The following is a 71,740-nucleotide window of genomic DNA, read 5'->3' as shown; positions in this document are numbered from 1 at the left end:
CAAATGTAAAAAATTGGACAGGCTGTGGCAGTGATTAGAGACAGGAACTTAAGGCAACAGGAATAAGTGCATTAGCCACCCGCCAGAGGGGAGGTAATAGGTGCCTATATAAGAAAAAGCCCCAAGTATCAGGACTATCCCTATAAGATCAGGACATCTGGTCACCCTAAGTGCATCCTTTTGGAGAAGGGGGGTCCTGCTGGGGCTCGAGCTCCACCCACCCTTCCCAACCCTGGCTCGGTGTCTGTCAGCCCAGCCATGTCCCTTTCTTGCATACGGCAGGAGCTGCTGCCCTGGTCTCCAGCCTCAGTACTAGCCTTGGATTTCAACCAACCCTGCTCCCACAAGGCACACCCCCCGCGGGGCTAGCGCTGGGGTCAGAGACCAGGGAAGCAGCGCATGGTGCTGGGAGGAGAGAGATGTGGCCAGGCTGACGGACACCAAGCCGGGGTTGGGAATCCCAGCCTGTGGATTTGGAAGGCTTTGGCCCTGATATGGGTGGCCGTGGATGCTAACTGGGTGGGCCACGGCCCACCTGTGGCTATACCCCTGCACTACACTAGCTGCACGCAGGCATTCTCCTGTTCCAGTCTTAGGGCGAACTCCTGGATCTGTTGAAGTCAATGGAGGTTTTACCATCGCCTTCAGTGGGGCCAGGATTTCACTCTTAGCCTTGAAATGTTGTTTGGCTACCAAGATCCTTGAGCTGTTTGGATCCAGTGCACACACACTGCACCCATCAGGTTGCCAAACTAGCACATACTGTACCTGACACAGCCAGTGGGTGAACCCTACACTGACTTTGCTGTTGTCTTTTGCCATTGTCAGTCTCTTCTGGCTCCACCTGTGTCTGAACTCAGTGAGTAATTCCTAACTTACCACCTTGCTGTAGGACTCACTGATTCTGAGACACACGCAAAGACTGACAGTCACATCCCCAGGGAGTCACAATATTCACCAACAGAGAATGTCCCCTTCCCCGCCCCACACACAACCTGCTTAGTGTGGTGTGTATTGATCAGCTGGAATCTTACGTTGGGCTCAGAGATGACACCACACTTCAGGGGACAGCTCCAGTCAGAACCACCAGTGCCGGGAACTATCTCACACTAGGAGCTCCTGCGCTGGAGCAATGTGAGTCAAGAAAGTTGCCACCTACTGAGCAAAGATCAGAGGGAACTAAGGGAATTTACCAACAATAACCTGTTCCTGACCACCATGAGCCCTGCTCTTCCATTGGCCAAACTCCCTCAAGGCAAACTTGCCCAAATCATTCACGACCCACCTACTAAGTGCTTGTGCAGACACCATTCATTGGCTTCCAGGCATTTAAGCCTGGATAAAGTGACTACAAACCTCAGCAGCCATTCCAACAACACACACCGAGACTATTTTCACAATCAGTAACTTGCAAGAATTCCCTCGCTCATTCATCTACAGGGTCTGCTGGCAAGCCCTTCTGTCAATCTCAGAGTGTTACAATCCTTACAGCACTTTCCACTTATAGATTCAAAAGAATAAGTGTCTTCTGATAGAGGTTGTTCCTTTTAACACTGTGACACACTCTGATCACTGGCTTATACCTTCTTATTGAGAAACAGTCCATAATTTCATGCACACTCTGTATTATTTCTAGTGTATAACAGGCAGTGTTATTCAGTGTATTTCCAATCTCTCCTGATCCCAGGTCGCTCTGAATCACTCAGACTGCTGAATGGAGAGAGCCAGTGCGATGGGAGAGTTGAGATTTCCCTCCATGGTGTGTGGGGCAGAGTGCTGGATGACCAGTGGGACATGAACGATGCCAGTGTGGTGTGCAGGCAGCTCCAGTGCGGAGTCGCTGAGAAAGCTTATACCCCCCCTAAGTCTGAGCAACAAATAGGCCCCGTGGGGCTGAGAAGTGTCCAGTGTGCAGGAAATGAGACTCGTCTGACTCTCTGTGACAACTCCACGTCTGAGACAGCCCAGGCAGGAATTGCTGAAGACGTTGGTGTCGTTTGTTCAGGTGATTCATTTCCAAATCTCACAAACATTTTCTGTTCAGTAGGAAAATACGTATTAACAGATGGGATCTATTCCTGCAGGGAGCAGGCAGATCAGACTGGTGAATGGGACAGGTCGCTGCGCCGGGAGAGTGGAGATTTATTACCATGGCAGCTGGGGGACAGTCTGTGATGATTCCTGGGATCTGTCAGACTCCAGTGTCGTTTGCAAACAAATAGGTTGTGGACACGCCATCAATGCAACTGTCTCTGCTCATTATGGGCAAGGATCTGGGCAGATCTGGCTGGATGATGTGAACTGCTCTGGGAATGAATCCGATCTCTGGTCGTGTCCTTCCAGGGGCTGGGGCCAGCACAACTGCAAACACAAAGAGGATGCCGGAGTTCTCTGCTCAGGTCTGTTCTGTGAATGCTCATGTGAGCTGTGTTACCAGGGGATTTAATAGAAGGGGTAGATGTTTAAGGAGTTTGCTGAGAATTATACTTTTCCTGACTGTCTCTGCCTCCCTTTGCCTTGTGTAACTACCGACAAGGGTCACCATTAGAAAGTCTTCAGCTCCCACCCAGAGATACTGGAGATATTACAAGATTTCCCTAATGTTAGAATGCTGCATCTCAGGTGTCTGAAGGAGACTGTATCATGGAAAGCAGTGACTGAAAAGGATGTAGGGTCCTAGTGGAGAAATAACTGACCATGAGCTCCCAGTGCCCTTAGCCATTAGCAAAATGGGATAATGCGAACCTTGGATGTATACACAGGGGAGCAGAGAGTAGGAGGGAGGACTAAATGTTACTATTGTATATGGCACTGGTGAGACAGATACTGGAATACGTTGTTCAGTTCTGATGTCCAGAAAAATTGGAGAGGGAGCAGAGAAGAACCACAAATGTGATATGAGAGCTTGAATCAAAGCCTTGTGGTGAGAGATTTAAGATGCTGAATCTGTTTAGCTTATCAAAATGATAAAGAGGTAAGATTACAGTACATAAATTCCATCACAAGGAAAAAATATCACTTACAAAAGGGCTCTTTAATCTAATGCAGAAAGGCAGAACAAGAGACAATGGCTGAAAGCTGAAACCAGACAAATTCACATCAGAAATAAGGCCCAGGTTTTTAACAGGGAGAGTGATTAACTATCAGAACAAACTACCAGGGAATGGTGCGTTCTGCATCTCTTGAAGTCTTTGTGTCTAGACCGGATGCTGTTCTGGAAGCTCTGCTTAAATCAAACTCAAGTTATTAGACTCGATGCAGGTGTTTTACAGAAGGTCAAACTATTTGATCTCATGATCCCTGTCAGACTGTCTGGAGTGGCTCACGGCACTGAGTGCCCACCTCCAGGCGAATGACGAGAAACAAGGCAGTATCCTAAACTGGTGGTGTGTTCTACAAGTAGATTTCACCAAGACAGTAACAGATGTGAACTCCCGGACCAATGTTCTCTCTAATTTTTTACATCCATGTGTGGAATGAATTTTGTTATGTGCATCAGTATAGAGGTGATGTGTGGTGGGGTTGGGGCTGAGAGATTCGGAGTGTGGGAAGCGGCTCAGGGCTGGGGCAGAGGGTGGCAGTGCACAGGGTGAGGGCTCTGGCTGGGGGTGCGGGCTCTGTGGTGGGGCCAGAGATGAGGGGCTCAGGGTATAGGAGGGGGCTCAAGGCTAGGGCACAGAGTTGGAGTAAACTGTACATGGGTTTATTAACTAGGAAAAAGAAATAAAAGGGTTATTTTACAGGTTAAAGCAATCAATCATCTACACACAAATGAGTTACCATTTACATCCTAGGAGTAAGAGAGCCATAATGATCTGTCAATTCCAAATGTCCTTCAGCGCTGATCCAGGGGTAACCCCTTGGGGTCTTTGGCTTCAGTTTGGTGTCTCTAGCCCTGTCACAGTTCAAACAGCCAAAAAGATGAAAAATCTTCACATCTACTATTTTGATTTCCCTCTTCCAGCCTTCAAAGTGATAGGACTAGACCTTCTGCATGTGCTGCTCTATGGGTGTGACAAGGCCATTAACCAATCCTGTATATTGTGATGATCCTTGATAGCCCATCTGATTTTGATAGTTCTTGGGGATGGAGATGAGGGATGATTCCTGTGCCTGAGTTCACAAGACCAGAGCCAACATTTTCAGTTATAAAGCAAAACTTACATATTTTCTTGTAGCATGGACCACAGACATTACAAGTGAGATTAATGCCTGCACCAACTAACGACCATTTCATAGAGTCTAAACATTAAATACATTTTTACAAGACTAATACCTGTTTTGAGCAAAACTAACACACAGGTGACCTGGCCTGGTCTCCAGCTATGAGATCCTCAGTTCTTAGCTAATGCCTGCAGCCTGGGCAAGAGCTGGCCTGCTAATGTCCCAATTCTTTCCGGTCTTAATCTATTGCAGTCTGTAGGTAGTTGCTTGTAAATTGTGGCCTTCCAGAGATGTCCACTGCATTTCTAAGGGGCCTGTGGTGTCTAAAAGAGTCTCTCATTCTTGGAGTGGTTCTCTAGCAGTTGCTCCTGCAGAATGATGCACAGGATCATTAGCAATTGCTGGGATTTCACTCTTCACACCCCAGTTCTTTTCTGAATCATACGATTTAAATTCCCTTTTTGTGCATTTCCTTCTAGAATTCACAGATCTGAGGCTGGTGAGCAACAGAGACTGCGCTGGGCGTCTGGAGATTTTCTACAATGGGACGTGGGGCAGTGTTTGCTCCAATCAGATGTCTGAAGTCACCCCAGCAATTGTCTGCAAACAGCTGAACTGTGGGGATGGAGGGAAGATTGCAAGAGACTTTGAATATGGAGCAGGTTCTGGTCCCACGTGGCTGGACCATGTTGCATGCAGTGAGCAGCACAGCTCCATCTGGCAGTGCCCATCAAAGCCCTGGAATCCAACGTCATGTAATAACCGAGCAGAAGAGACCCATATTTTTTGCACTGGTAATTCTGAAACTACCTGCATGCGCATGCAAACACACATGTACGTGATGTGTTCAATTAATTGAAGGGTTGAGATAGAACTTGCTGTTGTTGACATGTCAGTGTAGGCAGATTTAAATTCTCAACAAAAGATACAAATGTATTTTCATGATGTTTTAGAGGTATAAGCATTTGTCTGATTAACAACAAACATGGAAGTTAATCAATGAATCATAAAAGAGACCAGTGTTACACAGTGCGCTAAGTTAGTGTGAGAGCGAAGAAAAGCCTCTCCCTAGAGACTGTCATTAGGCAGCTCTGTGGTTATTAACCTTTTTAGGATGAACAATCAGAGATGGGCCCAGGCTGTGCAGTTTGGGTCAAGACTGGAATCCCCCACAAGTCTGGGTCAAGATACAGATAAATTCTACTCCCACATCACACACACAACACAGTGCATTCACTTAGACATTGTCTCTGTATAGGAAAAAAAGCAAAACCACCTCAGACCCTGTTTGCTAAATGCCCACCCCCATTTGGTCACAGACCAGGCCCTCCCATCTCCTGTGTGCAGGAGCATCATGGATGCTGTTGGGTGGGACATTTGTGGGGTCAGACTGGCTCACGCATCAGCCCACACAGCCCCTGCATCCATCACAGGCCCCAGTGTGCTGGTTTGTTACTAGAGTGCTCATTGCTGCACAGAGCACAAGGGACTTGGGCCCTAAATCACTAACAAACAGGCCCTGTGCTACTGTGAGGGAGTTTGTGGAGGTGACAGCTGGAGACAACCAGGGACTCTCAGTGGTGAGGTTCCCCCCCGGGAACAAACACGTCACCTCCCCCTTGCCCCAGGCTCCAACTCTCTTCCCTTTCCCTTTGCAGGACTGGCAGAGAGGACAGATTCTTCAGGTAAAGCATCCCCCTCCTCCCATCAAGGGTTAAATTTCCCAGGGGCTGGGTCACAGAGGAGGAGCTGCAAGCTGCAGCCTGAGGGAAGGAGCTCCTTTCCATGGCCTGTGACATCTGAGGGTGAATGACACCTGGGTGGGAGCTGCAGGCCCTGCTGAGCAACACAATTCCTGTCTTCTGGTTTCAGCTGACAGGGCAGGGCCCATGATTTAAACAGCCGCCTGTGAGCTGCCCCCATGTTGCACAGACTGTCCCAGCCCATTACCCTGCTGTCCTGGGCCATGCAATGAGTGACTGGGGAGCTTCCCAGGGGTCCCCCGACTCTCACAGATTAATCTCTCCCTGTCGCATGTTCTTTTCCATCCAGCTTCCCCGCAACACCCTCCGACCGACAGTGGGAGAGTCACGGTGCTCGTGGTCATCTGCATTATCCTGGGGGCCCTGCTCTGCCTCGTCTTAATCATCCTGGGGGCGCAGGTGCGAAGTGCCAAGGCACAGCGCAGAGGTGCGTCCTGATTGGCGTCACTGTGTGAAATGCTTCTGCAAAAGCAGGGGGCTGCAAGGTGTCAGGGTGAGGGGCGATACTGGGCTGGGTGGGGTGGCCGAGGGTGCCTGGTAACTCCTCTCTCGTTTAATATTTCATTAACTGTCTCGTAATGGAACAGCCCAGCAATGAAATCTGGAGATGATACTAGCTAGGGACCTTTACAATTTCAGAGACGTTACATCTGTACCCCCCTCTCCACCTGCCGATGATTCACTACAGGAGTGCCTATGTAACCCATACACATCCTGGGTGTGGTGTTCTGTCCCATCTAGTAGAACCGAGACCACTTAGAGAGAGTTAAATGAGCCTGCTCTACAGCCTTAGCTAACGGCCAGTTGGCTTTTATCTTTGCTGCTTTTACAGGATTATCGAGGGATCTCTAACCTAGTCAGTTCCCTGCCATTGCAGGGCCTGGGAAATTGGTGGTACCTTAGTTGTTCCTTCTTTCCACCTGTGGCACACAAGAGCTTATTCTGCTGAGGACTGAAATGCTTTAGTTTAAGTGCATCTTTGGGCTCAAACCTAGGGGTATCTGGGTGAAATGCAGTGGCCCGTGTTATACAGGAGGTCAGACTAGATGTTCTAATGTTCCCTTCTGGCCTTAAACTCTCTGGGGGAAAAAAAAGTGTTATCACCATTTTGTAGATAAACACCAGCATGCAGGAAGAATTATTTAAGATGCTCCAAAGGGGAATAGCCCGGAATAATGGGATGAGATTAAAAAGGGGACATTTAAGATGAATGTGAGGAAGCTTCCTGACAGCGAACTAGCCCTGGGAACCATTATCAAAGGGCTGTTGTGCAAAGAAACCCTGTCCCCTGGCTCATTTCAATTCCAGCAGTGGGAATGGGCTGTCGCTTCAGGCTCACACTGGGCCCCGGGGGGAGGGGCTGGATGATCCCATAGTGTTTCCCATCTCTGGTTTCAATGACCCTGTGCAAACCCTGCCCTTTGTTTTTAGGCTCCAGAAGACCCATGTATCCTGTCTCAGAGGCCGTGTACGAGGAGATTGATTATAACCTGATGAGAGAGAAGCAGGAGATGTTCAGTCGCTCAGGTCTGTGGGTCTCACTCTTAACAGGGAGCAGCTATCTAATCAATGCCCTTTCAATCTGAGGCCATGACCCAGCGTCAAATCACTGCAGCTTCAGCCCTGTGAGCTTATCAATGGTGCCAGCCACAAGTCTTCATACAAAATGTCTGAGTGAAAAATGCAGATTCAGAGACACTGAGAAATTTCATAGATTCGTGTTAATTTCACCCAATTGCTCCAAAAACAAATAGAACAATTCATTTCATTTCAACACTCTCTAAAGAAAATATTTTGTTTTTTCAATTTTATATTACTTTTCCATTAGAAATTTCCTTTAATTTTATCTATAAAAACAAACAAACAAACAAAAATTAACTAATGTCCAAAAGAACACCAAATGGTTTCATTCAACATTAAACTCTTTTTTTTTTTACTTTTCCATTTGCCAAAAATTGCCAAAAAAAAGTCATTTTTGGCTCCACTCATTTTTTTTCTTTTTTTTCCCCAATGGCCAGAGAACCAAACTATCTGTGCTTTTTTGCCAAGCTCTAGCTGTGGGAGCTGGGGCTGTGGTGAGACCAGCAGTTACTCATGTAGACTGAGGGAGATGGGCTTCCTTCTCACCATACACTGAGTGTCCCTGTTCTAGGGACAGTTAATGTCACTCTGCCCGTCCTGCAGCTTTGGAGTGTAACCAGTGAGGGGTCATGAAAATGACTGTCTGAGGTCAGGCTAAACTATCATTTGAAAACTGCCCTGGAGCATTGGAGCAGGGGATGTTCTGTGCCCCCCTCCCACCGCAGCCACTGGTCTGCTGGGTCAGCTCCCTCCTGCGCCGGAGCAGAGAGATCAGCCCAGGAGAGCCTCATGACTTTGAGTCACAGCCCTGTTATCCTTGTGCTATTTTGTCTCAATGTCTGATGGGAACATCCTGCCCAAGGACTGTGCTGTGGTGGTTCTCTGGGAACGTACTCAGAGAACCCAACACCACTGACAAAATGGTTACAGTGAATCACAGACTCTGCTCTGGGCCTGTCTTGGCCTAATCTGGAATCACCACGGAGAGCTGATCGACTGATTCATGGGGGAGGCGGGTCCCCTCTGTGGCTGAGGAGGCCAGGACCATTGTGGAACTTCCCTGGACCAGCAGCCAGAGATGTGCCCTACACTCACCCCAGCATCTTTCAGGTCAGATTGTAGCATCCCCTCAGTCACATTTACCACAGTAACATGGAGGTTTCTATCGGAGGGTCTGTGTCAGCCTCTCACTGCTCAGAGTCACTGTGAGTCACCATGTCCTGTAGAAGAAGGAATAGACTGAGACTGGAAATCCCGCTCCAGGCCCCGAATGTGTTCCCAGTCCCACAGTTCAGCTGTTCTCCTGTGATGAGTTTCTGGTTGTTGTCTCTCCAGTCTCCTATTCAGATGACTCAGTGACGAAGCTGCAGTATTACACTGGGGACAGCGAGGAGGAAAACGATTCTGAATCAGAACAAGGTAATGGGGGAGGGGCAGACTCAGGCCTAGAGACCCAAATCTGAGCAGAGAACAGAATTTCTATGACACTTTCTGCAATCGCAGCCATTTCCCCTCAAACAGTTCCCATTTTACACAGTCAGGTCTAATCCCATTGAACAGGATTTCTGCCAGAATCTCAGGATGGGAACATGTGACCATCTCCTGAGCACACACCCCTGGGAGTGGCTCCCAGTGACCTCCCCAGGTGAGGAGCTGGAGGAGACAGGTCAGTCTGTTTGGGTGAAAGGTGTCAGTGCCCAGCAGGGCTCATCTCTCACCCCCGAGAGAGAGAGAGGGAAGATTGTCCTGTGCTATAATTACAGATGGGCTCAGCCCAACTCACTGATCTGAACCCACCAGAATTTTGGGGGACAGAAGATTTACAGATTTTGACCCCAGCTCTGGATCTCAGTTTTTGGGCTGGCACCTAAAGCAAAATCCTGGATGTGAACTTCCTGGCTTGGGCCCATCTCTAACTGTAAACAGGGCGGCTATTCTACCCCAGCTGCTCTCAAGGAAGTCCATGAATGTGGGCTCTTTGTGAGTTTAGCCTGTGGCTGGAGAAGGAGACACTGAGCAGATGAGCCAGTTCTGCTGAAAAGTTGGAGCGCTGCCAAGCTGAGCCCTGGGCTGCCTGTGAGGCTAGTGGAGAGCAGGAGCTCACAAAGGACCAGAACAGTGACTCCCAGCAGAAGCTTTAATTCCTGCAGAGAGGAGGTTGCTCCCTACCCAGGATAACAGGAAAATTCAAACCTGTTTGCAGAGATCAGCTGGATTCACACAGGTTGGCGCTGGCCTGGCCAGGCCTGTGTTCCAACCTGTTATCTCAGCACACGCCCAGATCCTGCTCCCACTGAAACACATAAAAGAGCTGCTGTTGGATTCTGCAGGGACATGATTGGCTCCTAGTTATTTCTGGGACTCCTGTTTCACTGTAGTTCTCTGACTTGTGCCCTTCTGACCATGGGCCCCCTGCGACTTCCCCTTCACATGCCATGATAAACAGATCTAGTTGTAAGGGCCACCGGTGCTGAAGAGATGCTGCTGGTGCCAGGGGCTGAGTGTGGTGTTTACTGTTCCAGAGAGAGCTTCTCCAGGGGCGTCTCAGCTGGATTATGATGACGTGGAGGAGCCTGCCTTGAACGACGTCCCCCAGACTCCAGACGGCCAAGGTGAGAAGTGAAGCCGCCTTCTGGAAGCAACATCACCCTGATGAAAAACTAATTGTATTTCACAGTAGGGACAATAGTGGTTTGTTAAGAAAATCAGGAAGTTCACCCACCAGTATTGTCTATTGGTGTAATGCTGGGGGCGCTGACCAGGTGCATTACAAGAGCTGGGTGGAGGCCCAGGGGTAGGGAAGCATGTGATGTCCTAAGTCATGACAGAGGCCCATTGCAGGGACTGAAGAAGCAGTTAGCTCAGGAGCTCCCCACATGGTAATTGTCTCAGGTCACTGACCTTTGACCCTCACTGCCATGAGCACTAGGGTTACTCACTATTTGTAAAAACAACGCACCGAAGCAGAGACCTTTACATAGCAGCAGTATTCCCTGCCAGCCTTTCCTGGCATGTGGCTATTGCAGCTTATATACATCTGTGTCAGACACTCTGTGTCCCGCCCACCCCCCTGTCATAGAGATTTTACACCCGAGGGCCCATGTCCCAACCTTATTAGCTGGCTCAGCTCCCAGTGGTGTCAGTACATTGGAGACTGATGGCTGTTTATGAGGTAAATTTTATGAGGAGAAAGCATTGAAAAGACATTTTAAAAATAATGTCAAGATTAGGAAGCCGGAGACAAAGTCTGGAGAATTACAAGTCATTTACATTTGTAATTATTGTAACCAAATGCCTTGTGGAACAATCTCTCTAGACTAGATCCCAGTCACCTCTTTCTACAGCTCCCCCTTCCCCTCATCATCTGGGAGCTCTAGGATCCTCTCAACCAGCTCCTGAAATGTATCAGATCAATGCGATATGTGAAACCCCTCAATCTGAAGGTTCCATAGGGGGGCTCCCTGAGGGTGGAAGTGCTGAGAGATCCCCGGGGACCAGTGGGGCTGGTGGATCTGCAGCTTGTAGTTTATTTCTATCTTCAATGTGGATATTCTCTTAATTACTTCACTTCTTCACATCAGATGCCCCTGCCCTGCCTGGAGGTGTCACGGGAGATGGTTATGATGATGTCAGAGAAGTGTCTGACCCTGAAGGTGACCCTGGTTTGGGGCAGAATAATGAGAAAGGCACTGGGGCGAATGACAGGGATTCACAGACAGGTGAGTGGAGATCTGTTTGCACTTCACAGTGTCTCTGCAGAGTGGGGTAGCTGGAAATGTAGGGTATGCAGCAAAGGAACAGCCCTGACCAATCCAGCACCTCTGAGACAAACACTCCTTCTTTCATCTCTCCATTCCCTCAAAGCAGAGGCTTCAGTACCTGCCATGGGGAGAGGAACAGCAGGGTCCCTGCTGGGTGATACTTCATAGTCAAACCAGCAAGATACCTAGGATCCTTCTGCCCCTAGGTTCCAATCCTTGTGTGGCTGCCATGCCCTGGATGTGCTCAATTCCCACCAGTTCACTGTGCGTGTATCTTTTGGGCAGAATCCTATACACCAGAGTTCTGTTACTCCTACACTAGTGTTAAAGACCCCATGACACATCCTGTAAAATCTGGGATGAGCTTTGCCCATTGTCCTTGGCCAATAGCTCCCTCTCTTTCCTATTGTGTCATGAGCAGAGACACCATCAGCCACCCCGGAGGAGGTGCAGTGGTGATGAAATGTGCATTGATTAGTGCTTGATAAGAGTAATGTGCTAATGTTCATTGCTAGGCAGAGTGAAAGTTATAATGTTCTTAACTAAGCGCTCCTTGCTGATAAGTACTCAGGTTTTGTACATGGAGTGACAGGTAGCTACAGCTGGCACTTGGCAACTTCATCTGGCCTGGAAACCAAAGATGTATAGAGATGATGGATTAGAACTTGTCATAGACCCAAGACTGAAGGGGGGACAATTCCCAATTCATACTGTGGAGCAGAGGTTCTCAAACTGGGCAGCACAGAATATATTCTGGGGCAATGTGAGAAGCCAGAGCAGAGAGTGGTGGCTCTGTCTGGGTGCCCAGTTTTGAAGACAGCACTGTCACCAGTAGCAGTGCAGAAGTAAGAGTGTCATGGTCTGGTGTTGCTACTCTCACTTCTCTGCTGCTGCTGGCGGCAGTGCTGCCTTCGAGCTGGGTGGCTGGAGAGCTATATAGTTAAATGGCTCTTTTTGACTCAATGTCCTACTGCTTTTCCTATTTAGTGAGAGTTGGATGTTGATTTTTTTTAATCGGTACATGTACTTGTGTGGAGGGGGGGGAAGGGGAGGTGTCAATTACTATAGATACAAAGAAAGGGGCCACAATCTGAGAACCACTGCTGTAAAGTGTACTCCACCTTGCTCTGTGGCCGCACATAACCATAGAATGGATCCACTGACTGTATGTCTCCCACTTGGTGTTTTCAGGTTGGAGTCGGCACTCGCTAAGGGGTAAAGTTTTCTCTGGGGTGGAGAAGGAAACCCCGTCCCTGCATCCTGGAGACACAGGTTATGATGATGTGGGACATGGTGACTCTGGGGGTTCAATATCATAACAATTTGATTGGACAAAATAACCCTGTGATGATGTAAACGCTTCACCTCTTTCTCTCAGAAATGATGCCCAGATAAAGTCCCTTCCTGGTTGATAGAGAAAGCAGATGTTTTTTATAGGATTTGTGTGAAGTTTCAGGAAATACAAAAGTGAATGGGAGAAGGTTCATTAGCTTTCTTTGTATAATTTTCCATTGTTTGGAGGGGATGGAAGTGTCCTACTTGTTTATGCCTATAGTTTCTTTAGCTTGACTGTGTGCCTTTTTCATATTAAATCGTTTCTGAAAGTCTTCCTCTTAGTGAAAGTTTTTCTTTCCAGATGAATTGTGCAGTTTCCAGGGCTCACCACAGGGAGAGGCTGAGATTAAACAAACCAAGAGACAAGGGAAGGCCACCTCTGGGTAACTTCCCTTTTGACAAACCCCACAACCCTTGAATTTCATAAAAACCTGCTTAACACAGTTATTTTCAACTGACATTTTATTTTACGACAAGCCCTGTTTTGTTCCCAAAACACGCTCTAACTTTTAATGTTTTTTCTTAGCAAGATTTTGTAATTTGCTGAATGAAGAAGACGTTCATCATTTCGCATTAAACGTTTATCTGTTGGTTTGATGATTTCATCTAAAATGTTATTTGGGTCCTCGACCTCTGTCACTTTGTGCACCAATTCTGTCCCTAAAGCTAAATGTTCCTGGGTTAAACAGAGGAAATGCAGCGCATATCCCAACATCATGATGATATTTAACACACTCTCCATATACAAACTACCTCTAATTTCTTTAATTTTATAGTTCACATCATCTAAAGACCAGTACACACAGTTGTGATGCCTCTGACCGGAGACATCTATGGCACATCCAGTTCAATCCTCATTTTGTTTTTCTCTCAGGCAGTGCTTGATGATTCCGTGCACAGCCACTCACACGATTGCACGCATCATGGTTTTACGGTTAAAACTCACACAGATTTAATACTAAATTTCTCCCTCAACTTTAGATAGTACAGGCCTAGAGAATAAAACATCCCCCTCTGTTTTGATATTCTGTTGAGCATCTGATTATGGGACTGGGCAAAAACAGATCGGGCCCAATCCACTTGGCCCTTTGGAGCTCTCAGTGTCCAGAACCTCTGTCATAAACATACAGCTAATGGTAGCATAAAATTCCTCTTTACCCTTTAAAGGGTTAATTCCTCTTTTACCTGTAAAGGGTTAATAAGCTCAGATAACCTTGGTGGCACCTGACCAAAAAAAACAATAAGGGGAGAAGATACTTTCAAATCTGTGGGGGAAGGTTTTTTATCTGGGTCTATTGGAGCCAGCCTGGAAACAGGGCACAGGAAAATACATCTCCCTAAGCTATAGCTGAACTAAGCATCTAGTCTTGCAGAAATAGTAAGTCATAGCAGAAAAGAAATGTGTTAGATTCTTTTGTTTTAGCTTGTGAATTTTCCCTTTGCTAAGAGGGAGGTTTATCACTGTTTTTGTAACTTTAAAGTTTTGCCTACAGGTGAAATCCTCTGTGTTTTTGAGTCTTTTGTTATTCTGTAAAGTACTTACGATCCTGATTTTACAGAGGTGATTCTTTTACCTTTTCTTTAATTAAAATTCTTCTTTTAAGAACCAATTGATTTTTCATTGTTCTTAAGATCCAAAGGTTTGTACCAATTGGTGAGGATATTATTCTCAAGCCTCCCCAGAAAGGGGGTGTAGGAGTTTGGGGGGATATGTGGGGAAGGTAGGGCTCCAAGTGGCCCTTCCTGAATGTTTGTTTAAATCACTTGGTGGTGGCAGCGATACTAAGGCAAGGAAGGAATTTGTGCCTTGGGGAAGTTTTAACATAAGAATCATAGAATCTCAGGGTTGGAAGGGACCTCAGGAGGTCATCTAGTCCAACCCCCTGCTCAAAGCAGGACCAAACCCAACTAAATCATCCCAGCCAGGGCTTTGTCAAGCCTGACCTTAAAAACCTCCAAGGAAGGAGATTCCACCACCTCCCTAGGTAACCCATTCCAGTTCTTCACCACCCTACTAGTGAAAAAGTTTTTCCTAATGTCCAACCTAAACCTCCCCCTCTGCAACTTGAGACCATTACTCCTTGTTCTGTCATCTTCTACCACTGAGAACAGTCTAGATCCATCCTCTTTGGAACCCCCTTTCAGGTAGTTGAAAGCAGCTATCAAATCCCTCCTCATTCTTCTCTTCTGCAGATTAAACAATCCCAGTTCCCTTAGCCTCTCCTCATAAGTCATGTGCTCCAGCCCCCTAATCATTTTTGTTGCCCTCCGCTGGACTCTCTCCAATTTGTCCACATCCTTCTTGTAGTGTGGGGCCCAAAACTGGACACAGTACTCCAAATGAGGCCTCACCAGTGCTGAATAGAGGGGAATGATCACATCCCTCGATCTGCTGGAAATGCCCCTACTTATACAACCCAAAATGCCATTAGCCTTCTTGGCAACAAGGGCACACTGTTGACTCATATTCAGCTTTTCGTCCACCGTAACCCCTAGGTCCTTTTCTGCAGAACTGCTGCCCAGCCATTCGGTCCCTAGTCTGTAGCAGTGCATGGGATTCTTCCGTCCTAAGTGCAGGACTCTGCACTTGTCCTTGTTGAACCTCCTCATATTTCTTTTGGCCCAATCCTCTAATTTGTCTAGGTCCCTCTGTATCCTATCCCTACCCTCCAGCGTATCAACCACTCCCCCCAGTTTAGTGTCATCTGCAAACTTGCTAAGGGTGCAGTCCACACCATCCTCCAGATCGTTAATGAAGATATTGAACAAAACCGGCCCCAGCACCGACCGTTGGGGCACTCCACTTGATACCGGCTGCCAACTAGACATGGAACCATTGATCACTACCCGTTGAGCCCGACCATCTAGCCAGTTTTCTATCCACCTTACCGTCTATTCATCCAGCCCAGACTTCTTTAACTTGCTGGCAAGAATACTGTGGGAGACTGTATCAAAAGCTTTGCTAAAGTCCAGAAATAGCACATCCACTGCTTTCCCCTCATCCACAGAGCCGGTTATCTCATCATAGAAGGCAATTAGGTTAGTCAGGCATGACTTGCCCTTGGTGAATCCATGCTGACTGTTCCTGATCACTTTCCCCTCCTTTAAGTGGTTCAGAATTTATTCCTTGAGCACCTGTTCCATGATTTTTCCAGGGACTGAGGTGAGACTGACTGGCCTGTAGTTCCCTGGATCTTCCTTCTTCCCTTTTTTAAAGATGGGCACTACATTAGCCTTTTTCCAGTCATCCGGGACCTCCCCCGATCGCCATGATTTTTCAAAGATTTTTCAATGGCTCTGCAATCTCATCGGCCAACTCCTTTAGCACCCTCGGATGCAGCGCATCCGGCCCCATGGACTTGTGCTCATCCAGCTTTCCTAAATAGCCCCGAACGACTTCTTTCTCCACAGAGAGCTGGTCACCTCCTCCCCATACCATGCTGGTAAAAGCAGGTAGAATAGCAGGTAAAAATAAGCTTAGGGGGTGTTTCGTGAGGGTCCCCACATCTGTACCCCAGAGTTCAGAGTGGGGAAGGAACCCTGACAATCTCCAAGTCTGCTGAAGAACCATCGCTCATCTGCTGAAAAATTTACAGTAAGAAATACGTGATTTTAAAACCTTTTACGCCGTGTGTCAAGAGACCCCTTCTGCATGCAGCTTTTAAAAACAACAAACAACAACAAATGCATTATATCTCTGTGCAGGCTTGATTCAAAAGGCTCTAGCCAACCGAGCACCGGTGACTGGGTCCCTGCAAAACCATCCCTTGAACGTTCTTACACACAATGTACCTCATCTCCATACAGCCCTTTGGGTTTGGGTTCTCCAGGCTGGGATCTGGAGTCTCAAACAAATCTTGGCCCAGTGGTCTGGCCTCGTGTTTCTCCACCTCATCGTTCTTGTGGGTACAGGCATCATTTGCTATCCCTGTTTCCCATCTCCCATGACCCGTCTCAAACACTGTTTGCCACAACGGTGTGTTTGTTTCTTCTGGACCCATAGCAGCGAAGGTATAATGTCTCTTCATGAGAGTCTTGACTGCCGGTGTTGGCCAGGGCCTTCTAGGTGCAGCCATCTTTAATCATCAGACCCGATGATTACTTTAGCCAGGCCACACAATATTCTTAGCCAATAGTTTAGGGCCGACATTGCTCTCCCTCCTGAAGATTGGTCCGGTGATAACTAGCCTGAGGGGTTGTGAACCTGGGAAGCTGCCTCTTTCCCCAGGAGCAGCTGCAAGGGTAAAATCTCTCTCTCTAACTCAACCACGTATTTTCTATCTTTGCCCTTTGCAAAGGGGTTTTCTTTTCCCTTTTTTTGCCCTGTTCTCTCTTTTAACCTATCTTTATATGTTTCTCTTTTATTTAACTCTTTTTAAATGCTCTTTTCTTAACCTATCCTTATATTTAATATTTTAAAGGTTTTTTTATTAACCAACCTTTATATTTTTTACCATGTGCTTACTAAACAGGCTCTGCTTTAGTAAATTCCCTTTTTTGCCATCTGTGTTTTTTTAAAACTATTTTTCAATATTATTTAATGTTTTTAAATGCTCTTTTCTTAACCTACCCTTATATTAAATATGCCTTTTACATGTATCTAACAAATTTTATTCTTTAATAACATGCCAAATTAGGCCTTTATAATAATCTCTCCTTACTAAACCTAACCAAACAATTGTTCTTCTCTTTAATAACCTTTCTTTCCTTTTTATTCCCTCTAAACCTTACCAAAGCTTTCTTTTTTAATCTTTAAGCTCTCACTCTATTCTTTCAACATTTTTCTCTAAACAAGAATCCAAATGTATCAAAGCACAAGCATGCAACATTTTCCCTATTCCAACATAAAAAAAAATCAAATTTTGTTTTCAAGATGGCCAATGGCACCAAACCTCGACACAAACAGCAAAAGGAATGGAGGGTGGGACATAAGCCCTAAATGGGCAGGGAAACCTGTTAAAAATACATGGCGATGAATGCTATTGGGGTATATACTACTAACTTTACGGCATCATGTTCCCCCAGCACATGCCCCACCACTGCACTACAGGCCCCTATCTCAGCATCACATCTCCTCATCCCTGTCACCTGGCATTGCTAGGACATGGAGACACAAGGCACCCCTCCTTTCTTTTGCTTGCCTGGATAAAGCCCCAGTGATGATAAGGGTTCAGGTTGATTGCTAGTAGACTGGCCAGGTGAATCAATTGGAAGCTCCAAGCTCAGACAAGGAGGAGCTTTTGGGAGCCGAAAGCAAAATAACTCAGCTAGCTCACAGCCCCTAGAAGGAGGGCCATGAAACCCTGATCTAAAGGGGTAAAATTACAGGCCGGAGAGGATATAAACCACTCAGCCCCAGAAAGCAGACTGTGGAAACCCTGACATGAGGGCCTCACTTTGGGGAAGCTGAATTAGGTTGAATATATGAGACCCCAAGAGAGGAGGACTATTGCTTTGAAGACTTCTTGCTGTGAGTGGATTATTTTTGGGAACCGAATGGGAAACTGAAGGGCCACTGCAAACCATGAAGAGTTGCCCTGGGACAGTGCCTGTCTACAGTCCCAAATTTGGATGGGATCTAGATTTGATATTTTGAAAATTTGCAGGATGGGAAAACCACCTGTCCCCCAGCTCTACTATTTAGATTTGCTTGTTTCCTGTGTCCCTGTAAACAGGGTCACTGCTTCTGGGCACACTTTCGTGGCTCAGGATGGCTCTGCAGGTGACTCTTCCTCAGATTCTCCTCACCTGGGTTTTCTGTCTCTCCCAAGAATTCATGTTGCTCAGCCCTCTGGCCAGGTCACTCTCAGAGTTCAGCCCCATTTAGGGTACTCAAAGTTCAAAATAAACACCACCTTTGATAACAGTCTCAAATTAACATGAATTAAAGCTTTTCCATCCCTCCTGAGCTCAGCTTGCAGTTCTTCTAATTCTCATGGGAGCACGGACTCTCTGGGTTTTACTCACTGGGAGTCCAAACACAAACAGAAACAGTCACTTGCATCCTCCTGGGCTTCACACTCTACTTAAACAGAGTTTATTTTAATCCTTACCAGAGCCCTGACTCCCAGAGCTTTTCCTGGAGCCTGGCCTCCCATCCCTACCTACCTGGAGACCTTTTCTCCCCTGCAGCCTCAGGGTCTCCTGCAGGAGCCTTCTTGCTTTCTGCAGTTTTTATATCCATCTACTACTGCCACAACCCCTTTTTGCCTATGCTGCTGGGCTAAATAAAGCCAGATTATGCCATGTGACCCACTGTCATTCTCCCCACCTGGAGAGTGTCACAGGTGGGGCTGGGCCCATTTCCCCTTAAAGGGGCCAGTCATTCTGTGATAAATCTCTTTTCCCTGTCACCTGTTGTTTTCAGGGAGAGGACGTAGGAAATATGACATGCAGCTTCGTCCCTGGAACTTTGCTGATTATAGACATTGGTCTCCTGGGAGGCAAAAGTGGAGCAAAATTCCAATAATAATGTGGGATGATGGCTGACCCACAGCACATAGACTCATAGATTGGAAGGCCAGAAAGAAGCATTATGATAATCTATCCTCACTAATCTAACACAGGCCGCAATTCTCCCCTGAAGTAATTTCTGTTTGAATAGAAAAACATTCAATCTTGATTTTAAAATGGCTTATGATGGAGAATTCATCACAGACCTTTGAAGGTTGTTCCAATAGTTAATTATCCTCACTATTAAAAATAGTGCCTTTTTCCTAGACTGAATTTACCTACCTTCAATTTCCAGCCACTGGATCCTTTTTTACCTTTGTCTGCAAAATCTAAGAGCCCCTTATCAGTGTTTTATTCTTCATGTAGGGTCTCATAGATTGTGATCAAGTCATCCCCCAACCTTCACTTCAATAATCCTTTTTCAAAATTGGGCACCAGAATTAGATGCAGTTTCTTCAGTACCGGTAGAACCAGTGCCAACTACAGAAGTAATATAACCACCCTGCTCTTACTAAATATTCCCCTCTTTATACATCCAAGGATTGCATTAATTCTTTTGGCTACCACATCACACTGGGTGATCATGTTCAGCTGATTATCCACCATGAGCCCCAAATCTTTCTCAGAGTCATTGCTGCCCAGGATAAGCTCCCCCATCCTATAAACGTGATTTATATTCTTTGTTCCTAGATTTGGCAATATTAAAACACACATTATTTTTTGTTTACAGCTTACCAAGTGATCCACATCATTCTGTATCAATTACTCCTACTTTTCATTGTTTACTACTCCCGCAGTCTTTTGTCATCCTCAAACTTTATCAGCGATGACTTTGTATTTTCCCAGATCATTGATAAAAAAGGTTAAATAACATGAGCCAAGAACTGATCCCTGAGGGACCCACTGGAAACACACCCACTCGATGATAAATTCCAGTTTTCAGTTACATTTTGAGACGTCTATTGACCTGTTACCCCAGCCTAATCTGAATGTGCAAGATTAGATTATATATCACATATTAAGGCATATTAAAATGCTTGAAGATAGTAAAATAAAGGCTATTAGAGCTGTAATGCAAGACATGCAAGTAGGTTTACATAAGAATCTGTGTAACGACTAATGAAGGCTTGACAATAAATTGAGGCCTAGTTGGTGTGTTAGTAGTTATGATAGCCTATGTACGAAAGGAGTTTCCATGACAGCTTAATGAAAGGTTATCGGGTTTAACAATAGTTTATAATATGCAATTTAAAGTACCATTGCATCAGCAATCAGGTACCAAAGGAAATATACATTTGATCTGTGTTAGTAGATGATAGAACAAGGAGCAATGGTCTCAAGTTCCAGTGTGGGAGGTTTAGGTTGGATATTAGGAAAACTTTTTCACTCAGAGACTGGTGAAGCACTGGAATGGGTTACCTAGGGAGGTGGTGGAATCGCCTTCCTTAGAGGTTTTTAAGGTCAGGCTTGACAAATTAGTTGGGAATTAGTCCTGCTTTGAGCAGGGGCTTGGACTAGATGACCTCCTGAGGTCCCTTCCAACCCTGATATTCTATGTAGTTTGGGCTATACGAGAACACCACAAAAGCTGGAAACAATGTGTTTCTAGGGGATTTGTGGGGATTTGTAACATAGAGAAACCACATTTATGTATTGAAACCATTGGAAAAGAATGACACAAAAAGAGCTCTAGCTTCCTGCCATGGCCTCAGGGCTGGAGGAGCTCTCAGTCCTTTCTGTGTCCTCAAGGCAGAGTTTCTCTGGTCTTGGAGCCGCAGGGGGCGGAGGGGAGAGAAAGGAGCAAATGTCTTATGGGGCTGCTGGGGGTGGCGGGGAGAGGTGGAATGGGCATTTTCCATAAACCCACATGGATTGGAATTAATTATATTACACTCATTTAATTCTGTATTAAATGAGTCCCATATCAGAAGTTATATTATTTTGCCTGGAATCAATGTCAGTCTCACAGGCCTATAATTACCTAGGTCATGCTGTTTAACCCTTTTTATATATTGACAACACATTAGCTTTCTTCAAGTCTTTTGGGCTTCCCCCGTATTCCCATAGTTACTGAAAACTAATATCCAGACCTGCTGATTTTAAAATGTCTAACAGTAGCTGCTGTTTAACATTCTCTTGGGTTTCTTCATCATCCTTATCCTCATGTGATATGACTACATCATCTGACTTTGTCCCAAATATAGAATAAAAATATATTATGAACACTTCTGTTTTCTCTGCATTGCTACTGATTAAGTATTGCATTTCCATCTAGTAATGGACTGATACCATTTTTAGGATTATTTTTGTGACTAGTGTACTTTACATATTCCATCTAATTGTCCTTAATTCTGCTGGCTATGGAGTTCTCCTTGTAAGCCTTTGCTTCCCTTACCAATTTTCTACAATTCCTGACTGCTCATGCTCTTCACATAACCTGCTTTCCACTATATATAGTGTCATAAACAGACAGTAAAGGGTTAAGAAGTTCACCTAGCCTAGCTGACACCTGACTAGAGGAACCAATGGTGGGGACAAGATTTTTCAAGAGGAAGGAGGGAAGTTTTTCCTTTGTTCTATTCATTAAATTCTGTGCCGGAGTGAAAAGATCCAGGAATCAACCAGGGTAGTGAGTATTAGAGAAGGAATAAATTAGCTTATGTTTATTTCCTTTTGTGACTTCATGTTCCATAAAAGGGCTTTTTATTTTGTTTACTTTAAGTTTTTATGCCCAGAGAGAAATCTTCTTTTTTTTTTTTAAATCTGTTGTCTGTGAGAATATCTTGCATGCTAATCTCCCAGAGGTTTTCATTTCATCTTTCTTTTTCTTTAATTAAAAGTATTTTCTTTAAAACCTGATTGATTTTTCCTTGTTTTAAGATCAAAGGGGTTTGGATCGGTGTTCACCAGGAAATTGGTAGAGAAGTCTCTCAAGGCTACCCAGGAAAGGGTTATAGTACTTGGGAGGGAGAGATTTTTTTGAGGAAAACAGAGTTCCCAAATGACTCATAAATGGTTGTTTAAATGATTTGGTGGTGGCAGCATCCTGATCTAAGCTGGTAATTAAGCTTAGGGGTTCTCATGCAGGTCCCCACATCTGTACCCTAAAGTTCAGAGTGGGGGTGAAACCTATAACATATATATTAATTTGTATAGCAGCCTTCACTTCCCCTCCCAGCAAGGATGGTGTTTTTTAACTGGTGCAGATTGCTTCTTTCTTCTTTAAACTCTCTGCTAAAAAAGCAGATTAATAATCAAATTGTTATTACATTTATATTAGTGTAGCACACAAAGGCCCATTCAGGTCACAGATACAGACACACTCCCAGCTCCATAAAGCTGAAGAGGCTCAAGAACAGATGTGGGATTGGATATAGGAGAAATAACATAGAAGCAAATTGATTTGTTGATGATTGGTGCAATTTCCTGTTTTGTCATTACTGTTTGTTTAAGTAGCAGAAGAGACGAATGAGGGAGAATGGCAGGATTGGGGCAGGGAGGTTGGTTAAAAATAAGGAGAGGGAAGGAAGGGGAAGAGGCTCAGCCACACCTCCTCCCCTGCCAAGCTATTCGCTGTCAAGTCTTTTTCTGGAATCACTTCAAAGTGGAGTCTCAAGGAGGGATTCGAAGGAGGATCAGATGTTGGCTGCACAGAGTTTCTCAGGGAGTTTTCTCCATACAGAAAGCTCAGCATGGGAGAAAATGCAAAGATAAAATGCAGAGTTAAAGACATTTCCCGTAACCCGAATATTTGTAACAGTTCTCTTTAGGGTAAGTGTGGTCTCAGCCAGTCATTGTTCTGTGCTATATGCCCCTTGCCTTGTGCCTGTTCCTTTAATTGTCTGTGTCCCATGAATCAAGTAAACTTGTTTCCAAGGAGCCCTCCCCCTACTGACAGCACTGATGGGCATGGTGTGTGCAGGGCATCCTGCTACTGAAAGAGAGGGTCATGGCCTACTCAGGAAGCCCTAAGATCTGCCTCTGCCACTAAGGATCATGGTCTAGGCAGGAAATCCCAAGGTCTATTACTAGAACTATCAGTATTATAGGTGGTGCTGGGTAATTCCTCTTGTACAGCGGCTCATCTGAGTGAAACAACCTGGTTCTAGTAACTTGTCCTTGTCTACAATTGGGTATGTCCTATACTGGGAGTTTGTAAGGGTCACCTCGGGCACAAGGGATTTCTTTCCGAGTTTATAAAATAACCAGCCTCTAATGTCTCCCAGTTCATATTTAATACAATATAGAATCTATGAGAGTGAGAAACAGCACGGATACATACAGTTTGTACAGCAGTTTTTCTTCCCGCACCAGAGATGGGGGTTACCCGATGATCTGAGGCTGTGGTAAACCTGATATCAGGAGGGGGCTCATCACTCATATTGTTGTGTATTTGGTTGTCATGGTTTTTGGTACTATGGCAACTGAGTTAGATTATTAGGGGATAGCCCAGCCAGATTCGGCCAGTTAGGTGAGCTCTTTGTCTGTAAATAAATGGTAGTTTTCTTAGCTGTCTGCTCTCTGGCCTTAAGTGATTTCTTCCTAAACCGCTGCCCCCAGGGATATAACAAGTTGCGACGGAGGATGGGATTCCGGTGCTGCTCCAGAAACAGAAGGAAGTAGAAGTCATAGAATCTCAGGGTTGGAAAGGACCTCAGGAGGTCATCTAGTCCAACCCCCTGCTCAAAGCAGGACCAAACCCAACTAAATCATCCCAGCCAGGGCTTTGTCAAGCCTGACCTTAAAAACATCTAAGGAAGAAGATTCCACCACCTCCCTAGGTAACCCATTCCAGTTCTTCACCACCCTACTAGTGAAAAAGTTCTTCCTACTGTCCAACCTAAACCTCCCCCTCTGCAACTTGAGACCATTACTCCTTGTTCTGTCATCTTCTACCACTGAGAACAGTCTAGATCCATCCTCTTTGGAACCCCCTTTCAGGTAGTTGAAAGCAGCTATCAAGTCCCCCCTCATTCTTCTCTTTTGCAGGCTAAACAATGCCAGTTCCCTCAGCCTCTCCTCATAAGTCATGTGCCCCAGCCCCCTAATCATTTTTGTTGCCCTCCGCTGGACTCTCTCCAATTTATCCACATCCTTCTTGTAGTGTGGGGCCCAAAATTGGACACAGGACTCCAGATGAGGCTTCACCAATGTTGAATAGAGGGGAATGATCACATTCCTCGATCTGCTGGCAATGTCCCTACTTATACAGCCCAAAATGCCATTAGCCTTCTTGGCAACAAGGGCACACTGTTGACTCATATTCAGCTTTTCGTCCACCATAACCCCTAGGTCCTTTTATGCAGAACTGCTGCCCAGCCATTCGGTCCCTAGTCTGTAGCAGTGCATGGGATTCTTCCGTCCTAAGTGCAGGACTCTGCACTTGTCCTTGTTGAACCTCATCATATTTCTTTTGGCCCAATCCTCTACTTTGTCTAGGTCCCTCTGTATCCTGTCCCTACCCTCCAGCGTATCAACCACTCCCCCCAGTTTAGTGTCATCTGCAAACTTGCTAAGGGTGCAGTCCACACCATCCTCCAGATCGTTAATGAAGATATTGAATAAAACCGGCCCCAGCACCGACCCTTGGGGCACTCCACTTGATACCGGCTGCCAACTAGACATGGAACTATTGATCACTACCCGTTGAGCCCGACCTTCTAGCCAGTTTTCTATCCACCTTACCGTCCATTCATCCAGCCCAGACTTCTTTAACTTGCTGGCAAGAATACTGTGGGAGACTGTATCAAAAGCTTTGCTAAAGTCCAGAAATAGCACATCCACTGCTTTCCCCTCATCCACAGAGCCGGTTATCTCATCATAGAAGGCAATTAGGTTAGTCAGGCATGACTTGCCCTTGCTGAATCCATGCTGACTGTTCCTGATCACTTTGCCCTCCTTTAAGTGGTTCAGAATTGATTCCTTGAGCACCTGTTCCATGATTTTTCCAGGAACTGAGGTGAGACTGACTGGCCTGTAGTTCCCTGGATCTTCCTTCTTCCCTTTTTTAAAGATGGGCACTACATTAGCTTTTTTCCAGTCATCTGGGACCTCCCCTGATCGCCATGATTTTTCAAAGATAATGGCCAATGGCTCTGCAATCACATCCGCCAACTCCTTTAGCAACCTCGGATGCAGTGCATCCGGCCCCATGGACTTGTGCTCGTCCAGCTTTCCTAAATAGTCCCAAACTACTTCTTTCTCCACAGAGAGCTGGTCACCTCCTCCCCATACCGTGCTGCAGAGTGCAGCTGTCTGGGAGCTGACCTTGTCTGTGAAGACAGAGGCAAAAAAAAGCATTGAGTACATTAGCTTTCTCCACATCTTCTGTCACTAGGTTCCCTCCCTCATTCAGCAAGGGGCCCACACTTTCCTTGACTTTCTTCTTGTTGCTAACATACCTGAAGAAACCCTTCTTGTTACTCCTAACATCTCCAGCTAGCTGCAACTCCAAGTGTGATTTGGCCTTCCTAATTTCACTCCTGCATGCCTGAGCAATACTTTTATACTCCTCCCTGGTTATTTGTCCAATCTTCCACTTCTTGTAAGCTGTTTTCCTGTGTTTAAGATGAGCAAGGATTTCACTGTTAAGCCAAGCTGGTCGCCTGCCATATTTACTCTTCTTCCTACACATCGGGATGGTTTGTTCCTGCAACCTCAATAAGGATTCTTTAAAATACAGCCAGCTTTCCTCGACTCCTTTCCCTGTCATGTTATTCTCCCAGGGGACCTTGCCCGTCAGTTCCCTGAGGGAGTCGAAGTCTGCTTTTCTGAAGTCCAGGGTCTCTGTTCTACTGCTCTCCTTTCTTCCTTGTGTCAGGATCCTGAACTCGACCATCTCATGGTCACTGCCTCCCAGGTTCCGATCCACTATTGCTTCCTCTACTATTTCTTCCCTGTTTGTGAGCAGCAGGTCAAGAAGAGCTTTACCCCTAGTTGGTTCCTCCAGCACTTGCACCAGGAAATTGTCCCCTACACTTTCCAGAAACTTCCTGGATTGCCTGTGCACTGCTGTATTGCTCTCCCAGCAGATATCGGGGTGATTAAAGTCACCCATGAGAACCAGGGCCTGTGATCTAGCAACTTCTGTTAGTTGCTGGAAGAAAGCCTCGTCCACCTGGTCTAGTGGTCTGTAGCAGACTCCCACCACGACATTACCCTTGTTGTTCATACTTCTAAATTTAATCCAGAGACACTCAGGTTTTTCTGCAGTTTCATACTGGAGCTCTGAGCAGTCATACTTTTCTCTTACATACAGTGCAACCCCCCCACCTTTTCTGCCCTGCCTATCCTTCCTGAACAGTTTATATCCATCCATGACAGTACTCCAATCATGTGAGTTATCCCACCAAGTCTCTGTTATTCCAATTACATCATAATTCCTTGACTGTGCCAGGTCAGATTGTAGCATCCCCTCAGTCACATTTACCACAGTGACATGGAGATTTCTCTTGGAGAGTCTGTGTCAGCATCTCACCGCTCAGAGTCACCGTGAGTCACCATCTCCTGTAGAAGAAGGAATAGACTGAAACTGGAAATCCCGCTCCAGGCCCCAAATGTGTTCCCAGTCCCAAAGTCCTGCTGTTCTCACTGTGATGAATTTCTGGTTCTCATCTCTCCAGTCTCCTATTCAGATGACTCAGTGGCGAAGCTACAGTATTATACCAGGGACAGTGAAGGGGAAAACGATCCTGGATCAGAACAAGGTAATGGGGGAGGGGCAGACTCAGGCCAAGAGACCAGAATCTTGGCAGAGAACAGAATTTCTATCACACTTTCTGCAATCACAGCCATTTCCCCTCACATGGTTCCCATTTTACACAGTTGAGTCTGTCAGGGCTGAATCTCCACTCTGGCACTTCTAGTGCAGAAGGTGGGGGCCGGCAAGGATTCTAATAATTCATACTGGCCAGCCCAGGCTTGTATGGAGCTGTCCCAAGGTTACAGCTTCTCTCTGATCTTGACTTGGTAAACGCTGCCACCAACTAAGTGCAAAAAAAAAAAAAGAAAAAAAAGAAAGAAAACTTGGACGCAGGAAGAAACACTTTGGAATTCCTACCTGTGGAGTATCCTCAAGCCCTTTCACCCCTCCTCCGGGGAAGAGCTGAGAAAGAAAAGAAAGGAAATCCACTGTTGCCACCAGCTAATTAAATAACATAGACACAAACCTCTTAGGACACAAAAATCCAAATCCTTCTTAAAAAGGTACATTTTATTAAAACAAAAAGAAGCAAAGTACATCTGGAACTTAGGCTTTTGCTAGATTTTAAAAGAGCAATTCCAAAAATTAAGCACCAAAACTAGCTTTCTTGGGGTTCATCTTAAAGGTTATAAGCAAACAAAAGCATCAGGGGTTAGCACAGTAGAGATCCACAAGGCAAAATAAGAAATAAACCTGATAGCGTCTAACTAAACATTCCCTATCCAAATGATTTCTTCTAGATATGGAAGATACTTTTTCATATCTGGTTCAAACCTTAAACAGCATTCCTGCTGATAGCATGGCTGCTCCGTGTCCCTGCAGCCCAGAGAACGACAGACAAAGGGAAAGTTTCTTTCCCAATTTTTTAAAAGTTCTAGGCTTCCCATTGGCTCTTTTGGTCATGCGCCCACTTTTTTTTTCTTTTCCTGGGGGACTTTTTAACTCTTTACAGGTAAAGCAAGTAGAGAACAGCTACCAAGAGGGATTTTACAACTAACTGGCTGGCTGGATGTCTATCAAAGGGAGCTACACCTTCCTTCATTTATCACTGGGTCTAATCCCATTGAACAAGATTTTTGCCAGAATCTCAGGATGGGAATATGTGACCATCTCCTGAGTATGCACCCCTGGGAGTGGATCTCAGTGACCTCCCCAGGTGAGGAGCTGGAGGAAATGGGTCAGTCTCTTTGGGTGGAAAGTGTCAATGCCCAGCAGAGCTCATTTCTCATCTGTGAGAGAGATGAGAAGATTGCCTTATATTATCATTACAGATAGGCTCAGCCCAACTCACTGATCCGAACCCACCAGAACTTTGTGGCAGGGGGATTTGCTGATTCTGACTCCAGCTCTGGATCTCTGTTTTGGGGCTAGCAGCTGTTGCTATAACAGGCTGAAGCAAAACCCTGGATCTGAAGTTCCTTGCCTAGGCCCATATCTAGTTGTAAACAAGGCAGCATTTCTACCCCAGCTGCTCTAAAGGGAGTCCATGAATTTGGGCTCTTTGGGAGTTTAGCCTGTGGCTGGGGGAGGAGACACTGAGCAGATGAGCCAGTTCTACTGAGAAGCTGGAGCGCTGCCAAGCTGAGCCCTGGGCTGCCTGAGAGGCTAGTGGAGAGCAAGAGCTCACAAAGGATCAGAACAGTGACCTCCCAGAATGAGCTTTAATTCCTGCAGCGGGGAGGTTTCTCCTCCCCAGTGAGACAGGAGATCAGCTGGATTCAGAGACCATCTCTGGCCTTGCCAGGCCTGTGTCCCAACCTGTTATCTCAGCACAAGCCCAGATCCTGCTCCCACTGAAACACATACAAGCTGTTGACGGATTCTGCAGGGACAGGATTGGCCTCTAGTTATTTCTGTAGTTTTATTGTAGTTCTCTGACTTGTGCCCTTCTCACCATGGGCCCCTGCGACTTCCCCTCTCACATGCCATGATAAACAGCTCTAGTTATAAGGGCCACCTGCGCTGAAGAGACTCTGCTGGTGCCAGGGGCTGAGTGTGGTGTTTGCTGTTTCAGAGGGAGCTTCCCCGGGGAAGTCTCAGCTGGATTACGATAACGTGGAGGAGCCTGCCTTGAACAACGTCCCCCAGACTCCAGACGGCCGAGGTGAGCAGTGAATCCACCTCCTGGAAGCAACATCACCCCGACAAAAAACTAACTATTTCCCAGTAGGGACAATAGTGGTTTGTTAAGAAAACCACAAAGTTCACCCACCAGTATTGTCAATTGGTGTAACACTAGGGGCGCTGACCAGATGCATTACAAGAGCTGTGTGGAGGTAGGGAAGTGTGTGATGTCCTAGGCCATGACAGAGGCCCATTGCAGGGACTGAAGGAGCAGTTTGCTCAGAAGCGGCCCACATGGTATTTGGATCAGGTCACTGCCCCATGACCCTCACTGCCATTGCACTAGGGTTACTCACTATTTGTAAAGATGATGCACCAAAGCAGAGACTTTTACATAGCAGCAATGTTCCCTGCCAGCCTTTCCTGGCATGCAGCTATGGCAGCTTATATACATCTGTGTCAATCACGCTAGGACAGGGAGGTGGGTGGGACAGAGATTTTAAACCCAAGGGCCCGTGTCCCACCCTTATTAGCTGGCTCAGCTCCCAGTGGTGTCAGTACATTGGAGCCTGATGGCAGTTTATGGGGTAAACTTTATCAGGAGAACACGTTGAAAAGACATTTTAAAAATAATGTCCAGTTTAGGAAGCTAGGAACAAACTCTGGACAATTCCAAGTCATTTATATTTGTAATTATTGTAACCAAATGCCTTGTGGAGCAATCCCTCTGGACTAGATCCCGGTCACCTCTTTCTAGAACTCCCCCATCCCCTTGTCATATGAAAGCTCTAGGATCCACTCAACTAGCTATTGAAACGTATCAAATCAATGTGATATGTAAAACCCCTCAGCCTGAGGGTTCCAGAGGAAGGCTCCTCTTACCACCCTGAGGGTGGAAGGGCTGAGAGATCCCCAGGGACCAGTGAGGCTGGTGCATCTGCAGTTTGTAGTTTATTTCGACTGTCACTGTGAATATTCTCTTAATTACTTCACATCTTCATGTCAGATGTCCCTGCCCTGCCTGGAGATGTCACAGGAGATGATGCCAGAGAAGTGTCTGACCCTGAAGGTGACCCTGGATTGGGGCAGAATGATGAGCAAGGCACTGGGGTGAATGACAGGGACAAGGATTCACAGACAGGTGAGTGGAAAATTGTTTGCACTTCACAGTGTCTGTGCAGAGTGGGAGGGCTGTAAATGTGGAGTACACTGCAAGCCCTGGCCAACCCAACGCCTGTGAGACAAACTCTCCTTCTCTCGTCTCTCCATTCCCTCAAAGCAGAGGCTCCACTGCCTGCCATGGGGAGAGGAACAGCAGGGTTCCTGCTGGGTGGTGCTGTATATGCTCGATTCCCACCAGTTCACCGAATGTGTATCTTTTGGGCAGAATCCTATACACCAAAGTCCTGTTACTGATGCACCAGTGTTAAAGAGCCCATAACATGTCCTGTAAAATATGGGATGAGCTTTGCTCATTGTCCTTGGCCAATATCTCCCTCTCTTCCCCATTGTGTCATGAGCAGAGACACCATCAGCCACCCCAGAACAGGTGCAGTGGTGATGAAATGTACATTGATTAGTACTTGATAAGAATAACGTGCTAATGTTCATAATGGGCAGAGTGAAAGTTATAATGTTCTTAACTAAGCGCTCCTTGCTGGTAAGTGCTCGGGTTTTGTACATGAAGTGACAGGTAGCTACAGCTGGCACTTGGCAACTTTACCTGGTCTGGCAAACAAAGATTTTAATTTCCAGACTATGTATAGAGATGATGCATTAGAACATGTCATAGACCGAAGACTGAAGGGGAGACGATTCCCAATCCGTACTGTAGAGCAGTGGTTCTCAAACTGGGCAGCACAGAATATATTCTGGGGCAGCGTGAGAAGCCAGAGCACAGAGCGGTCCTGTCCGGGTGCCCAGTTTTTAAGGCAGCACCGCCACTGGCAGCCATGCAGAAGTAAGGATGCCATGGTCTGGTGTTGCCACTCTTACTTCTCGCTGCTGCTGCTAGCAGTAGTGCTGCCTTAGAGCTGGGCGTCTGGAGAGCTATATACTTAAATGGCTCTTTTTGACTCAATGCCCTACTGTTTGTAATATTTAGCGAGAGCTGGATGTTGATTGTTTTTTCAATTGGTACATGTACTTGTGTGGCAGGCAGAGGAGCTGTCAGTTACTACGGATTCAAAGAAAGGGGCCACAATCAAATAAGTCTGAGAACCACTGCTGTAAAGTGCACTCCACCTTGCCCTGCAGCCACACATAACCATAGAATGGATCCAATGACTGTATGTCTCCCACTTCGTGTTTTCAGGTTGGAGTCGGCACTCGCTAAGGAGTGAAGTTATTTCTGGGATGGAGAAGGAAAGCCTGTCCCTGCCTCCTGGAGACACAGGTTATGATGATGTGGGACATGGTGACTCTGGGATTTCAATATCATAACAATTTGATTGGACAAAATAACCCTGTCATGATGTAAACCAGGGGTCGGCAACCTTTCAGAAGTGGTGTGCTGAGTCTTCATTTATTCACTCTGATTTGAAGTTTCACGTGCCAGTAGTGCATTTTAACATTTTTAGAAGGTCTCTTTCTATAAGTCTATAATATATAAACAACCTATTGTTGTATGTAAAGTAAATAGGGTTTTTCAAATGTTAAAGAAGCTTCATTTAAAATTAAATTAAAATGTAGATCCCCTCCCGCCCCCCCCAGACCGGTGGCCAGGACCTGAGCAGTGTGAGTGCCACTGAAAATCAGCTCGTGTGCCGAACTTCGGCACACGTGCCATAGGTTGCCTACCTCTGATGTAAACGCCTCACCTCTTTCTCTCAGAAATGATAGCCCAGAAAAAGGCCCTTCCTAGATGATAGACAAAGCAGGTGTTTTTTATAGAATTTGTGCGAAGTTTCAGGAAATACAAGAGTGAGTGGGAAAAGGTTCATAAGCTTTCTTTGTATAATTTCCCATTGTTTGGAGGGGGTGGGAGTTTCCTGCTTTTTTATGCCTATAATTTCTTCAGCTTGACTTTATGCCTTTTTCTTATTAAATCGTTTCTGGAAGTCTTCCCCTTAGTGGATGTTTTTCTAGCCAGATGGAGTGTGCAGTTTCCAGGGCTCACCACAAGGAGAGGCTGAGATTAAACAAACCAAGAAATGAGGGAAGGCCACCTCTGGGTATGGCTGGCTGTTTCATAGCAGGCTGGGTTTACACATCAGGCATGTGGTAAAAGTCAGAAACCAGGTAGAGAACATTCTGAGATGAGCAACATGGTAGTTTCTAAAGCGAATTCAGATTTCAAACTTTCATTGAATCCAAGGAGATAAATGGAAAATTCTCCCTGGGTTATTCGCACCTGAAATTGAACAAACTGTGAAAAGATTTCCCAATTAGCAATAAATGCAGAGGATGAATAGTTCTGCTAGAACAATACATGAATTCTATAGAAAATAATGACAAGAGGAGGGTTAATAAGAATCTGGATTTCCACTGAACCAATAAGGCTACAACAAGTAACAAGTCACTGAGTTGTTACTGGAAACCCCATTAAAACTGATCATTTTCACAGAGTGACATGTTTATTTCCATAACAATCTACAAATATAGTTTAAAATCAATGCTTTTGAAAGGAGAAGGTGTAAGAAAAAGACAGTGAGATGTGTAACAGGGCATACTGATCCTTAGAGACTGAGGAGGGAAATCTCAGAGGCTATGCTACCCTGTTTCAAGGGTTGTGTCTTCAAGACAGATTTGTGGGACAAAGAAAATGACCACAGAGAGAGGAAGTGGGTCCATTGTGGGTGTCTGTGCTTTGACAGGGAACCCAGGCTGCTAACGCTGCCTAGGGCCTGGGACTGGAGCCTTATAGAGGGGGCGGATGAAGGCTCCTCTCTTCTTTTAGGCCGAAGGAATCCCAGGAAATGTTTCTGGGTTTGGCCAGTCCTTCTAGGGGGATCACATCACTCACAGGCAAAAAGAGGAGGAGAACTCCCCCCAGAATGACACATCTGTCCACTTTTCCCCACTTTCTTTTTTAAATTCATATGGGCCTGCCCTTGCTGGCAATTCAGTGGGTTCAATTTCATGAAACTCTGGGGGGATTTCCATTGAGGGAATAACAGAGTTTCCTAGCCCATGGTTTTCTGTCATATTAGATTGTGATTCCTACAGAGGACAGCTCATTTACTTACAAGATCAACGGTCATGGGTCACTGGTGTGGTTAGATGTTGATCAATGTTTGACTGCGTCTGTGTGTTCCCTCTGTGTGCTGCCCCAGCCCTGCGCAGACAGCTGGCACGGCAGACCTCGAGCAAACTGCCCAATGACCACAAAATCCATTAAAGGATGAAGGCACCCAGCCAGGTTTATTGTTGACAAAGCAGTATTCCACAGACTCTATTGGACCACTAATACATGTATGCCTGTAACAATGGACCAGCTCAGTGAATGGCGGGATTTTCCATTCCTCCCTAAGGCAGACAAAGATACTCCCTCTGAGATACATTTCTATACCCGGATACAAACAAGTTACATACTGCCTCTAACATAGTTAGTTACTGTCCCCTGATGTGGCTCATTATTACCCATCACCTTGTACATGTTGGTTTGATTAAAACATCTTTATTATGTACTGCTATACTGATCTTATATTTTAGGAGGGGTCAGTGTGTTCCTGTTATCCTTGGGGAGTGTTTTTGTACCATCCTTGATAGCAGGATGTTCTGGTACCACTTGATATTGAGATGTGTTTGTGTGAGTACTCTGTGCCTGGCATTTCTGAGAAATGTGTATTTCTGCAATATCAGCCCTGTTCTTGGCAGATTCTGTGAGCAGTTCCTGCCTCTTGCTCACAGCTTGTCTTTGCTTTATATCAGCAAAGCTTTGACTACTACTTTAGCCGAGGCCTCAAACCAGGTCTCTGATACAAAGGCTTATATCCTAGGCTCTCTTCCTACTACACCTGTAATAAAAGATTTGCTGGTATTGTTGATTCTCATGATGGAAAATTTGTTGTAAACAAAGAATTTGGTACTGATGGCTCATTGTAGCCTGGGCTTCCAGGATCTGCTGCTCTGTGGCAGCCACCCATACAGACTGCCCCTGAACCAGGGACTCTGCAGCTTCCAGGTCTGCAGCTCTGGGACTGCCAGTCATGCCGTCTGTCCCTGAATCAGGGACCCAGGGAATTTCCCTTTCATAGAGAATTTCAAAATGTTTGGTTTTCATTCCAAATCGTATAGAAACCAAACCTCAAAATATGAAAATCCTCACGGAAATGGAATGACCTTTTTCTGCACAGCTCCAGTCACATGCCTGATTCTCCTTTCATGTTCACAGGTGTAAATCAGGGAGTAACTCCATGGAAGTCAGTGGAGCAACCCCAATTTTACAACACTTGAGGCTCTTTCTATTGACTTCAGTGAAATTACTCCTGATTCTCATCTGCGTGAGAGGAGAATTAGGCCCACAGGCTACATAACCCATTATTTTCCTGTAACCACGTGGTGATGTATGTAGATTTCTGTATAGATTTAAATTAAAACTGGGTGAATAACTGGTATGGAGGGGATGGTATGATGGGATAGCCTAATTTTGGCAATTCATTTGGCAATTGATATTTGATTATCAGCAGGTAAGTATGCCCAGTGATCTGTGATGGGATGTTAGATGGGATGGGATCTGAGAATTCTTTCCTGGGTGCTGGCTGGTGAGTCTTGCCCACATGCTCAGGGTTTAACTGATCGCCATATTTGGGGTTGGGAAGGAATTTTCTTCCAGGGCAGATTGGCAGAGTCTCTGGAGGTTTTTCGCCTTCCTCTGCAGCATGGGGCATGGGTCACTTGCTGGAGGATTCTCTGCAGCTTGAGGTCTTCAAACTACAATTTGAGGACTTCAATAACTCAGACATAGGCTAAGGGTTTCCTACAGGAGTGGATGGGTGAGATTCTGTGGCCTGCATTGTGCAGGTCAGACTAGATGATCATAATGGTTCCTTCTGACCTTAAAGTCTATGAGTCTATGAGTTTTTCTGGTTTGCTGGCCGTTCCTAAAAATAAACAAAAATTCAGTTTAAGGTGGACCAAAAATAATGTTCATTGGGGTTTGGGGGGAACTTTTGGCAAATTAGCATTTTGACAAATTGGCATAAGGATTGGAACCCAGGATCCCTCCTTCTAAGTGAGTGCCCTACCACCAGTCTACAAAGTCTCATCTTTTTCCTTTTCTTTACTCTATCTCTCTAGCCCAGGGAATATAGACATGTTTTATACACAGTGGATCAGCTTCAAAAGGTGAGACTGACAGAGCACTATCCCCACCTAGCTAATAGTCTCGGGTTTTGGGCTCCCACCTGGAATGTAGGAGACCCAGATTCAAATCCCTACTCTGGGAGCAGAGAGTTGATCCCAGGTGTCACTACTGCTAAGTGAGTACCCTAATCAGTGGGCTATGGGTGTATGGAAGGGAACCCCCACCCCAACCTCTGGGGTTTTGTGAATGGTGCCTAAATTCTCTGGTGAACTTATCCCCAAAAATCAAAATGTTTCACTTTGACATTATCCAAACAAAGCCTGATCATTGCCTGTTTATTTGTTTGTGACTGAATAATTTGCTGAAATCGACACAATTCGCTGTTTGGCAACAAATCCCTACATTTGTTGGTTGAAGTAAATCTGCATCTTCACCAACCTATAATTTAAATACAGCTGGTGCAATAGCCATTGCTCTTTAAGTCTGTCTATATAGGGCTCATACCTGTCAATTGTAGCGTTATAAACATGTAAAATCACACATTCTTGTGTGTGTGTGTGTGTGTGTGTGTGTGTGTAAAATGTATAAATGCTCCCCATGGAATTTCACTGTAAGCAAAAGTGCTCTCATAGAGGGATGAGCTCCTCATACTTTAAAAAGGAATCACAAACATTTACCCTTGGTCTGTGATACACTTCATGTCCTGGAGGTTGCATGAACTACAGAAAGGAGAAAGATAGGGAGAAAAATCTTTCCATTTGGTTTCCATTTTTGAACAAAATTGCTTTCTTTATAACCCTAGCTTGGAGGAAAGCAGGATGAGTGGGTAGTAAATGTACTGGGCCTGATTCTCCTGTCACCAATGGGGGTGTAAAACTGGACTGACTCTGCTGAAATAAATGGAGTTTTACTTTTGTGAAAAACTGGTGTAAGTGAGATCAAGATTGAGGTTGGCGAGGCTGAAGGGACGATGAGCTTTCAGGTTTCCTGCTACTCCACCCTGAAAATATATTTGGAAATGGCTGACACTGTAGTGCAATGTGGTCTATTCCAAAGGTAAAAACTTGCTCTTTAGTAGTGTCTTTGAGCCTCAAGGGAAAGTCATCTCTGGTAAGACAAGTTTAGCAACAGCCAGAGACAGGGTGACCTCTTCCATCAAAGCAGTCAGCATTCCAGAGAACGTGGATTTAATTGGAATGTACCAATGAGAAGAATGGTCTTGTAACTAGGAGGATCAAGAGATGTGGGCTCTGCCCCTGTCTGCCACAAACCACTTGGGTGACCTTGGCCAAGACACTTAGGCTGAAGTTTTCAAATCTGGGCACTTGAAGCAAAAGGAGCACGTCTGAAAACCAGGCCACTTGTTCATGTTCTTCATTTTATGCCCCCCTGACCTCTGGTCAGAAATGAAGGCCTAGAACTATTGGGAATCCAGGGGTGGGTGGGTGCATCCCTGCCCACAGCTGAAGACCCCTCCCTCGGCCTAAGGGGAGGAGCTACTGAACACAGGGCTCAAGCAAGTACTGAGGAGAAGTAATGAGAAAACAGGGACAGCAGGAAGGGTTACAGTTTCAAAAGCAGGGATCCAGAAGGGGACACAGAGCAGAGAACCCCAGACAGCACCTGCTGCTCCTCGAAGGTGTCTAGGGAGCCAGCAAACTCAGCCCAGAGAAACTCTGTCTGGATATGTGAGCCAAGGCAGGAGCAGAAATAGGCTCCACAGTCACAGAGCACCTCCCAGTCCAGCATCCTCCTCTGGGTGTGTTGGATGGACACCTGGGCCAGGAGGACGTTGATGAGGAGGTCTCTTGACTTCATGGGGCCCTGGATGGGGTGTACGCATATCAGAAGATGCAGGAAAAAGTGCAGCCAAAACCTGAGGAGAAGGAACTGGAGGAGCCAGAAAAGGGGCTGCAACCTGGCACAGTCTAGGTAGACATGTGCCAGGGGTCTCCTGATGCCACAGAAGGAGCAGATATAGGGGAGGGGAGGGTCAACCACACCAAATACGTGCCTGTGCTCACAGTTCCATGAAGGAGCTGCCAGCTGATATCCCTGGTGGGCCGTGGGACCAAGGTGAATTACAGGCTGGCCCACCTGGGTTCCTCACCCTTCACTGGTGATAAAAGTTCCTGCCACTTAGTGTGAGGGAGGGACCCGAGGGTGAGGAAATGAAAATATGGAGCACAAGCACATACAGCTGTTCTTTAGGTGTAGTTCAGAAATGAACTGGCTGGCTGCAAGTCACACAGCTGACTTGGGTTATTCAGGGGAGAAGGGTTGGGGGGACTCGTGAGGCAGGGACCCGATAACAAGGCCCAAAGGGCCAGAAGTGAGAGGTGGGCAGGGAGCACCTTCCCACAGGACTCACTCAAGAAAGACCCGAGAGGTGGGCAGTAAGGCAGCCCTCATCTCCTGGAGTACACATCTGAGAATGGGGGGAGTGGAAAGCTCCATGCGTTGGCCGAGTTCCAGGGGATCCACCCAGTTGTACTCCAGGAGTTCTCCGATTCTCGTGGCTCCTTCCAGGACCAATCTCCGGTGTACCGAGGGGCGCTTCAATGAAGGCCTGCACCTATTGAAGTCCCAGGAAGGTGGGTGGGTGCAAGCCCCCTCACAGCTGTAGGCCCCTCCCCCAGCCTAAGGGGAGAAGTCACTAAACTCAAATGGATACAGGGGACAACAAATGATAAAACAGGAATGGGAGTCAGGGTTACAGGGACAAAAGCAGGGATCCTGAGGGGGACAATAAGGAGAGAACTCCATACAGCGCCCACTTCACCTCAGAGGTATATAGGGAGCCAGTGGATATGGCCCAGAGGAACTTTGCCTGGATGTGTAATTGAAGAGAGAAGAGGAAATAGGCCCACAGTCACAGAGCACCTCCCCACCCAGGGAGGGACACAAGGGTGAGAAAATGAAAAGAAGGAGCACAGATGTGTACAGCTGTTCCCTAGGCACGGTTCAAAAATGAACCAGCTGCAAATCACATAGCCAGCTTGGGTTATGCAGAGGGGAACTGGGGCCTGGGGTGGAGGGTTGCGAGGGGCAGAGGCCTGATGAAAAGGTCCAGAGGGTAAGGGGTGAGAGGCAGGCCGGGAGCACCCTCCCACAAGACCTGCTCAAGGAAGACCCAAGAAGTGGGCAGTAAGGCAGCCCTCACCTTCTGGAGTATGTGCCATGGGGTATGAGGCCAAATGCCAGGGGATCCACCCAGTCCCTCCGGTCGTAGTCCAGGAGATCTCCGATTCTGGTGATACCTGCCAGGAACAACCTCCAGCGCACTGATGGGGATGCTAACAAAGTCCAGCACCTCGTCAGTTCCGAGAGAAGGGCAGGCACAAGTTCACCCACATCTGACGTCTGAAGGCCCATCCCCCAGCCTAAGGGGATGAGCGACTAAACCCGCGGCCCAAATGGCTTCAGGGACAACTAATAAGAAAACAAGGGCAGGAGTGAGATCATAGGGTCAAAAGCCAGGAGCAAGAGGGTGACACCAAGCAGAGAACCGCAGATAGTGCCCACTGCTTCTCGAAGGTGTCTGGGAGCCAGCACATATGGCCCAGAAGAACTCTGCCCAGACACGTGATCAGAGGGGGGAACAGAAATAAGACCCACAGTTGCAGCGCACCTCCCCATCCAGCATCCTCCTCCTGGTTTTATAGATGGCCATCTTGGCCAGCACCAGGAGGAGGTTCATGAGGAGGTCTCATGATTTCGTGAGGATATGGACTGGGTGTTCATAAATCAAAAGGTGCGGGGGAAAGTGTGGTCAGAATCTTAGGAGAAGGTTTTGGACAAGCTGGAAAAGGGGCTGCAACCTGGCACATTCCAAATAGACATGTGTCAGGGTCTCCTTCACTCTGCAAAAAGGGCAATTAGCGGGGACGGGGGTGAACCGTGCCAGGAATACGCCTGTGCTCATGAAATGCATGGTGCACAAGCAGGTACAGTTGTGTCCCTTCCAACCCAGGAGTACCTGTTCCACATCCCCTGGTGTAAACACACATGCACCACATCCCCTGGTGTAAACACACATGCACCAGAATAGTACAAGGAATTAAGGAAAGGGAAATACTTCACCACAGAAGGATGAATGGAGAAAAACAACAGGGGGAAAGAGAGGAGGAGCAGTAAAACAGGGTTACATCCAACACAAGTCCCCAGTGGTACCACAGTCTGAAAGGGGCAGCCATTGAGCAATGCATCTACACTCAGAGTTCAGGAGTCCTGGGCAATGTTCCAGTCTGGCAGTGAGTCTTCGGTGCCAGTAAACTTTCCCCAGCAAACCCCTCCGGCGCCCTCTTCTGCCGCTCTCTACAAAGCCACACAGAGCAACAACCTCCTCACTTAACGAGCTACAGCCTCCATCTTTATTCTCAATGCAAGATCACAAGCCCCAGTATTCACAGCCCCATACAGCTCTGGGTCAGGCTCTGGTTTATCCTTCTCAGGTGATTCCTGCCTGACACAGTGCTCCTCCTGGCTCCAGGCCTGGGGTGGCCCCAGTCAGCCACTTTGTCCCTCCCAGGCTCCAGGGTAGTTCTCCACTGCTGCTTTACATGACGGCCTGCTCGGTGTAGCCCTCTTGTCTGGAGCTACAGACATACCCTCCCTGTCACTCTCCCACTTCCCACTCCCCTGAAACAACATGCACTTCTTCTGCCTCAGAACAAGGTTTTATAGGGGCCATGCTCCTTGAACTCCAAGGGTGTTACACTGGCAAATAACTAACTAAAGAGTGTTAAGTAATTAACACTAGAACTATTTGTTAGCGTTTGAAAACAGACTAAGAACAAATAGGAACAAAATTCCTCAAGAATCTTCAGCAGAGACTGCAATTCATGATTTTTCAATCTATTCTCAAGAGATATGTTATATGTTGTTTTTATGACTGAGTCCCACCAATAGTGCACAAGACAGCCCAATGGCTTTGTGCTCTGTGATTGCTTCAGACTAGCATTGTTAGTCTTTAACTTTAACTTTCAGGAGCACTAATATTCAATCACAAAAAATGTAATATCTACAGGAGAAAGCGATCCTTATAAATTTAGGGATTAATTCATGAAATTTAAATGTCATTATGGGCACATAATGTTTCCAACAGAATGTTTACACAGTTGTCTGGAAGCATATAGTTTGCCTACTTTTCAAAGCCAATTGATATTCAGACAAAAATACAGATGCACAAAAAAATCCCAGGCAGGCAATTATTTATTGTTTGTAACCCAGAAGTACCTAGAGGCCACAATTGGTGCTCGATGATGTTCTAACCAGAGCAAAAAAGCAGTTCCTCCGTAGAAGAACATACATCAAAAGTGAAGCTAAGACACAACAAGTAATTGTAACAACAATTGAAAAGAATGAGGGATAAACAAAGAGGGTAAAAGTAACAAGATCACGAGTTTGCAGAGGCCAACTATGTGCACAGATAGACGGTTTTGAGTTGGTTCATGTCTTTAATATAATTAAGTACGATAAATATCAGAAGTTCCTACTGCAGACATCTGCTTAGCTGTAATCAGTTGGCAACTTACCACAGGCATCTGGAAGAAGTCGGGCTTAAGGAGCTATTTGGAGGAGCACAGTGTAATGGATTTATGGATTAGTTTAGAGGGCGTGACCCTGCATAAGAGTCAGAATGGAAGAAAATGGGAAGGTGCTTGTGTGACAGGTGAACTAATGGATGATAGGGGCTGACAGCATTGGCAGAGCAGAAAAGGAAGGATTGGATACAAGAGTAGACAAGCGGGGAAGGGTTAGGTTGTGAAAGACCCACAAAGGAGGAACAAAAAGCTTGCATATAACATGTTCTATGGGACTCGAGAAGGGGACTGACATTGTCACTGTGACAGGTCAAATAGGCGACTTTGCAACATCATTTTGAATAGACAGGAGAGTGAGGTGGGTGCCAGGAAGGTCTGACAGGATGCAGATAAACACCAGAGAGAATTTTAGTCAGTGGTCTGCTAAGCCCAGGGTTGTGAGTTCAATCCTTGAGGAGGCCACTTAGGGATCTGGGGCAAAAATCAGTACTTGGTCCTGCTAGTGAAGGCAGGGGGCTGGACTCTATGACCTTTTGAGGTCCCTTCCAGTTCTAGGAGATAGGTATATTTCCAATTATTATATTATAATGGAAATACGAGGGAGGAGGAAGTGGCAAGGCTTGGATCCAGCTTGGATGCATGGCTCTAGAGATGGTGAAAAGTCAAAAATGACCCTTATGTGAATCTGAGTGACAGGAAGGATGGTAGTACTGTCAATGGTGACTGCGAATGCAGTGGAGATCTTGAGAGGAATGAAAGGAGTTCAATTATAACCAAGTTACAATGAAATAGATAGCAAAATATCCACAAGGAGATGACAAAGAGACAAGCCAAGATTCAAGGCTGTGGAGAGGAATCAGGTCCGGAATGGATCTCCAAACAACCAAATTTGTGTCCAGGATATGGTTCATTGCAGTCTCACTCCCATTGAAAAAAAAGGAAGTTTTGCCATTTGCTTCAATGGAAGGCGCTCGCTTTCCCATTGCATTGCCGTTCAATTTGGCAAGCCTGTGCAGGGACTGGGGACACCGTGTTCTTCTTTGTAAATTGGCGAGTACCATACCAGAAAGTCATTTACGGTATGAGGTGATTTGGAACTATCCCCCAACTCTCCCTGTAGCCCAGTGCGTAGCATACTCACTTGGACAGTGAAAAACCTGGATTTAAGTGCTTGCTCTGAGACCAGAAGAAGTGGGATTTGAACCCTGGTCTCCCACAACCAGGCTGAATGCTTTAAATACTGTGTATAAAAGGGGATCACAACCTCCAAGTTGTCTTTTCTTTTCCCCTTTTAGACAGAGCTGACCTGGGTTAAACACCTAATTCCAGGGGTGGGTTCACAGCTGTGACTCCCAAGTGGCATTAAGTGGACTCAAGTCCAACCCTCTACTCAGCATTTGCTACTGGCTAGCTTCAGCAGCCTCCCACTCAGCTGCTGTGAATCCCATTCCTAAGTGCCCAGCTCTCCACATACATTTATAGGGAGCCTGTGTACCTGAGTCAGAGCTGAAGATTCCAGTAAGTGGCAGGGGACCTAAAGTTAGATGTTGCAATACTGAACCTAAGTTCTCTTTGTGGATTGAGCCCCAAATTGCTCCTTAAAATGTGATGCCATAGAGAGTTGTCTTTTATGCCTGTGAATAGGTCAACCCTTGGGAATTAATGGGATGCCACCCCAAAAAATGTGAAGCAAGAAATGTTCTGCTGTCTTTTATTTTTTTATAGTTAAACAAACCCTCAATTGAACTATTGTGGATTCTTTAAAGGCCCATGATCATGGATCAGATTACTGCGCCAGTGACGGCTGGCTTTCAAATTCATTTGACACACTTTCAGGGAACTGATGCAGATACCTGGTAAATGGCAGCACCTGACTTAAAAATGTGTCACCAGCCTCAGACGTCTCAAACAACATCTCAAGTTGGTGGAGAATGTTAATCTAACCGGTGAACATATTTCAATGGATGGAAATAAAATCTCTCCTCTAGTTATTGATATATTGATTCACATATTTGTGTTGTTCCAGGAGCTCTTAAACACACTAAGCCCGAAGGAATACGATTTCTGTTTCCAATATCATTTGTTCAAGCTGGCTTCTTGCTGCATCCCAAAAATTTCCCAACTTCAGTATTCTGTAACTGATAGATCATGTGCCAGATTCACCCCCAATGTAAGATAATTGATGCAAATGGAATTATACTGCCAATTAATTTGGCTCCTTGTTTTCAGAGTGTTTTTGAAAGGTGCTAATGGAGATCACAGTAAATTGCAGACTAAATGGACTCCAGGACTAAATGCAGCATGTAGGATGGCATAGCTTATGTTCTACTGCAGCATGTGCCATATACCAAGGGACTGCTTTCATTGGGCTTTGGGTCAGGCCCCCAGGACACAGTGCTAAGAAAATACAGCCATCCAAAAATGGTTAATAATATTTTTTCATGAAGTGCAGCTTTAGGAAAGTAATGCATTGGAGCCCTGCCATCTAAAATAAATTGATGGGTTGCAAGAAGGAGCCAAGGCAACCGTTTCCACAGTTCAGCTTAACCAAGTTCCAATTCTCCTCTAATTTTAATCTTTTAGTAATTATTTGAGGCCAATCCATAATATGATATTTATGGCCTTGCATACTTTGAGCAATGATGACAAAACAGCAGTTCAGCTTTCATGTGTTATCCAAATACAGACATTCCTTCAAATGCACATCAGTGTGTGAGCAATCTCCCTATCACGATACATGTTCTGTCCATCACTAAGTCATCTATTTAATGTTTATAGCAGAGGCATTTCTAGTGCTCCTGTTGCCACTGTATCTGAACACCAGTTAAAAAGCTATGAACCCAATCTTGTAACAGGCATAGAGCTTATTATCCTTCAGTGGGACAGCTCATGGTAATAAACCTTATGCCCAGGAGTTACTCTTCATAGGATTAGACCCTACTTTAACATTCACATTCTCCAAAGGGATATAAAATTCGACTTTCTGTGATCTCTAGTTGTTGTGTATATTCATATCAGTGTAATACAGCTTGAAAAATGAGATTGTATTTAACAAGGTAGCCATCACTGTAAACATACAGGACTCGGTTTGAGGGGTTATAGTTGATATTTTGAATTGTTTCTAACATTTTATCCATAATTATGCTAATTTTACCTTCCTGTTCAGTGTTTGTGTCGTATGTGTAAAATATTTCCTCTTTCCTAGTGTTGACAGGTCTTGTGGCATATAGAACACCACATATGATGAAACCGTTGGAAATGGATGGCTTGTACTGCATTGTATTCCAAGTATGGAGCACATCAAGTGTGGTCTCATTGAGTTTGCTAATCATAATGTTACCTGTGCTGTCCTCGGTTGAATAAATTACCCACAATCCACAGCAAAGACCATATCTTGCCACCCAACACCAGCATAAGAGAAACGGTTACCATAAGCAGCATTTGACAGAGTTTTCCTCACAGCCAATGTGTTTGAGTTTAAATCGAGCTTGCCTCTCTCTCTAGAATTATATACATTGTAATACATGAAGTTATTGTAAACTGCGGTGCCACTGCCTTCCCCATATTGAATTTGTAACACTCTAGCATTTTTTAATAGCAGCAAATCATCATAGGAATTATGAAGTCTGTAATATTCTAAGAGTCTCCCATCTGTGTTCAAAGGTGCAACCCAGTATAGGTCCTTCTGTGGAGTCCGAAAAAAGTAATCCCTACCCCAGGATGGGAGGGATAGCTCAGTGGTTTGAGCATTAGCCTGCTAAATCCAGGGTTGTGAGTTCAATCCTTGAGGAGGCCACTTAGGGATCTGGGGCAAAAAATTGGTCCTGTTAGTGAAGGCAGGGGACTGGACTCAATGACCTTTCAAGGTCCCTTCCAGTTCTACGAGATTGGTATATCTCCAATTATTACAATATTTGAAGGAAAATCTTCTCCAGTTCAGCTATACAACATAGGGCTGGCTGATATTCACAATTCCACCATGACCACAGCTGCCTGTAAGCAAAGAGAAAATGCAGACTTTTCAAATGGCATGATTAGGAGAGAGGATTTAGTGTGCGTGCTTTATAAGCATCAGCCTTGTTGCAAGAACAGAAATACATATCTTTGTCAAAGATTTTCCTTGTACCGTGTAAACAGCACATGGATTTCAGTTCTGTAGCAGTTCCAGTCTGACTGAAATACAGTGGTCATACCACTACAACTGGGGTCATACTGAAAAAACAGCAACACATTTCAGAGGTCTCAGTTTTTAGTCAGTACTCACTTGCAGTAAATAAGTGATTAGCTTCTGTTTCAGATAAGTTACCAGTTTTCTGTTTCCACTTATTCTATGCTTTCCAGCCCGCTGGGCTGAGAAATCACATAGAAAATATAATTTCAGAAGCATTTTAGGTCATTTGCTTCTGCAGTGGAGCACAGTTCTGGAAATATGGGAAACGAGAAGGAACATCTTGTCTGACTGTACCTCAGTGAGTTTTGGAAGGAGGAGGGAGAATTAGCAGCACTAGTTCTGGAGGCTCATTTCAGATTAGCAAGCTACTGTCAAAATCCCCACTTTAAAACGATACTTCAGAGAGCCTTCCATCCGAGGCTCTCAAAGCAATTCAGATATTAATGAGCATAGACAGGGCTGGGGCAACCCATTAGGCGACCTAGGAGACCTAGACATTTAGGGGGCAGCGACCGCCTAGGCAGTTGTCGGTGGTATTTCGGGGGCGGGAGCTTCCGCCGCCTCAGTCAGTGGCGCCGGCACTCCCGAGCATAGCCTTACAACAGCTCTCTAAGGTGGAAGTAAATATCCCCTGTTTACCTAGAACCAACATTTCCTAACTCAAAATCAGGTGCTTTAACCACTAGACATTGGTCCCTCTTAGAGGTGAAGTAACGTTTACCTGCCAAGACCTGAGTTTTATTTTTCTATTAATTGATCAATTCAGGGCAACAGCTGATGATATCAAGTCAGTGCAGAGGTTGCACATGCTCTAGTTACCCAATAGTGAAAGGGAACTTTTTTGCAACTGGCTTTTAAATGCATGAGGGAGTTATTGAAAAGTATATGGAGGCAAACTTGGTTTGGTGTGTTTTATAAAGCTGCTGTTTTGTGTGTGAGAGAGGTCTGTGCAAGGCACAGGTGTAGGTTTTTTAAAAATACTTGGTCTGTTTCAAACCAAAAGGGGTTTTTTACTGTGCAAAATGTGGTTTAAAATGGATTTTAAAAGCAGTTTGTTTTTTTATTCTGCAAAATAAGATGTATTTAAAAAAATGTTCATAGGTGTGGGTGAGAAAGATGGTAAAGTTCGGTTTTGTAAAATGATCCCCCCTCACCACCCTATAGGCATGGGCAACTTTTCTGACAATACTGTAGTCAGAGCTGCAAGGACACCTTCTCCAGACCCGCCAAAGAACCAAGAATCTGCTTTGAGACCTTTAACAACGCAAAACAGCACAAGAGTACAGATGAAGCATCCAGGCAGTCCACACCGCATATACGTCAAACCCAACGGCAAAACAAGACTCTGGTAAAAAACAACCACACAACCACAACTCCAGTTCCTCACCTGCCACTGCTACACCAAACCCTGAGAAAACTGTGAGCGAAAACACCCACATTCAAAAACCCAGAGCACACACACTAGGGGTTCTGAATGTGCGCAAAAACACATACATACCTAAACCGAGAGCATGCGCTCTAGGGGCTCTGAACCAGGGGCGGCTCTAGGAATCCCGCCGCCCCAAGCAGGGCGGCGCGCCGCGGGGCGCGCTCTGGCGGTGCCAGTTCCGTGGCTCCGGGGGACCTCTGGCAGACGTGCCTGCGGAGGTTCCGCTGGTCCCACGGCTCCGGTGGAGCTTCCGCAGGCACGTCTGTGGGAGGTCCACCCGAGCTGCGGGACCAGCGAACCCTCCGCAGTCATGCCTGCGGGAGGTCCCCCGAAGCCACGGCTCTGGAGGACCTCCTGCAGGCATCACTGTGGAAGGTCCGCCGGAGCCGGCTGCCGCCCTGCCAGCAAAATGCCGCCCCAAGCGCGCGCTTGGCGCGCTGGGGTCTGGAGCCGGCCCTGCTCTGAACGTGCGCAGAACCACACACATTCACAAACCGAGAGCATGCGCTCTAGGGGTTGTGAATAAAAAAACATGGCCTGACAAACCATTCTCCCAAAACCATAAGCTCCTCACAGCTCCCCTATATTCTAGTATTTGGGAAGAGTTTGATACTTCATTCAGAAAATTGATGGATGCTGTATCCTCGGGGGGTCTAAAAGAACGGCATTCTAAAAAGAACTGGGAAAAATATAACGTTTCGCTCAGAACACTGGTGAACTCTGTATCCTCAGGGGGCCTAACGACTGACTGCAACTCGCTTACTGGATGCTGAAACGAAGTCTGTTTTTCAAAGAACTGACTTGGCCAAATACTAAAAGGCTAAACTTTACAGTGCTGTGCTTCAAAGGTACCTAATGTACATGAAGCAGAGCGATGCGGATAAAGTGAAAATAAGTCTGTTTCTACCAGAAGAGGAACAGAATGTAACTGCTAGACCCCCAGGAACACCAAAGACCTCAGACTCTATTGCTCAGGAGGTGTTGGATAACGTGAATAAACATTATAAGAAAAATGCATTAGTATTGCCAAATAAGCTGGGCCAGGATAAAAATCTCTCTTCATGGAACGATAAAGGGGCTTTTATGAACAAAGGCTCTGTGGTTAATGGTTCTAACATGCTCGACTTACTCAGGGCCATCACCCAGACGCGCTCTGTTCCTAGTAGACATGTACCTAAAAGATAGGATGTGTTTATGAATGTCATGACGGAACTAAATGTATCATCTTCCATCATGGGCAATGCGACCAACAGAGATCTATTGGAACATCTCATGACCTCAACCGTCACTTCTTAATCATTCATTTACCTGTGTTCACCTTGTTCGCCAGTGACTCCCCCGAGCCGCAATCGCATTCCACCTCTAAGGGGGTGGACAAAGAGAGGCCACCATGCTCATTGGGGTGTCTCACAAGCAGTTGGGTTTTGGGTTTGGGTTCCGGCATATCCATCAATGGCTGGTCCAAAGGGCTCCCCTCAGTCGCTCCCTCCTCCTCCTCAGGACTGTCACTGATGTAGCACTTTCTCCATGGATGGTCAAAGACCCTCGGGGCTAAGACAGAGTCCGAAGTTCTCACGGGGGTGGTGAAGGAGTCCATGTTTCCTCTCAGCAGCCTTTCTACGATTTCTAAAAATCATGTCCTTGGTAAGAGATGGCCTCCTCTGTCCGTCAGTGGGACTTATGGGATAATGGTGCTGCACTCTGATTGGCAGAGGTCCTTGGGATGGCCCACTTCTGGACGGGTCACCCTGCCCCAGAACTCGCTCTGATTGGTCAAAATCTCCTCTTGGGGCAGTCCTATTTGGGCAAAACCCATCCTAATTGGTAGAGGGCAGTGGGAGGAGTTCTTAGAGGGGTCGCATGACCCACTTCTGGATGGGTCACCCCCTACGCTGGAAATCACCCTGATTGGTCAAATCGCCTCTTGAGGTGGTCCTTTCGGGACAAAGCCCCATGCTGATTCATAGAGGGTGGTGGGAGGAGTTTGTAGAGGGGGTCACATGACCCACCTTGACCCCGGAAGTAATACCCCTATGGGGGAGGACTTCCGGAGACAGGTGGGAGGGACTAAGGGGTCATGGGGCAGGGTTAGGGTTTGATTGATGGTAGGGCCCCTATACTACTGCTGGGTGTCTAAGTCAAGGATGGTTGAGTACGTCCAGGCAGAACCAGAGCCAGTGTCCATGTGCAGGCCAGAGTTCGAAGCCAGGTGGTCAGACCAAAGATCAGCCAAGTCCATGCCAAGCCAAAGTCCAGATACAGGCTGAAGGTCAAATCCGGGTAGTCAAAATCTGAGGGGTTGGGGAAGATCAGGAGCAGGAGGCAATGCTGGAGCAGGTGGATGGAGGACCTGGAGTGAGGCTAGAGAAAGGCAAGGAGAATACTGAGCCAGGGTTCATAACCAAAATCTGGAGCCAAGAAGGGTCACACCAATGTCATAGCCAGAAACCAGAGCAAAGAGTCAAGCCAGAGTCAACAGCGAAGAAACCGGAGGGCAGGGCAGGGCAGGGCAGGGTGGTACATGCGGGTGGGAACAAGGATGACTTACTGGAGCCCTAGAAACCCCTCAGCATGGGACTCCCTTCCTAGGAATAAAAGAAGGACAACAGGAATACAAAGATGTCTCTGACCCTGGGGTCTAAGCCAAGGGGAGCTCCCATCCAGACTATGTGCCAGAATGCCATCACCCTCCCTGCTCATTTCACTCTCACAGACCCCCTAGCCGGAGGGGAGAATAAAGGGCAGAAAGCGAAGGTGCCCCTGAGGGAAAGGTTCTAGGCTGGGACCCAGTCCACCCAGGATTGTGTGACCAGGACCACAGCCCTTCCTCTATGTCTCAGTTTGCACATGCCAGATGGGGAGGATCCTCCCCTGCCCCAGTGTGTTAGGGGGAAGTTTCATTCCTAGCTAGGAAGGGTTCAGATACCAGGTGGGTGGATTTGGCCCCAGCTGGGGGATGATCGGACATTCGCTGCGTCAGGGGTGACATGGGCCATGGGAAGGTCTGAGCAGTGATGACAGGGGAGGGGCTCCATGTCAGGCCACCCCTCCCAGACTGCAATTCTATTGAGTATACCCCTGTTTCTGCGGATGCGCTCACTTCTGGGCCAGCCCCACAGCCTGGACAGCCTGATTCTTCCGAACCAGTATCTGGTCTGGCCCCAGCTCCAGGGGTCAGGGTGGGGCATGGTGTTGAGAGTGAGGTGCTCGGCCTCAGTTTCTCTCAATGCTGTGGGCTCTATGGCCGCTCCCCCCAGCCCTTCCCCCCCAGGCACAGTGAGACAGAGCAGTACCAGCGGCAGGGAGTGGGAGCTTCTGGTCATGCAAAGTGGGGGCCCTTCAAGGCTTTCCCACGGAGCACAGCCCCTGCAGTGCAAGCACCTGATGTTAAATAGCTGGGCCATGACCTTCGGTTTAATGTCCTCCCGCTGCAAGGGAACAAGGATCAATCAGAGACTTGGACACCCACAAGAACGAAGGGTATTAACGGCACTGGGAGCCAGCAAAATTTCCTCCCCAACCCTCCCCATGTCTGAGGGATGGATTCCCCCACACAACCCCAAGACAAAATCCTGTCTCTTCTCTAGTGACGTCCAACCCCTCTCCCACCATTGTGGAATGAACTCCTGCCCACAGTCTCTCAGTCCTCCCATGAGAGCTGTTCTACCTCCCAACCCAGTGGGAATCCAGCTCTGCTCCCCGGAATCCCCTCAGTCACCCTCGCTCCCTCCAGTTGAGGGGCTGGGAGGCTTTGGGCAGTAGTGCTGTGGGTGAGAGGAAGTGGCACCTTTCCCCAAGGGATCCCCATGTCCTTAACGCGATGCCACTTAAGGAGCCTCTGCTGACTGATGTCTCCAGTTCTCCCAGAGCAGGTGGGGGCTGGGATAACATCATACCAGAGCACTAGGAACCGGCCTGAGGCCCTGGGGGGTAGGAAAGGCTCACAGAGGTGGCTAGGGGAGTTGGCAGCCCCTAGCATGAGCAATGGCAGTGTGTCGTGTTGATGTGATGCCTCTTAGGATATAGCCTTGCTGGAGAGCTTGGTCTGCACTACTTTGAGCTGCTCAGAGGACAAGCTGGCACCTACCAATGGCACCTGCCTGGGTTCATCCTCTCCTTGCTCCCTGGTCAGCGCATGGGGATGGGATGTGAGTGATTTTCAATGGCCTGGAGGTGAAAGGCCCTGGGGGTCCATTCCCAGTTGATCCCTCTTTGGTTACCTCGTCCCCTATCAGCTGGCCGGCTTCACCGAGGATGGAATATGTGAGCACCAGCCCAGCCTGGCTGACACAGAGCTGGGGGTCGTGTATGGCCAGAAGCGCCGCCTGGAGGAAAGTTCTTCTTTGGTCTTCCATGAAGATCTCTCCAAAGACCTAAAACCAACAGCACCAAACCTTGCAATTGTCCAGAACCAGGCTCCAAATCCCTCTAGTGTCTCACAAGGTGGATAAGAGTCCTGGGGCAGCCAACCTTTGGGGTTCCATGGACCAAGGAACCCCCTTCAGTAGAAGGCTGCAGGCACTGAGGCCTCGAATAGCTCTTTCTGGAGCAGGATTCACTGCAGGTGTCATGAGATGCTGGAAATGTGTCTCCGCACTCTGAAACCCAGCTCAGACAGACAACAAAAGACACTCTACTGCTCCCAGCAGTGATAGCTCACGCAGCTCACCCGCTAGAGGTTAGGGGCCTTTTAGATCTGGTTCATTCCCACTCCTCACCCCACTGACATTCCCATGAGCCTCACATACTCTGCTGGAAATAAGTAGCAGGCTTTTGCCCTGTGTTCATGACACTCTCACTGCAGGGGAAGACAGATCCACACCTGAGCTGCTTCAATGCACCGGCGGAGAGTCCTTACCTCTGCCACCCTGGCCATGTTTCTGTAGCCCAGGCATTCGGTGTTCTGGAGCCCGTCCCGACACCACAGCTCTCTTGCCTCTCTGATGTTCAGCCCTGGGGGAGAAAGACACACCCTTTGGGGAGGTTTCGCATTCTGCTTTCAGTGCCTGTTTCCTTCTGGGTGCACACTGGCCAGGCTCCTCATGGCATCCATGGCCCAATGGAATCACAAGGTCCATACCAGGCAGTTTAGTACCAGAAGGGGGATTTGTTTCGGTCATCACAGTAATCATGTGATCCTTACAGTCATTGTGCTCTGCAAGTGGGTGCCTGTTAATTGGGGTGTCTAATACTGAGAACCCCCCACACCCACTGAAGTCAGAATCTGGCCCTGGCTACCCAACTGGTGACATCCTATCTACAAGCTTTGTGTCCATCCCCTGTGGTGCCTGCTCCTGCCCCTGCCCTCATGATGGGTTCTTTCCCTCCATGTGTCTCAATAGCTCCGTTCCTGTCCCCTCATGAGCTGGCTGCCCCGTACAGGGGTTTGCTGATTTCCCTGGGCTGGGGAACAGAGCCGGGCTCTGAGATAAAGCAGCCAGTTTCTCTTGCACTTTCTCACTCATCTCCCTAATTCAGAGAGAGGGGGAGAGAAAGAGTCACCATCTAAGCTGGGGTCGGTCTCAGAGAAGGGGGCTTCTTTCTGTAGGGTCCCACTGCCCAGCAGAGGGAGTCTCAAAGGAGGGGCTTTGTTTCTATTGGGGTTCCTCTTCCCCGCTACAGTGGGTCTAAATACAGAGGCCTTAGTTCTAGTGGTGTCCCAATGGCCAGCTGGAGCTAGTCTCCGAGAGGCTCGTTTCCATGGGGTCCCATTGCCCAGTTGGGTTTCTTACCCCTCTTCTGGAGCAGGAGCCTCTGCAGCCAATATATCCCACCCCTGGCTTGCTGATAGATGTCACTGGCTGGGTCAGATACATAAAGACCCAGCTGCAGCACAAATTCACCTGCCTTGGAGAAGGCAGAGGAGGTCTGGTGGAAGGAGGAGGAGAGGGGAATCCATCAACATTCTCCCTTCAGCTCTCCAGCTCCCCTGGGCCAGAGCTCTGCTCCCACCCCTCTGTAGGAGGCGCTGGGGGAGAGGAGCGAGAGCCCTCTTTCTCTCTGCCCCCAAGGGAGCATGGAGAAAAGGGACCAGGGCAAGGGCCCTCGCTGAGCACTCGCTGCCTCGCTGCTCCAGAATAACAGGGGCCCTGAGGCCAGGTACAAATGTGCCACTAAGAGGCCTATGGAACACAGTCCCTGACAGAACCAGGGGGGACCAATTAGCCAGGGGATGAGGAGCTTGACTCAAGCCCCAACTCTGCAGGATGCTGGGGTCAAAGGTCACTTAGTCAAATCCAGACAGAGTGGTGGCGAATTCAAGCAGGGCAGCGCTGCTCTGTATGGCCCTAGCTCTCTCCTGGGTCTTTTTGGAGTGGAGCCAGAAATGGACGTGCTGCAGGGGAAGGAGGCAAAGGGGAGGGTCAACGGGCAGGCGCACATGCTCTACAAATGAGCCTCTCCCCTGCCCATGGGGCTGAGACTTTGTGCTCAGGGTGGAGTAGCTCAGCCCTGGCTGCAGAGCTTGAAAAGGGGGTTCATGACACTGCCCATGTCTTGCTGGGCACAAGCTCCCTGTCTCTCCACGCTGGGACAATGGTCAGTCTTGGGGCTGGTCTATTTGCTCTGAACGCCTGATCCATGAACAGCACGTCAGGATCAAGGCACATGCCCTGGACCCCCATACCTTAGCTGCAAAGGCCTTGGTAGGATGGATGGAACGGCCGTCAGGACAATCCCTCCGGGAACTGCAGTGTCCCTAACACAGAAGAGCTGATTCCCTGAGGCTCCTCCTGTATCTCAGGGTCTCTCTAGAGAGGAGCTAGTGACTTTTCTCAGAGGCCCATGTCCTGCATCTCACAGGGGTTTCAGTCTCCAGTCCCCAGCCAGGCCTGGTTTTCACGATTAGTGCTTAATGCAACCGTGCATGCAGAGCTGACAGTCTGGCTGACAGTCTCAGCTCCTTCCCCCTGCACTGGCAGCTCTGGAAAAGTGTGGCTGGCTGGGTCCAAGCTGGGAGGACACAATGGAAACATGGCTCTTCTAGTCTCTCCTTTGCAGCTCTCCCACGGAGCTAAGAGGAAATTCCACCCCAGATCGTCCCATTCTACTCACCTCCAAGAGGTGCTGCAGCTTGTCCAAGGTGGGGGTCTCTGTCAGCAGGCCCCTGAGGATGGTGTCCAGGCTCTGTAAATAGCTCTTGTGCAGAGCCTGCAAGAAGAGGGATCACCCGTCAGTCATGGGACATGGGGTTACACCAGTCAGGGGACAATTAGGAGGGTTCTCCAGGAGCCCTGGCAAGACTCAAAAGGCACATCGTGGCCTCTCCCATTCACATCACTCCAGGGACACTTAGCAAGAGTTCATGGCTGGATGCCTGCTGCCTCTTCAATCCTTGCTCTTGGCATTTCTCTGTGCAGGGCCTGGTACCCAGCAGAGTATGGACCAGCCAAACTGCAATGAGTGGGAGGTAGGATCCCCGGGAGAGTCCAGGCAGGAGATCAGAGAATGAGGAGAGGAGGAAAGTCTGGGATCAGCCAGGGAGGGGTAACGCAATCCCCTCTAGAGGGAAGGGGCCCTCCCTGACAGTTTGTCCCAGGCCTGTTCCCAGCTCTGCTCACCCCTTCCCTATTCTCAGCAGCTCCATCAAAGCGAGGGAGCAGGGACCAGAGCCTGCTCCTGAGACACAGAAGTAGGATCAGGACCTACCGGAAGTGGGTTGTGTCGTTTCAGTGCCCATAGTAAAGATTCTGTGGAGAACAGCCCGCATGAGGCGTGATTCCAGCTCCAGGGCAAGTGGTGGCTTCAGTTTGCTGGCAGGAGAGAGGAGCCTGTTGTACACTTTGCACCACCAGCGTGGTGCTGGCAGTGCCATGGACATGACCCCCTCCCCCGCAGTGATCCCCTCCCTACGGACACTGTAACGTTACTGGAGTGAAATCAACCCCCCAGCCAGGAAAGGGGGGACGTTCCCGCTTCCTCTGCTGAGGAATGGGAACAGCCATAGCTGGGGGTAACCTAGCCGGAGGAGGATCTGGGACTCCCGGCTCTGGGCCCGATCAGCACCAGGGTTAGGGCAGATGGATGGGAGGATCCTGGTATCTGAGATTGTAAACCACGACCACGGAGCTGGACATGATGGAGCTTGGCTCGGATACCACAGGAAGATTTTCAATCAGCTCCTGGGAGACTTCAAGGAAACAAAACTGCATGTGAGACTCAGGCCCCGCACACTCACAGGCACTTCCCAGGGAGGAGGCCAAAGTGCTCTGCAGAAACAGCCAGTGTCACTCCCACCCCCAACTAGCTGGGTCCCCATTCATCCCATCCATCAAACTTCCTTCCCCCTCTCCCACCCAATTCCTCCCTCCCCTCCCCTCTGGTCTTACAATTCCCCCACTGCCAGCTCCTGATCAGTGTCACAATTATCCCTTTCCCTGCCCCCCCAGCCTTCAGCCCCAGGAACCCCCATCCTCTGCTTCCCCCTCCGGCCCCACTAAGTCTTCCTCCCATGTCTGGATCCCTCACCCCAGGGGCCTGGCATGGGGTCCCACTCACCACAATGCTCCCCACAAGGGTCGCTTTTCAAAGTGGGGCTCCAGGGTGTCCCGCCTCTGCTGCTGTGCCGAGAAACACAGACTCAGGACAGCTTCGAGGAAGTGAAGCTGTTTGGCCTTGTCCTCCACCAACTAGGAGTCGGGTCGGGGGAGAGAGAGAGAGAGAGCCTCAGGGCTCAGGACCTCCATGGGGTTGGACAGGGAAAGCCGCCCGCTTCCAGAAAACAGTGTCACCCTGCACAGACAGGGGTTGTAACTTGGACAGTGTCTGTGGGGAGCGGACACCTTGGTCTGTGTAGGACAAATGTCCCCAATTTGGGGTTGCAGATAACAGAGAAGATGTGTCCCCTCATTGGGGGTGAGGGATTCTCTGGTACAAGACCCCCTTGCCTGGGTGTGGATGGAACAAGGAGCAGGACAGACTTGGTGGCAGCACAGCTGGGGGATTTTTGTACCTCAGCTCTGCCCTGGAGATGCTGCTCAATGACCCTGATGGTGTCTTCTTCAGGGGACACATCGTCCTTCTCCTCCTCCTCAATCCACTCCAGCTGGGCACTGGGTGTCTCTGCACCAGGGAGGGAAGGAGAAAGTTTAATCCCTTCTTCTGCTGGGGGGATGCAGTGAACAGAGAAGGATCCATGTTTCCCTCTTCTCTGTAAGGAACCCCATGGCAGCGAGAGCCCCACCCTGCTCCTCTCAGAGATGCCCTCAGCCCCATCAGCCTCAGGGCCCCGTGGCAGTCAGCTCCCCTCCCTCAACATCAGGGGAGGCTGGAGCTCCCCCAACTCTGCCCAATATCCCCTGCCGAGGGGCATGGCTGTGCCACCCCCACTGGTGTTAGAGAGGCTCACATGGGTCAGTCCTGGTGCCTTGGCGAGCCGATGGGCACAGGGTGTTACTAGTCCCCCACCACCCGAGTCCTCCTCCCTTTCCCCTGGGTCTCCCCTCACCTGCAAAGAGGGAGCCTTCAGCCTCAGGGCTGACAGACCCCACAGAGGAGCTGCTGGTGTTTGTCCAAGAGTCGACCATCTCCTGCTCTGGGCTGGCCGGGGGCTCCTCAGTTGCCAGGGTGGGGCTGGCTCCTGCTGGGACCTGCGGCACAGCTCCTGGCTCCTTGACTTCCTGTGAAGGAAGCCCCAGAACTGCCTTGCCTGGCTCCTGCCCTCTTCTGGGTCCCTCCTCCATAGCTGTACCTGGGACCACCTCCATTTGGGCCCAGAAGGTGCCTCAGGGTCAGCTATGGGAGCTGGTATCTTCCTCCTCCTCCACAATGCCAGGGAGCTCCTCCGTTTAGCCTGGCCACAAGCCTCTTCCCCACCCCTGGGGACAGAGGGGATGCTTTCCTTCTGGCAAGCTGACTGCTGCTTCCTTCAGTCTCTGGAGCCACCTGCCCGGCCTTCCTCCTCAGCATCTGCTTCAGCCGCTCCATCCTGGAACTGAGTGGGAAGCAGCCATGAGTCTGGGTTCAAAGCAGCCTCTCATTAACGAGCCTGACTGCTCTCCTGTCCACGTCCCCTCTGCTGAGGCAATTCCTCCTCCCCACACATCCCACCCCAGGGCACAGGAACCCTCAACCTGGGGAACAAACCCTGACAAGGGATGGGCTGGGATTCCTTTTGGTGGGATATTTCCACCACACTGGGGATGGCTCTGGTGAGCTCCACTTACTTGCTCTAGATAGGATGGAGCTGGATGGCAGATGCTTGGTGTTGGTCCTTCCTTTACCCTCCTCCTCGATCTCTCACACCCAGGTGGGCTGGAAAGGGTGCTGCACAATGCCCTGCCAGCAGGGCAGGGGATAGAAGACAGGAGATTGAAAGTGTCTGTGAAAACAATTTTATTGCCAGGGGATGGATAAACTCCGGCCAGCAGCCAGGGGTTCACAACACTGACCGACGACCAGCAGGACACCTCCCATCTCAAGGTCTCCTAGTACCTCATTCACATTCCTGAAGCATGACAGCCCAAGGGCTGTAGGGAAGTTTCTCCAGCCCCACTGATGGAAAGAGAGGCCTTGGCAGGAGAAGCCGCTGCCTCAGGGTTGCACTGAGAGTCAGGGACAGAGCCGGGGATGGAGCCCAGGAGTTCTTTGTCCAGGCTCCCGCACTAACCACTAGAGGAAAACTCCCTTCCAGAGCTAAGAAGTGCCAGCGGGACTCTATGCCCAGTCTCCCTGGCTCCGAGTGTGACCTGTTGTAGTGACTGACGGATTTGCTATTGTCCCCCATCCAAACCAATAACACATCTCTGGGTTGGCAATCATGAGTTAGACCTTGTCAGCCCCCCTCTGTCTCCTGCAGCCATCAGGAGTTCCTTGGATTACGGAGGCTTGGACGGTAACAGGAAGAAAGAAATGGGAGAAAAGAGAAGATGAGACAAGAGGGAAGGAGGAACAGGGAAGCAAAAAGGGACAAATTTCAAATGCCCCCAGACAGTCACAGATTCATAAATTCCAAGCCCAGAGGGAACCACTCTGGTCTGACTTTCTGTTTCACATCAGCCATAGAACATCCCTCAAAATAATTTCCAAGGGAATTGGAGGATATTTTTTTAGATAACCACCCAATCTTGATTTAAAAAAAGGCCAGTTGTGCAGGATCCAGCACAACCCTGGGTCAATTACTTCAAACCTTGGCTGTTAAAAATGCTTCTCTTCTTATTTCCAGTGTGAATTGGTTTAGGCTTCAGCTTGCAGCCATTGTCTGCTCATAACCTTTATCTGCTAAAGCGAAGAGCCCATTAGTAAATATTTGTTCCCTTAGGCTCATCCCTTAACCTTCTCTTTGATTGAGCTCCTGTAGTCTGTCAGCACAAGGAATGTTTTCTAATCCTTTCATCATTCATGTGAACCCTGTCCAATTTATCAGCATCTGTCTCCAATTGTGAACACCAGAAGTGGACACAATATTCCAGGAGTGGTTGCACCAGTGCCCAGTACACAAATATGGAATCTCTCTATTTCTACCTGAGATTCTGCTAGGTATGGCTCCAAGGGTCACATTTGCCCCTTTGGCCATAGCGTCCCACTGGGAGCTCATGGTCAGCTGATTATCCCCCATGACCCCAAATCTTTTTAAGGGTCGCTGCTTCCCAGGATAGAGTCCCCATCTTGTACATAGAGCTTATATTTTTTCTTATCTTCTACACAGATGACTTCATTCAACAAAATCCACACAGATATGAAGAAACCTACAAAGAATTTCCTCCACACCAATTCTCTCTTGGTCCACACAGAGGGACCGTGAGATGGAGGCTTGCTGCAGCAAGGCTACAGGGGTCTCCGAGGTTCCCCCTGTCCTGCCTGGCCCACATCCCTGTCCTTCCTCGCTGTTGTCAAGGGAGCTCTGTGAGGTCACAGCCACCTCATCATCTTTGCCCAATAGCCTGAGATCTTGCCAAAGGCCTTTGTGAAGTCACTGTCACACTCACCTTTCCCTTGCAGGCCTGATGTCTGCCCTGGCCAGCCCAGTTGGATGTTTGAGCTGCACCCCCAGATCTCCCCACTTGGTCATTATTGATTCTGGGGAGCAAGCAGGCTACCCAGTAAAACAGCAGAGTCTGTTCCTCACACCACACTGAGTTTTTCTTAGAGGTGTCCGTTGTGAAAAAATACAATCTCCTAATCTGGCCTCTTTTTCACGGGCCATGAAATTTCACACACTTAGCACCATATTACGCCCAATTGCTTTTAATTCACTAAAAGGCACCTTCCAGAATGACAACCAGTTGTGACGTGAGGAGACCAGGAAACAGAATAAAACAATGGTTACAATATCATGAAATGACAGATGGAAACATCTGAAATGGTGACATTGGTCAATGTCAAGGCCAGAGGGTTTTTAAATTAGTCAAAGTGAGCCCTGAATTTGGTAGAGACCCGGCTATTGTGGAGGCCCTAGCAGGTTTGCACTCCTCATTCTCCAGAAAGGTCATTGAGAATTCAGGCTGCCTGAGAACCTTCCCAGAATAAGCTACCAGGATTTGGGTGGGGGTGGAGAATGAAGGAAACCAAATGAAGCCTGAGCTAGGATGGAGAGCATTGATCCAAGTGGTGTTTGAACCCCTCCATCCCCACCTGCCTGCCTGCGGTGAAATGGACAGAAGGGCACTGATTTCTATTTGTGAACTTGCTAAAGACTATGGGCTTCTGCACAAGCCATACAGCCCATACTCTGAACTCTTGGATAAACAGCAAAGTTGACTTTTCAGAAACGTTTTCCCACAGTGCTCTACATCCACTTTGGATTGTGCCAAGCAGAGGCATTGGAATCTATGACTAACTTATGTTTCCATTTAGGGATATCTTAAGAGATAACACAAATCGGCACAGGACATCAGATTTATTTGTGTGGTATTCATTGCTTCTATCCTCTTCTGCCTCTTCTTTGGCACAGAGTACAGTGACAGGAGAAATGGCTCCAGGGAACTGCACCACAGTGACAGGCTTCACTTTCCAGGGAATAACAGACAGTTGAAAGCTGCAAAACATCCTTTTTGTGTTCTTCTTTGCCATTCATTTCTGCGCCCTGGTAGGGAATGTCGGGTTGATTAGGTTTGACTTCCAACTCCACAGCTCCATGTTCTTTTTCCTCAGCAGCTTGTCACTCTTAGATGTTGTCTGCTCCTCTGTGATTGCCCCCAAGGCGATGGTTAGTTCCCTAGCGAAGAGCAAAGACATTTCTTTCCCTGGGTGTGTGGTTCAGTTTTTCTCCTTCTGTGCCAACAATGAGCTTTGCCTCCTGGCTGTGATGGCATATAATCGCTTCGTGGCCCTCTTCAACCCATTGCTTTATTATGTCATCATGTCCAAGAGAGTCTGCTTCCAGCTGGTGACTGGCTCTTACCTATGTGCCTGTGTCAATGCTACTGTGCATACATGTACTGCAGTGTAGATATGAGCTAGTTCTTACTCATTAAGTCAATGTACAGACATTTCTATCATGTGATTTACAGGAGAAAACAATATGGAAATGGAACTTGAGCCAGATAATGAAGGAAGGCGACATTTCCCTTGAGAAACAGTGTCCCGTAACTGTGTTACAGCTTCTTCTTTATGCACTGATATGTGATTTTTGCAATATAGGCATCTTCCCCTGCTTGTTCCACTGCCTTTTGAACTATATTGGTTAACTTAGCAGATGATATATAGAGGAGATATTCAGACTGCTATTATCCAGTTCCCACAACCCCCACCTAAAATCACTGTACAATTAAATAAAGGGAGGTGTACATGGAGAGGTGTTTTTATAGATGGATAGTCAGACAGATGGTTCTGTTCGGGGACAGACAGGTAGACATTAGACAGACGGATGTTTTTCTATGCGGATAGATAGACAGAGACATGGTTATGTTTGGGGTTAGATACAGAAAAACATGTCCTTAGACAGACACAGGAGAAAGGAAGGATGGTCCAGAGGTTATCGCACTCACCTAAAACTTGAGGGGTCTGAGTTTAAATTCTGCCTTCACTGTAGACTTCCTTTGTGACCTTGAGCAAATCACTTAGGGCCAGATTCTTTAAAGAGATTTCAGTTCCTAATTCCCATTGAAATCAATGGGGTTTAGTCTCTCTTTGCCTCTGTTTGTCCTTTGTAATATGAAGGTAAGAGAAGGAGAGTTGTAAGCAAGACACAAGAAGTAATTCTTCTGCCCTACTCCATGCTAATTAGGCCTCAATTGGAGTATTGTGTCCAGTTCTGGGCACCACTTTTCAGGAAAGATGTGGACAAATTGCAGAGAGTACAGATAAGAGCGACAAAAATGTGAGTGCCATGTCTCCGTGTGGCTCCCAGAAGCAGCAGCACATCCCCAATCCGGCTTCTATGCACAGGGAAAGCCAGGAGGATCCACACGCTGCCCGTGCCCCAAGCACCGCCCCTGCAGCTCCCATTGGCTTGGAACACAGCCAATGGGAGCTTCAGGGGCAGCACCTGCAGATGGGACAGTTTGCCCAGCCCTGGTCTAAGACCACAGAATGTTTGCAGTTACATGGCCCATGATGCCAGCCTCCATCACTCCCTTGTTACATCTTCAAACAAGCCCCTTCGTGCTTTCTCCCATTCTGACCCCAAACTCGGGAGTAGCTCCCTGGAAACATCAGCAAAACAACTTCCTCATCCCAGGGACTGTTTGGCGCTTTAATTATTCCCTGTCCAGCAAGCTTGCCATCTCCTTATGGACTTGCTGTTGCATTGTACCAGTTCTGTGGTATGCTTTGCTGTATGCAGGTTGTGATCCGACAGTGTTAATCTTAGGCAACTTTTGTGAGCCTGGCTGGCCTGCTTGGTAATACCTGCCAGTGAAGTTGCAGCACAGCCATAACCTCAATCTTTTCAATTAGGGTGACCTCTTCATATACTTCAGTGCTCTCGAGTGGGATATCCCTATGGCATTCAGGCATCAGATCAGTAACAGGGGCTGTCTTACAATCCTCTGCACAGAATATCATCTTGACAATGGCTTCACTATTGTGAAGCACTTTTAACCTGTTTATATGCACAGTCCAAGGTGCATCCTGGGAAGATTAATGGAAGGAGGAGGCACACGTCAGAGCCTTAGAGGGGCTCAAGTTAGGGCCCTAGTGGGACTCTGGGTGATCGCTACTTCCCACCACCCAACAAAGATGTAATGAGGTTGAGTAGCGTCCACAAGAGAGAGAAACTAAACAACTAATTATTTCTCAAGAAATGTTTTTAATGATTTATGACTATAAAGGCAACACAGACAGAATGTGCCTAATGCCTTATGTTCACTGTAACCATCCCAAACCAATACAAATTTATATTCAATATTGATACATTAGTAAACTATAGTCAATTAATTTTAACCTAGTGTGGAGGCCAGGAAATATTTAATAAGGATTTGAAAGGATCTTAAATGTATGTTAGCTAAGTTAGCATGAGTTAGACTGGCTGTGACCCTAATGATGTGAAATTTGTAGAAGCAAGATAATGTGGTACAGAGTGAACTGTGTGAAAAGTCATTACGACCTTGCAATATGCAGTCTTGCTTTCTTTTTCTAGTAGTGAAGACAAATAAGATAGCGAATAGGCTTATGTATAAAGAAATGCAAATGTTTTCTTTTTACTGTCTCCAGGATTGCTAGCTATTGTCTGTAACAAAGGTATAAATGCTTGCAGTGATTGTTTACTAATTGAGAGACCTGTCCGGGGCAAGGGGCAACCCTGTTTCCTAGGACACTCTCTCCCTCTTGTAATTACTAGAGAAAGAATAAAGTATTTGATTTTGCTGCACCCAAACAAAAAGCGAGAACTGAGTTTTTCTTCGACAATTTGGGGGCTCGTCCGGGATGGCAACGCCCACGAACACACAGACGGCTACTACGGATCGTTCCCCTTCGAACCCCATGGCGCCACAATAGAGGTAAGAGACCTTTTGAAATCTCTATTGGGGTATCGGAGGAGGACTGTCTGTGGGGACGTCTGTCTCTGTTGGGCTCACGCCATCTGAACTTATTGACTGTGCAGCAGGATCAAATGCAGAGTGGTATTGGGGAGAGGCCCCAATAAGGTTAGTTTATAGCAGTACTGGGAACTGCTGAGTTGGCCAACAGGTAAATGCATAAGGTAATGCATAAGGTAATGCATAGGTAAATGCATTAGAATGCACCGGTGCTGAGGGGTTTTTACTGCCTCAAGAGGGGTTGTCATACCGCCTCATGGTATTGGTCCGGACCAGGTAAAGATGCATCATGGTTAAAAAAAAAAATTAAAAAAAAGGAGATAAAAAAAGGTTTTAAAAGGGTTAAAAAGAGGAAAAGAGGCCTTGGTGTGTGTGTGTGTGTGTGTGTGTGTGTGTGTGTACACCAGTGTGAGTGATCGTTATCGGAAGACGCCCAGAGTACCCTGTGAAGCGGAAGCTAATGATCAGGACTGCTCTAACACAAGCCCGGTAACTAGTGGATCTTTAGGAGATCCGACCCACGGTGGACTGACTCAGCTTGGCATAGTCCGGCGAGGAAGCTGCCTGGGTCTAGGAGTGTGTGAACCCATCTTCCCTCCCCTTTCCCTTCTGTGTGGGCTACTGACAATCTGATCGTCTCACTGGATGCAATTAGAGTATGCGGCGCCGTCTCCCAGAGACTAGCCGACGCTCTTTGCTGAAGGGAGGTGTAGGAGAGTTGTAGTTTTCCTTGTGAGTCTCTCCTGTGTGTGAGTACCCTGTAGGGAGAGATCCTTAGATTCTGATCCGCTAGCGCGGACAGGGCACCCCCTCAGTTGGTGTGACTGGAACATGGGGGAGGGACAGTCTAAACTTTTCACCTTACCCCCTAAGGGTACCGCAGCATATTACATGTACGTACATTATGGTCCTAACACCTGCAGGTATTTAAATGATTGGAATCTGTACACGCGTGAAAATTCATTTAAACAATGCCCATTAGAAGGTACCTTTGAGTTAGATAAACTTACATACCTCAGAGGAACCCTTACTTCACAAGCCTCTGATGCGCAGTGGGAGCAGTTTATGTATTGGTGGGAGGAAGCAACAAAGAGACTCCATGAGTCTCGGGTGCGGAGTCTGAAGGACTCCCAGGAAAAATTAAAAACTGAAGTACAGGATTTAAAACTTAAATGAAAGACATCCAAATGTCTTCCTGCTCGGGCACAGCCCTCTGCTTCTCTTTATCCCCAATTAGTTAAGGCTGAAAGTGAGGAGGAGATTGCTGAGGACATAGTGGATTTTTTTAGCAGCATTCCACAGCCGCAGCCAGTTCCTCCCCCTGCTCCCCCTTCTCAGAATATGCAGGCAGTGGTAATATCGCCGCCGCAGATAGCAACTGCACAAGTTGTTCATTCTCCTTCTTCGGAAGAATTCTCTTCTTCACTGCTGAATGATTCCAGTAGCCCAATTAACCCTGCTTCTACTGATAACAATGCCGGCTACTTTCTTAGAAGCACGGCACAGACACTCCAGGCTCCTTTAAGAGACTTGCCTGGAGCTGGAGCTGTAGGGGGGTTAGTTAAGGTACATGCCCCTTGGACACCTGGAGATCTTAGAAACTTGGTGAAAAAAATTCCTAAAATCAGGGAGGAGCCAGTAAAGTTTAGGGAAGAGCTCCAGACAGTGATTCAGTGCTATAATCCATCTTGGGCAGATATTAATCAACTTTTACGAGCTGTACTGCCAGCTGAAGTTCAGCAGCGGCTTTTCAGACAGGCAGATTGGCCTGCTGCCGACCCTGGAATTGGGCGTGAATTGACAGAGGCTAGGAACAACCTCTTAACCTCTATTGCAGAAGTTTGTCCTAAGAAAACAGATTGGACTAAAATTGCTAACTGTAAGCAGAACAAAGGGGAATCCCCTGCTGATTATCTAGATAGACTAACAAAGGTCTTTGAACAGCATTCGGGAATTACTAATCCAGCTGAAAATGCCAGGGAAGCGGTAGGAGCTGCTTTTGTTCAGGGACTCTTGCCAAAAGTTCAACAACCATTGAGAACTATTGGCTGGCAAACTAAACCCCTTTCAGAATTGGTGACAGTTGCCAATCATTGTACAGCTTGCATAGAACAGAAGAAAGAAAATAGTGAAACAAAATTTATGGCTTTACAATTACAAACTTATCAGAACAGGGGTCGTGGGGGAATGAGAAGAGGACGGGGACGAGGTCGTGGGCGAGGTATGGGAAGGGGTTCCTCATATCCTGCCCAGACTCCTGCCCCGACTGGGAGCACTGCATGCCACTTTTGTGGTCAGGAGGGACACTGGAGAAATGAGTGTCCAAATCGATTAGCTCAAAACCCTACTCAGTTCCCAAATCCTGAAGCGCCTGTTTTTTCCCCGCAGGAAACCCATTACTAGGACAGCCTGAGGGAACGTAACTGCATCATGAATCCTTTAATTCCTATTAATCAGGAAGGCCCATATGTTGATTGTAAAATTGCTGGAAAATCTGTTACTTGTCTTGTGGATACGGGAGCGAGTAGATCTGCTTTGAGATCCTCAGAGTTTCCCTCTGTTCCTTTGTCAACTTTGTCTGTTAATGCTGTGGGCATTTCAAACTGTCCTGTTTCGCATCCTGTCACAGTACCCCTTGCAGTTTTTCTTGGCCCCCTTGCTGATAAGCATGCGTTTTTGCTCAGCCCTTCCTCTCCCGTGAATTTGCTGGGAAGGGATCTGTTGTGTAAATTAGGTTGTACCATTTATTGTACACCAGATGGCGTATTCTTACAAGTTCCTGATGAGACTACTAACCTGGTGTTGGCCACACTCCATATACCGGAGCCAGCTACATCCAAGACACCTCTCAGCCCTGACCTTGTACATTTGTTGTCACAAGTGCCCCCCCATCTCTGGTCTCGTCATGCAAATGAAGTGGGACAGATTAGGACAGCCGAGTTGGTTAAAATTCTTGTTGACCCTGCTAAAATTTTGCCACGGATTCCACAATACCCACTGCGTCCTGAAGCAGTGGAAGGAATAGCTCCAGTCATAGAGTCTTTATTACAACAGGGTATTATTGTTCCCACGATTAGTTCTTGTAATACTCCTATCTTTCCTGTAAAGAAGCCAGGAAGGAACACCTATCGGTTTGTTCAAGACCTCCGCGCGATTAATGCTGTGGTTTTGCCTTCTTTTCCTGTGGTTCCAAATCCAGCTACAATCCTTTCTTGTATTCCACCGTCAGCTACTTATTTTACTGTTGTGGATTTGTGTTCAGCTTTTTTTTCTATTCCAATTCACCCAGATAGTCAGTATTTGTTTGCCTTTACTTATAAAGGATGTCAGTATACCTGGAGCAGGTTACCCCAAGGGTATACTGAGTCTCCATCCCTGTTTTCTCAGATCCTGAAGAAGGATCTGGATGATGTGGTTTTCCCTGGAAAATCAGTGCTTATACAGTATGTGGATGACCTTTTGCTGGCATCTTTCTCTTTTGAATCTTGTAAAACTGATACTCTGACACTTTTAACTGCTTTAGCTGCCAAAGGTCACAAAGCATCCCAGGAAAAACTCCAACTGTGTCAACCCAAGGTTCATTATCTTGGTCATGATATTTCTCATGGCAAGCGTCATTTATCAAACTCTCGTATTTCAGCTATTTTGAATATGCCTAGGCCTGGTACTATTTCTCAAATGCGTACTTTTCTGGGCATGACTGGATACTGCAGACAGTGGATTTTAGGTTATGCAACAGTGATTAAACCCTTACAGGATCTGACTAAGTCTGGTACCCCTGAGCCACTTCCTTGGCCCCCTGAGGCTGACAGCGCTTTTGTTGCTATCAAACAGAGACTATCTACTGCACCGGCCCTGGGACTTCCTGACTATACTAAATAATTTACTCTTTTCTGTCATGAGCGTAATGGGTTTGCTTTGGCTGTATTAACGCAAAAGCACGGAGACAAACACCGTCCCATTGCTTATTACAGTACTGCCCTGGACGCTGTGGCAGTAGGATTTCCCCCTTGTTTACGGGCTGTGGCTGCCGCGGCCCTTTCTGTTCAGGTATCTGAATCTATTGTATTAGGCTCCCCTTTGATTGTGGCTGTTCCACATGCTGTAGCTGCGCTGTTGCTAAAATCTAAGACACAGCATTTATCCACTTCTCGTCTTACAAAATATGAGCTCATTTTGCTTTCTTCATCTCATATTACTTTGGCTCGTTGCCCTGTTCTTAATCCAGCCTCTTTGTTGCCTGGGCCTGAAGACGGAGAACCACATGATTGTGTGTTTGTAACATCTGTTCTTACTCGTCCTAGAGATGATTTACTGGATGTGCCTTTGCAAAGTCCTGATCTCCATTACTTTGTGGATGGCTCGTGCTTGCGAGATTCTAAGGGTAAATTAGTTGCTGGTTATGCTGTATGTACTACCTGTGCTGTTGTTGAAAGTGCTTTCCTTTCTTCAGTGTTTTCCTCTCAAGTAGCTGAACTTGTGGCTTTGACTTGAGCTTGTGTTCTGGCTCAAGATCAAACGGTTACTATCTATACGGATTCTCGTTATGCTTTTGGAGTAATACATGATTTTGGGTTGCTTTGGAAATACAGAGGCTTCCTTACATCAACTGGTTCTCCTATTAAGAATGGCTTTATGTATCTGCTCTTTTGAATGCTCTTTTGTTGCCTAAAGCAATTGCCGTTGTTAAATGTACTGCTCACAAGACCCCTCATGATGAAGTTACCCGTGGGAATGCTCTGGCAGACTCTGCAGCCAGAGCAGTGGCCCTTTCCGCACCTCAGGCTGAACATTCTTGTGTGCTGATAGAGCAGCCTTCACTGGCCTCCCTTGAGGATCTGGCTAAGATCCAGGAGGCAGCATCGAGAACCGAGAAACACTCTTGGAGTGCTGCTGGTTGCATTTTACATTCTGATCATCTTTGGCGTGCCCCGGATGGTCGCCTGGTGGCACCGAAGATGTTACTGCCCTATCTTGCTCGCATATACCATGGAATGGCACACGTGAGCAAAGGGGGGATGGTTGCTGCAGTTACCCGAGATTGGTTTGCACCCAGTTTCCCTTCTGTAGCACATTCCTACTGTCAACACTGTGTGATTTGTCAACAGCACAACATTGGTAAAGCTGTTAAAGCTAAGCAGGCAGCCCACCCTCCTCCTTGGGGACCTTTTGTAAATATTCAGATTGATTTTATTCAAATGTCTAAATGTTGTGGTTATGAATATGTATTAGTTTTAGTTGATGTATTTACCAATTGGGTTGAAGCTTTTCCCTGCAGGAAAGCAGATGCCAGGACTGTTGTGAAACTTCTGCTTAAGGATTTTGTACCACGTTTTGGCATCCCTGTGAGTATCAACAGTGATCGTGGAACTCACTTTACTGGACAGATTGTAAAGGAGTTATGTGCAGTTTTGCAGATCCAACACAACCTTCACTGCCCTCATCATCCACAATCTGCTGGGACAGTGGAACGCCAGAACGGGATTTTAAAAAATAAACTGGCCAAGATTTGTACTGAAACAAACTTAAAGTGGCCAGATGCCCTTCCTTTGGCACTGATGAGTATGAGAGCCATTCCCAATCGAAAGACTGGACTCAGTCCTCATGAGATTTTGACAGGACGCCCAATGCGACTACCAACTGCACCCCCATTGACCCTAGCTCAGATGGACATTCATTTAATGGATGACATAATGCTTAAGTATTGTCAGGCACTAATGAAATGTGTTAAGTCTTTTTATACACAGGTGAAGGAAGCCTTACCGAAGGATCCTGTGCAACCTTGCCACTCGTTGGAACCAGGAGACTGGGTCTACATAAAGGTCCATCAACGAAAGACTGCCCTGGCTCCACGCTGGAAAGGCCCTTTCCAAGTCCTGTTGACCACCAACACTGCTGTGAAGTGTCAAGGACTACCTGCCTGGACCCATGCATCGCACTGCAAAAAGACCCCTCCACCTCGGGAGGACACTCCTACTGATGATCAACGTACTCCTTCTTCTAGCCCTGCTGTACCTGCTGGACAGCGGAAGAAGAGGACAAGGTGATGTACTGGCAACCTCTCCCTTGTCCTCTGACAGACCTACTGTGCCTTTGGATTTTTCTAAGGGAATTCCAACATTACAGACCTCTTCCCTTTATCATGCTAGACCACAATTGTTTTTGGGGAAGACAAGAAGATACATTCGTTCTGCAGACACCTCCAGAGTCCAGGGATTCCTGACTAAAAGAGACATTAAGAACTGGCCCTGGTGGAAGAAACGAAGCATCGTTAATTGGCAAGGAGGGAACTGTGGGGAGCGTGCTTGGGAATGTGGGGTTGAATGGTGGCTTGGATTTCTTCCAGGGGCAGGGCTCTGTGCTTATGGACAAGTACCCTGGGGATGTACTGCCCTCCCTAATTGGCTTTCAGATGATGAATACCGAAAGCGCCTTGTTACCACAAAGGTTACCCCCACTAGCCCCTCAACCCTGGCCATCACTTCTGTAATTTATCCAGATATAAATGAAATTGTATATTCTAATGAAATTCATTGGCCCAGACCTTCCCATCTTAGTGATTTATTAGAATATTGCTCAGAATATTGCCCTATTTTTTAAAGTTCAAAAGAATTTATATGAGAGAACAATTGAGTGGAAAACAAATGGATCAGTGACAATAGAGATCCATAATATTACTGCAAATCAGCCCCAAGAATTTATAAATGAAATTGATGGGTTCCATGGTGAAGTAGATATGATGGTGATTCCTGGAATTTGTGCTATGTTACCTAAAAGAGGCCCTTATTGTTATTTGGTTACCCAATTAGTGAATAATCAAACGCCTACCCAAAGAGTTTGTTCTGCTACTGGAAATTTTACCTGTATTGAGACCATTCCAGTGACTGATAATGTGACCTGTACTTTGTTGCAATACACTCCCTCTTATGCTATTAATATTAATGCCTCTCGGAAATATATGAAGGTCTACAACCAACAGATGTGGTATAGACCTACGCTGAGGGGAAATGTAGCAGAATATCGGTGGACTGTACTTAACACTACACTAGGGACTGTGAAGTTTACATTGCCTTTATCTAGTTTTCAGATCACCTCTACATATCCATATTGTTCACAAGGGGCTGCCATTAGATTAGCACAACAGAGGGCCTGGGTTATTTCCTCTAGAAAGAAGAGGGATCTGACCGGATCCTTATGGGATGGGGCCAATTCTGCTGCTGCTGTTTGGAATATTTTTAAGAACCAGGAACATGATGAGAAATTGGGCCAATTAGAGAAGGCCACCGGCCTAATTTCTGGGGCACAGCTAACCCAAGTGCAAACCGGAGTGGGTGAGTTACATGTCATTTCCGCCCTTAGTTCTATGACCCAGAATTTATTGAGAGAGATGGTACTGAATATCACTGAGGCTGGGAAGGCATTGCAGTGGGATCTAGCATGTTCGGAAATTCAGGATTTCCTGAATGACCAGCTGATGGCCATTCGGAATGATCTAGTGCACCAAGCTTGGCCCACTGCCCTTACAGACACGTCAGGAGTACCATCTGATCTGTGGCCATGGAGACATACTTGGAGACTTTCTGGATGGAAGTGTGGACGTTCACAGTGCTCCTTCCAAGCATATGGACCGGTTAAGGGGGTGTGGGCTCCCACATACCGAATCCTACCGGGTCCATGGGGAGGATGCCTGTGGGATTGGGTGATTCACCGAGATATCTGGGAAGTGAGACCGCCTGATTCTCCAAATCGATTTTTAGTTAGTGCTCCTAGGATTACAGCTGATATTTGGATGGGGTTGGGAAATCTATGGACATTTTGGCCGTTAAAACCACCACAGCTTCAGTGTGTACGGAAACTGAAGTCAGGGGAAGTTGCCACTGTTTATGACAATATTTGCTGGGAGGGTAGAGGTCAAGGAACTACCCTTACAGGACACCCACTTTTTCAGGCTAATGATAGCCGTGTATACGTTAATGCCACCACATTACAAGATATACATATTAATCTTACCACTGCTGCAGGCAATCATATCATTTACTGGCCTGCAGATAGAATGTTGCACGTAGCTCTTAGATTTCAGGTATATTTTAATTGGACTAGAGTAGTGCCTGATCGGTTTCAGAATTTGCTTTCATTGTTACCAGAGGTTCAGAGAATCTCTGAATTGCAAGGGCAAATTCACATGCTTCAGAAAATATATCATGCTGAAAAGAATGCCTTTCATACAGCTTATAGAGTGTCTACTTTATGTACTAAGTATGATGTATTGTGCTTTGTTACCAAAACTGTACGACAACCCCATTATTTTATTTCTCTGGGACTGTTATTGTTTGTAGTGTTGTTAGTTGGTGTGGGATTATGTTATTGTTGTTGTTGTTGTAAAAGACGTAATGATCGTAATGATACTTTTCATGTTCATGCTAATCATGCCTTGTCATTACATCCCATGAAAACCCCTAAGGTTGACATGTCTGCTGTAGACTCTGAAATCCATGGTTTAATGCAAATTGAGATTTGAAGTATTTGTTGTACTAGAAGTACAAAAGGGGGGAGTGTGGAGGCCAGGAAATATTTAATAAGGATTTGAAAGGATCTTAAATGTATGTTAGCTAAGTTAGCATGAGTTAGACTGGCTGTGACCCTAATGATGTGAAATTTGTAGAAGCAAGATAATGTGGTACAGAGTGAACTGTGTGAAAAGTCATTACGACCTTGCAATATGCAGTCTTGCTTTCTTTTTCTAGTAGTGAAGACAAATAAGATAGCGAATAGGCTTATGTATAAAGAAATGCAAATGTTTTCTTTTTACTGTCTCCAGGATTGCTAGCTATTGTCTGTAACAAAGGTATAAATGCTTGCAGTGATTGTTTACTAATTGAGAGACCTGTCCGGGGCAAGGGGCAACCCTGTTTCCTAGGACACTCTCTCCCTCTTGTAATTACTAGAGAAAGAATAAAGTATTTGATTTTGCTGCACCCAAACAGAAAGCGAGAACTGAGTTTTTCTTCGACACTACCTATTAACTTATTTAACAACTTATAAGCTTTTACTGACTTTTATGATAAACTTGATGGTAACCTATACTGAAGACAGGCACAGCGACCTGTAAAGCCACCATGATTTATAAACTACTAACTTCACCAGCACTGTACCTACTTCCAGCAAGGCACAAAATATACACAGTTACTATACATTGATTAACTATTAACTACTACTATTTTTTAACAATTTAAATAGTTTACTAATAAAACTTAACCTATAGTATTAATACAGATTTAAGATTAACCAGCTCGAGCATAACCAGACCTTTTCAGTTCAAATCTCACCCTGCATTCATCCAAAGATACATTACCTTCAGTTGACCATTTCCTGCACTGGCCAGGCACAGATAGTCAGTGAAGCGCAAGTCCCTTTGGTTCAGGAAGTGTATGTGAGCCTGCCTGAGGGTTGGGCTTTATACTGCTTGATGCCCTGCCCTGCCTGAGGGCTTTGGCCCCTGAACTCTTCTATCTTGCTGGTGGGATGGAACACTAAGACTGGTAACTTCTCCACTATCTTCCACCAGTGGTGGGCAACCTGCAGCTCCCATTGGCTGGGAATGGTGAAC

At 47.0% G+C, this 71,740-nt stretch overlaps 1 protein-coding gene, 1 long non-coding RNA gene and 1 pseudogene across 2 annotated transcripts in view; 1 reads left to right on the top strand and 2 right to left on the bottom strand.

The window, feature by feature from the left end:
• LOC120392552 (scavenger receptor cysteine-rich type 1 protein M130-like) overlaps positions 1–8,131 on the top strand; it is a 14,353-nt gene extending 6,222 nt beyond the window's left edge. The window contains exons 3-9 of the mRNA XM_039517368.1: positions 1,688–2,005; positions 2,085–2,399; positions 4,644–4,958; positions 5,823–5,849; positions 6,217–6,354; positions 7,359–7,454; positions 8,112–8,131. Of these exons, the coding sequence (XP_039373302.1) occupies positions 1,688–2,005; positions 2,085–2,399; positions 4,644–4,958; positions 5,823–5,849; positions 6,217–6,354; positions 7,359–7,454; positions 8,112–8,131 (1,229 nt within the window). The remainder of the gene's footprint in view (positions 1–1,687; positions 2,006–2,084; positions 2,400–4,643; positions 4,959–5,822; positions 5,850–6,216; positions 6,355–7,358; positions 7,455–8,111) is intronic.
• Positions 8,132–43,630: 35,499 nt separating this feature from the next.
• Positions 43,631–54,805, bottom strand: LOC120392551 (annotated as a pseudogene).
• An 8,530-nt stretch (positions 54,806–63,335) lies between these two features.
• The window catches only part of LOC120392558, a 13,206-nt gene continuing 4,801 nt past the window's right edge, over positions 63,336–71,740 (bottom strand). Inside the window, exon 3 of the long non-coding RNA XR_005591716.1 lies at positions 63,336–63,679. This is a non-coding gene — a long non-coding RNA (uncharacterized LOC120392558). The remainder of the gene's footprint in view (positions 63,680–71,740) is intronic.

The sequence above is a fragment of the Mauremys reevesii genome, unplaced genomic scaffold (genome assembly GCF_016161935.1).
Source record: "Mauremys reevesii isolate NIE-2019 unplaced genomic scaffold, ASM1616193v1 Contig10, whole genome shotgun sequence".
NCBI lineage: Eukaryota > Metazoa > Chordata > Testudines > Geoemydidae > Mauremys > Mauremys reevesii.
The sequence above is the reverse complement of the archived record's forward strand: the minus strand, read 5'-3'. Positions and strand labels throughout refer to the sequence as shown.